Here is a 60,004-nt window from a genome sequence, read left to right on the forward strand (position 1 = left end):
TTCACCTCGGGGAGACATTGCTGGGAGGTGGAGGTGGGGGATGGGCAATACTGGGCTGTGGGGGTGGCCAGAGAGAGTCTGTGAGGAGGAAGGTGTGGATCAGACTTAGCCCTGAGGAGGGGATCTGGGCTGTGGAGCAGTGGGGGGATCAGTTCTGGGCTCTCACCTCCCCTCTGACCCCCCTGCCCCTGAGCCGGGTCCCCAGCAGGATCCGGGTGTGTCTGGACTGTGACCGGGGGCAGGTGACATTTTTCGATGCTGGTGACCAGGCCCCGATCTTCACTTTCCCGCCGGCCTCTGTCCCTGGGGAGAGAATCCGCCCCTGGCTCTTGGGGGGGTGGGGATCCCAGCTCAGACTATGTCCCTGACATGGAGGGGGAAATCAGCCTCTCTAGCCTCACACACCCAAGTCTCTATGACCCTGGAGGACTCCCATCTACCCAGTCCCAGGCCTTTCATCTCTATGATCCCTGGAAGCTTCCCCCCTTCCCTCCAGTACCAGGGATGGGACGGGGAGGTGGCTGAAGAACCCCTGGAGCTGCAGAGGGGCCCTGAGGGGCAGATGTGGGGCTGGGCAGGGGCAGAATTAACAGCTGGGCTGGAGACACGCAGACGTGGGGGTGGCGGGACCCAGCATTAATGAATGAGGGTTTGGGGGGTTGGGAGAAGCTGGAAGCTCCGCAGCGGTAGGGAGGGTTTGTACAATCTGTGGGGTTAGATCTCACTGGGGCTCCCAGCCAGAGCTCCTGCCGCAGGGCCACAGTCACCTTCCTCTGTCGCTGACTTTTTTGCCATTTTAGTGTCATTAAAAAAATATTCACAAAATCTGCGGGTCCCTTTTCATTGTTGTAGTTATTGAAGCTGCTTATCAGCAACTTTTCCCCATGCCGGGTATTTGTGTATTTAGGGTAAATAAAGCATCAAAGACAATTCTGGTTTGTTCTTTTTTAATGTTCCAGCTGCAATTGTTGGGAGGCAGAGCTGTGGGATTTGCTTCTCTTCTTGGTTGTGTCACCCCAACGCCAGCAGGGACTATACCGGCATGTGCCTATGATGAGAACCTGGGTTTTACTGTGATATGTTGCTATCCAGCCTGTGCTCTGGCTTTTGTGCTGTCTATAGCCATGTAAACCAGGAATTCCTCAGCTGTGCTCTGTGGAGAAGTGGCTGAATACGTGGTGCTGATTCTCCTCTTTGTTCCCAGAGTCACTGAACTTATTCAAAGGTAACTAAAGGTATATGAAATATGTTGTTCACATTTCTTCTGCCCATCAGCAATTGCCATGGGTTCCAGCGAGGAGTTCATGGGGTGGAACCAGCTCTGAGAGACAGTCTTTGGAGGTTTGTCTACACTGGGGTGCAGGTGTCTCTCTCTCTCTCTCATTGTACAATCTGTGTGTAGACAAGGCAAGTGGTGGTTTCAGCTCAGTGTTACTGGTCAAGAAAAATTCTGTGGGTTGGAGGGTGTTTGCGGGAGGTTAGGGGTCACCTCAGTTAGCTACACTGAGGTGAAAGCATCACTTGCCTCATCTCCACTAGGTGTGTACAATGAGATCACGGCCTCGTGTTTGCTGTCCCACTGAGAAAAACACCCTTGCTAAGTGGTGTTTCTAAATGAAATCTAAATGGTGAGTGTGACCCTTCCGTGCCTAGGGCAGCCACCTGAAAATGCCAAGGTCAGGGCAGGCTGCAAAAGGAGAGCAGATTCTCCCAACATTGGTGGGTGACACTGAAGTCAGACTTCCCAACCAGCCACAAACTGTGCTTCTGATTCCCCACACTGCTTATCAAGAAGCCAGTACACAAATACACACAGCCCCCTTTACTGCATTTCAGTCTCTGACTCCCAGTCAGCCACTAGGTCCAGTAAAGAGACCAGTTACTTAAACTCTATGCTCTTTACCAAAAAGGTTCCTCCTGACCCCAAAGGTTCAGCCACAGTACCAGATCAACATAAGTTCGGATCTTACCCAAAACACCACGTTGCCAGCCAATCCTTTAGTAACTAAAACTAAAGGGTTATTATAAAACGAAAGAAACAAACCATAAGAGTAATGTTAAAGGATTAAAGCAATCAGATACATACAAATGATTTGAAAGTCCATGTACATCAGTTTTCTACAAGAATTGTGGAGTTTGCAGGCTTGTATAGTTCCTCTGGTGTACATCCAGTACCTGGATGGGTCTCAGTCCTTTGTTTCACAGCTTCAGTTGCAGATGACTGATCCAGAGGTAGGTAGGTGGCTGAAACTGAACAAGATTGATGACAAAATGGCTCCCAGGCCTCTGCCTTTCTATGTCCTCTGACTCCTGCCATGCTGCTTGTGGAATTTCACAGGAACCAAAATGGAGTCCAGAGTCACATGAGCAAGTCCTGGTGACTCATCAGGTATATCCCTGGCTTCTCCCCCTGGGCCCCTTGCACCTGTGAATGTCTTAATGAGCCATTTAGCAGGCTATTGTTCTGCAGCCATTCTGCCTGAGATGTTACCCAGACAGCACAATTTGAAATACTGATATATCAAAACATTCATTACACATATAACACATGAACATAAACATCATCATCTTACTCAGCACATTACAGCCTTTCTAACAGTACCTGACATGGTGTATCTCACATGAATTATAATGATTTTGACATACAGATGTCAAACAATATAATAAATGCCCCCCCAATCCAGTCAGCATGACAGTGAGAAAGGAGACACTCCACCCTTGGCCAGGGCTGTGACTTTGTTTTCTGGGAGCATCTAATTGAAATGACACAGGCTGGGATCCATGAAGGGACTTAAGCCTTGCAACACTGAGCGTCCCCGCAGCTAATTTTTAGGTGCCTAGAAAATCACGACAACGTCACTGTGATCCACAAATCCTGACGCAGGCACCTAGTGTCCCTGTACGATGAACAGAGACAGGCGGGTGCCCTAAAATGCAATCCACAAGAGCCAGCGTGCTAGCTGGGGACTATCCAAACTAGTCACCGAGAGGATAACAATAGGGGGTGTCCTAGACCCTGTCCCTCTTATGAAGATAAGCTCCTACCTCTGGGTTGCTGGGGGGCTACTTCTGTTTAGCAATCCACGAATGGGAACCCACCGCCGGAGATATTTCCTGTGAGAATGGGCTAGGTACCTGCTGCACTGCACACAAAACGGGGGAGGGGTCAGAGTTTTTTTGGTGCTGCTCCCCATTGTATAACTTTTAGCCCATTGGTTCTCACACTTACTTGGGATGTGGGGAACCCAGGGTCAATGTCCCCTTCTTTGCCAGTGGGGCAGAGATGATTTGAAAAGGGGTTACACATTTGAAAAGGGGTGCTCTAACCACTCAGCTGTGCTATTGTCTGTGGGGGGGATTCTTCAGTCTCTAGAGTTGCAGCTGGTCCACTGGTAAATAATGAAAGAGTGACTGGAGCTGGGGGCTGGACCCAGGGGTTTCCACCTCTCAGATGGGCTCCCTAACCGCAGGACTACAGGGTAATTTTCACTCTCTGGCCAATGACTAATTAAGTGTTAATCTGCAGTGGAACAGTCACTGGGCCAGAGAGAGAGAGAGAGAATGTCTCTGTGGTCCAGTAGTTGGGGCATGCACCTGAGAGGGGGAGACCCCTGATCCAATCAGTCTGTTCCCATAATTTTTGTTATTTATCTAAAAGCGGCGGTGGCGATGGCTATACCTTGGTACACGGATGATGCTTGACACGGGGGGGGGCTAAGGAGATGTGAACACCCTGGGCACAAGCCTACCCTGATATGAGAGATTTCTCAGCTGCTCTGTTGTGTGTAAGGAATACAGCCCTGAGAACTTTGTTCTGCCACCAGTAGCTGAAGCAAAGAAAAAATCGAAATTAAACTTATTTCAATGAGTAATAATTGGAGCGGTGACAGTGAATCCCAAGGTTAAGATGCACATAAATCTGTAATTGTTTATCACTGTAAGGGTTAATCAATAATAAAGGTAGCTTTCAGCAGTCACAGTCAGGGACAGCAAGACTGCGCTTGCAGGGAATCCCAGCCAGAGAAAACTAAACTGGTGGACTTGGCATAATTTGGTCAATAGCAAACAGGCAGGCTGAGTTGAGATAAAGGTCTCTGCAAAACCTGAAGGGAGGGATCAGTAGAACATGAGGCAGGTTCTCAACCAGGTCCAGTTTGATTGAAAGATACATTTAGTGGCTGTGATTGGTTCATAAGAACAAACCAATATGGGAAGGCTTAAAGTTGACTGGTGGAGAGGTATGCTAATGAGAAGATTGAGGGGATGACCAATCAGAGCAGCCAAAACCTGTATGTAAGGCAGAGAGCTGACAGGCATGAGTGAGGGGAGGGTCAGAAGCTGTTAAGATGACAGCAGGTGGAGAACAGATTGTAAGAAGGCAGGAAGAGACATTGAAAGCTCCAGGAAAGAGCTACATCAGTAAAAAGAAAAGAGGACTAGGCTGTTGCAGCACATCTAGCAATTACTGCAGGCAGTACTAGAGACACAGCAGTAACTGAACACTGATGGCAGCAGGACCAACTAAGAAGTTGTTGTAACAGAAAGGAAGGACTACAGAGAAATCAATACAACCATAGGATAAGAGTTAAGTAGAGTATATGAGTATCAGAGGTGTGGGGTTATGTAAAGCCAGAGGATGCTAAGTTTTCCTGGCAGCCAGGTGTTTCTCTTTCTTTCTTGCTCATGGGCCCAGCGTGGTCCAGGCACTGCTCAAGCTCTCTGATGAAGTGGTGAGGGATGCAGATGGCCCAGCCAGAAGAATTTGGGGCAGCTGGGACCACCCACCACTCGGGCCTCCTGGTGCTCCGGGGTTGGGTGGGCCAGCCAGCCTGAGGCCGGGTGGGTAGGAGATGGGGCAGATCAGCATTCCAGTGCTGGGGTGGGATGGTGCTCCAACAGGCTGGGTCATTGCTGGGGTGGGGCAGGTCAGAACTTGGGGCTGCAGTGTTGGAGTAGGCCGGCGCTTGGCACCCCACGGCTGGAGCTCCCTGGTGCTCGGACCATCCAGGGCTGGGTGGCCTGGGCCAACTGGGCCAGGGATTCTCTGATCACCATAGGGGGTTGGAGCTCTGCTGGGAAGGGGGTGGAAAGAGCAGGGCCTCAGTTGGAAGAGATGGGGCTGGAGGGGCTAGTGTCCCGAAATGGGAGGTTCAGACGCCATCCACGATGAACGTTATGCCTGAGATAATGAAGTTGGAAGTTTGTGTGTGTAGGTTTGTTTTTATTATACAGTTTTAATGTTTCAGTAAGAACTTGCTGTCAGCATCCTACATGTGACTGATCACTGCATGTGCAATGTAGAGCAGAAGGTACCAGCACATCCTAACACCAAAGAGATAACAAGGGCAACCTGACCCGCTGAAATGACACTTTGATGGATAGAAATGTCTTATACTATGACAAATAGAGATGTTTTGGCTGAAACATCCAATGTAAGGTAAGGGGGTGGCATTAGACTACATCAGTGTTTCTCACTGGTTCTGAGTGAGAACCTGTTAGGGTTCACACACATATGTTTTCCAAAACATCCTAAAAAGGGAAGATGTCCCGGATTTTTCAGCGGAGGGTATCGAGTGTAAGTGTAATTTAATTTATATTTAATAGAGAAACGCTGACTAATTGTTTGTATATAATTTGTTTATTTCGACATTTTTTTTGGCCCCATATGTAAAAATACTGTTAAGAGTTTGGGGGGGTTCTGCAATTATTTATTGAGTTCAAAAGGGTTCCGTGGCCAAATTTAATTGAGAAACACTGGACTACATCAAGAGGGTGGCAACTGCCTATGTCGAAGGGGCAGAACAAAATTGTCTGTAACAGTGTATAAAAGAGGGCGTCAGAGGGAACAGTGTCGTCCGGCCTAGACGATAATGGAAAGTCCCGCCATTAAATTGTGCCGAGTCCATTGCAATGGAGCACTCGTATTTGAAGTGTACCGGTAAGCTACAGGTCGCTTCTCATTGTGCTTTGACTGCAATAAACCTGGCCCGGGTGCCTGCGTTGCTCAGCAAACCCGTTCATTCGATCGTGAGTGCCATCTCGGTTACCTGCGCGGAGCTGTGACAGCACCTGCACGAGGGGCACACGCATGCAGCCAACATTGACAACTGAGCACTGACACCATTTGGTATTGCAGTAGCGGCTGCTCTGATGTGCATAACTGTACTGATAAGTCCTAGATCAGTCTTGTTCTGCCCTTTCGGTCTTGAGAAGTTTGGACCATGCTTCGTCTGGAACTTCACCTCAGACCTGTTCGCCAAGGGAGATGCTACCAAGAGTACAGGACTCGGGACAACATAGTTCTGAGGGTCAGTGGGACACACAAACCTTTCCACCACAACAAGGGAACAATCCAAGGAGAGGACCGAAGTGGAACACCTTGAACAGAAGATGCCGAGCAATTCCCAACATCAGCGTACCCAGAGCTCAATGCACCTTCTGAGCTCTGGGGGACACAGCTCAAATACTTTCTCCCCCTCCCCCTCTGGCAGAGAAGTGGGTTTGGACTTGGGTTCCCCACATTCCAGCTGAGTGCTTTAACCACTGGGATGGAAGTTATCAGGTGGGCACCGGCACCAGCACCACCACCTCCTCCTCTGCTGGACAGATGTTTGAATGGGACCCAGTCTGGTAGATGTGCTGGCAGGAATAGGCCCCGCTTGCAAGATGGACAGCTGAATGCTTGTCTTTCCCCACTCCATGAATCACTCTTGGGCTCAGGTGACAGACAGACACCGACAAGCCTAGAATGGGGCAGCAGTGTGCATGGCCAGAGGCAGCAACATCCCTGCGAGGGGGACTTTGACCCTGAAAACAGGCACTGAATCAGTGTAGGAGCCTACAGGGTTTGGAGGAGTTTTGTGGATCGCAGTGCAACCAAACCTGGGACTTAGATGTCTGTGTCACTTCGTGGCTGTGGGCCTAGGACACGGCCTTCAGCTGACAGGGATTATCCAGGCCTGGGGAAGCTAATTGTGCAGGAAATAGCCAGCTCCTGCTACACAGCTGGAACTGGGTGTCTAAACACAATGGGTGGAAATAGTAACATTGGGCCAGACTCGCAGCCTGTGTAAATCAGAAAAGCCTCATTGACTGCAAGGGGTCTCGGCCAAGTGACACCCGCTGAGAATCTGGCCTGCACCTGAGAAGGGATTTTAACGGGGGATTCTAACCTCTCTGACAAGTGCTCTAACCCCAAGCTACGGGACAGTCTGAGGTGGTTCTCTCTCAGTCTCTCCTGGTGAAGCCATTCCACATTAATTACATATCAGAGGGGCCTGGAAAATACACAGAGGGAAAGTCTTTGCCGTACATAGATAAATACTGTAAGAATGTGGATTTACTATAATTCCTATCAATGCTATAGACACAGAATGGGCAGACAAAAATGTATTTAAGGCAGATGATGAATGAACAGATATAGCATTTCTATGAATGAGATTGCTTTAAAAAACATGGGATTTAAAAATACTACTAATAATTAATCCTGGGTTGTTTTTTTCTGCCTTCGTGTTTCTAAGCCTTCGGGCTGCACTGGGGTCCCATTTTCAAATTTTCTCTGCAATCAACAAGGCTAGAAGCTTCTTTTCTTTAGCAAATGAAAGTCTCCCCTCACACAAGCATGAAGGGGCTGGCGCTTTAACAAACAAATCAACAACAACACAGCAACCAAACCGACAGATCAAATATTGTGAGCCTCAAGATAAAACCACAAGAGTTGGTGGCACTGCTGGTAGGAATCCCTCCTTCCACTGAGCCAGAGCAGCCAGAGTGTAAATGAGAATCAGGCTTTAGAAAAATTGATTCCACCTTAACCAAGGTTTTAGCCTGTTGTGAATTTAGCATCACTCCAAAGACACACAGCCCCTACTCCAGCAGGCTCAGCATCACCGGTGCACACTGATGTCCATGTGAAGCTCCACTGACCCTCCACACATGCAGAAGGGGCAGGACCAGGGCCTTAGTGGCACATTTTTCACAAAAGCCTCCAGTGCGGAAATTAACAATGGGCTCCGTCCCCACAGCAAACAGCGTGAGTCCGTTCCAACAAGGAAATAGGGAAACACAAAATTGTTTCAGCCGGTGGGGCATATTGTGAACTCAAGAAATTGAAACCCTCTAACACTGCCCGTCCGGGGAGCCATGGCTGCAGAGAACCCTGTGGAAATTCTCCAGGAGGAAGGTACTTGTCCCATCTGTCTGGAGTATTTCAGCGAACCTGTCACCGTGGAGTGTGGGCACAATTTCTGCCGAGCCTGCATCAGCCAGTGCTGGGAGGGATCAGACACGGGTGTCTCCTGCCCCCAGTGCAGAGAAATTATACAACAGAGAAACCTCAGGCCAAACAGGCAGCTGGTGAACATATTAGAAATAGCCAAAAGGCTGAGTTTCCAGGCAGCAAGCGGGGAGAAGATGTGTGTGGAACACCAGGAGGCTCTGACACAGTTCTGTGAAGAGAATCAAAGCCCTGTCTGTGTGGTTTGCCATCTGTCCCGGGCTCACAGACCTCACATGGCGATTCCCATAGAGGAAGCTGCCCAGGAGTACAAGGTACAGAGTTGCTGTCCAGTAATACCTTTGGATTGTAATTACAGGTGAATGTCATTACAAGTTGCCCAGCACAGGTGTAACTGTCATTCAGCTGTGTGTAGCATTCCTTGGATACAAGATGTTACACAAATTAATGATACTCCAGCCTGGCAAGAAATGCAACAGGTGAAGATTTTAAATTTGTCTGATGTGGGAATATTTTCTCTTAGAAACTGAATCCTTTTCAAACCCAGTTTCCACAATTGAAATTAAGGAACTTTCTACAGACCGGAAGCTGCTAAATTATCAGTGAGGTTTAAATCACAAGAGCTGCAGGCCAATCAACGTGAGAGTGTTGCATTCAGACTGGAGAAAGGGATGTTACAATCTGTGGTTGTTATTACTGATTGTATCACAGTGTTTATTATTATTATTTGCACCCCAGCAGCTCCTGCGCACCCCAGCTGAGATCTGACTGACAGACTCTTCTGCTGGGTTAAGTGAGATCTGACTGACAGACTCTTCTGCTGGGTTAAGTGTATAGCTGGATAGATTTACAATAATGTTGGATGAGTCAAAGGTAGCACAGTTGTGGTCCCTTGTGGCATGTAGGAGCTTAGATAGTTTAGAATCCTTTTTACTCTCTAGAGAAGCAAAGTGACTGTTGTAAATGGTCTGTCTTCTTTTTGTAAAGATCAGTCATGTGGAAGTTTGGCTTTCCACGAGATTTCCAGCATTGAGAGTTCTTTCTTGATCTTCTCCTGTTTGCTGTGCAGAATGCTGGTCAGGTGGTTCTATAGCTTTTTTGACAGTGCATGACACAATCTCTCACCATAGGCTGTATGATATGTCGATCGTAATGGATTTTTCACTTGCAGTCCATTTGGTACAATGTCCATTCGTTTGCACTTGGAGAGGAAGATGAAATGGACATTCAGGGTATGTCTGCACTGAAAAAAAAATGGCACCAAGTCTATGGGGCTAACAGTAGTAGTGTAGACACTCTTCCTTGCCTGGACTCCAGGCTCTGAAACCCAGCAAGCCGGGAGGGCCTCAGAGCCCAGCCTCCAGCCTGAGTGGGAACATCTACACTGCTGTTTTTATGTATTCATCCCCACAAGCAGTAAAAATGAGTGGCTAGTGCCTGGGGCTTTCCATATTGGAGACTTGGATTCTCTTCCCAGTTCCACCTGAAGTGACCTTGTGCAGTCTCTCAATTACCTCGTCAACTGGGGAAGAAAGCGTCTAATAATTCTCTGCTTTCTGGGGTTGGGAGGTGGGGTTTTATGAATGATAAGAATTGTGATCAGGGTATCAATGGGCAGGGCCCACAAAAGGGTTCACTTCACTGGAGGACCTGGGGCCCAGCCCAGGCTGCAACCCCCATTTCAGAATTCAAACTTTTTTCGTGGCTCATGAGATTGTAGATTTATGTGTGTGGGAGGGGAGCCATGTAACAAGTTTGATGATGCTTGGGCCCTGGGAATGGTGTGTGACTGTTACACCATTGGTCTGACCAATGTGACTGTTTCTTTAAGAGAAGATTCATCTGCCCACATCACCAGGGTTGAAATGATCCCAACTTCGCAGTTCCTCTGGGTGACGCCCCACACCAGCAAAAGGGCCCTAGTGGTACATTTTTTACAAAGCCTCCAGCCCTGCAGTGTTACCAGTGAGCTGGCTCCAGCTCAGCAAACAGTCACAGTGTGAGTCAGTTGAAAGGAAACACCCAGTTGCTGCTGTAGGCGGGGCATGTTTGTGAGTTCAGGAAAGTGAAACTAGCCCAGCTACACTGTCCAGAGTCAGCCATGGCGACGGAGAACCCCGTGGAAAGTCTCCAGGAGGAAGCTACTTGTCCCATCTGTCTGGAGTATTTCAGAGAACCTGTCATTCTGGAGTGTGGGCACAATTTCTGCCGAGCCTGCATCAGCCAGTGCTGGGAGGGATCGGACACGGGTGTCTCCTGCCCCCAGTGCAGAGAAACTGTGCAACAGAGAAACCTCAGGCCAAACAGGCAGCTGGCAAACGTGGTAGAAATAGCCAAAAGGCTGAGTTTCCAGGCAGCAAAGGGATCAGGAGGGGAGAAGGTGTGCGGGGAACACCAGGAGGCTCTGAAACTGTTCTGTGAAGATGATCAAACCCCCATCTGTGTGGTTTGCCATCTGTCCCGGGCTCACAGAACTCACACGGTGGTTCCCATCGAGGAAGCTGCCCAGGAGTATAAGGTAGGGAAGTTTAATCACTAATAACTTTGGGTTTTAATGACAAGTTAATTTGACTGCAAGGTGTAACTGCACCATTCAGCTCTGTAAAGCCTTCACTGTACGGGAGATGCTATAACAAATGATCTGGCAGACTAGCAAGACAGGCAAATAATAATAATAACAATAAAGTCTTTAAAAGTACCTGGTGTGGGAAACTTTTTCTGGAACAGAAACTGTTAAATGATCAGTGAGGCTTAAATCAAAAGAACTGCAGGCCCGTCTATGTGAGAGTGTTACCTTCAGATTGGAGAAGAGGAAGTTACAAGCTGTTGTTATTACTGATTTGTACCATACAGTGTATTATTATTATTTGCATCAGATCCTGGCACTGCACAAAACACAGTGAGGGACAATCCCTTCGCTGAGCAAGTTGCAGACTCACAAGACAGACAACGGGTGGGAGGGGAAACTGAGGCACAAGAACTTCTCCAAGGTCACACTAGAGGTCAGTAGCAGAGCTGAGGATAAAACCCAGGCATCCCAATGCCCAGACCAGTTGCTGCCACCCCTGCAGCAGCACTGAGCAGTGCTGAGGGGCAGCTATTACAATGGAAAGGCGCTTTGATAAAGGCCCCAGGCCCAGGACGGAGATGAGATTTCCCCTGGGATTTAAACAGAGATGCCGGCCAGCACTGCAGGAGGTGATTGTGCTAAACGCTGCGTGAACCCCATGCACCTTGAGTCCACACATAAAAGGGACAGCGCAGGTCCATGCCAAATACCATTGGGATTAGACTGGATTGCAAAACTAACCCCTGGGTGGTGCTGACCAGTGTCAGTCTGAACTGTTTATTGTGTGTGTGGGCAAGGACCAGCCAAAGTGGTTCCATTAGTCTCACCATGCAGGCTTTTGAAATCTCCCAGAATCCACTGCTTCTGGGATCTTTACCATGGAGTGGGATTGTAGGTACCTACCCAGAGGCATTTCTAGTGAAAGCGTTCAGGACAGCATTAGGGCAAACCCCAACCCTTCCTAACGTACCTCAGCAAATCTAATGGGGTTTTCCCTAGTGCTTAGTCCAGTTCTGTACAACCAGAGCAATCCCAGAGCTTCACGGCTGAACCTCATTTGGGAGTTGGGCTCCTTGGAGAATCCCAGCCCATATTTCCAGCCATGGGATTTGAATCACTTTCTTCCTTTAATCTTCTGAAAACCACATTAATTAATTCACCCCCATGTCACTCCAGATTTCTACCATGTGCTGCACTACTAATGAATTAATACAGACCAGTCAAGCTGGAGAAGTGAGGTCTCCCTCTAACTAATAAAAAGACTGAATCTGAATTGGAAACAAGTTGGAATATGACACACTCCCAGTCTCCATTGTTCGGTTGCATTTCCTTGGTGTTCCTGGTGTCATACGCTGGTTAGGACCAACAGTCACCTTGGGTTTGGGTGGACAAACATCCCCCTACACACCCCTCTCAGCCTTCAAAATGAAACCTCCCAAATCATCTCTGTTTCTACAGGAAAAAATTCAAGCCCATTTGAAGACTTTCAGGGAAGAGAGAGAAAAGCTCTTGGGATTTAAAGGGACTGGAGAGGAGAAAAGCCAGGAGTATCTGGTAGGTGTCTGTTGTTATAGACCTGTGGAGATTTGTGGTGAGAGGTCTGTTTGTAGGCAGATTCTTCTGTCACCTTGATCAGTGTGGATATATTTCTCCATGATCACAGATTTTCTGTGTTAGATTCATGTGCAGAATCGAAGCTTTCATTTCAGTTATGAGTTAATTTCTAGCCCTTGTGGCTGTCTTTGTGGATGCGTCATTTCTCTCACTGTTCAATTATTTGGTTCTTTTTTTCCCCTGGAACTTCGGTCCATGTAATGCTGAGTCCTGCAAATCTTAGGGTTTGCAAAGAAGTTCTCCCTCCTGCACACTCAGTACCCCATTAAAGGACCCCAGGCTGGCTCCATGTTCCCTGACCAGCCCTTTCCCTATTGCTTTACAGAAACAGATAGAAAAGGAGAGGCAGAAAATTGTGTCTGAATTTCAGCAACTGCGGCAGTTCCTGGAGGAACAAGAGCAACTCCTGCTGGCCCAGCTGGAAAAGCTGGACAAGGAGATTGTGAAGATACAGAATGAAAATATCAACAAACTCTCTGAGGAGATTTCTCATCTCAGTGAGCTGATCAGTGAGATGGAGATGAAGTGTCAGAAGCCAGCAAGTGAATTCCTGCAGGTGAGACTGACTTAGAAACACTCCAGATGCCAACACAGGGACAGGACAGCTCCTAAGACATGGATTCAGGAGTTAAGCAGTGAGAGATCTCAGCATAACTCAGTGTGTGCGTTACTGACATGTGAATGACTATTCCTCTTTGCAGAGTCATGGACACATTGATATTAGAGATGGAAAAACCCCATTAGCTAAGGGAATCCCTGGGCCTAGAGTGAGGGCAGGGCTTCTCTTCCCCAGGCTTGCAAAATCCCTTCCTTGGAATTCAAAGTGTGTGTCAGGTGGGGCTAAAATTCTCTCTCTCTCTCTCCTCTAGGATATCAGAAGCAGCTTGAGCAGGTACGTGGCTCTCTCTCACCCCCCTCACACTTCACAACGCTGAGAAAGATCTTGGAGATGATGTTAGCAACGTATGTTCCCAGGGCTCTAAAGCAAAATGTGTTGAGAAGTCACATTTTGGTTACAAATCTCTCTGATCAACTTAATACTGAGGTTCTCACCCTTTTATAGAAGACTCTGGAATTACCTACTGAATGGGAAACACTAACCACACTTATATTCTAGAGATGTCACATCCTTGGCCGGAATTCGAGGATGGAATATGGGCCTTTCCCTGCTGTGGCGCTGGTTACCATTCAGCCCAGGGCAGCAGTGATCGAGAGTCTTTCCCACCTGAGGACTGTTTAGAGGCCTGTGTGGAATGAACTGTGGAGTTGGTGCATCAGTTTTTAGTGGGCAGATTTCTACAACATTTCACATGGGAACCTGCTGTCCCTCAGAGCATGGAGCCCCAAGTAGTGAATTGGACATAGAGACTCAATTCCCATTTTATCCCCAGATCTGGTCTCTCCAGGCCAGAGGTGAAGAATATGAATGGGACCTTTGGGGGAAGGTGGCACTGCCATGGCCTGTGTTGCACCTGCTCTGAGGCTGGGAGAAGTAGAGAAATGCTAACTCCAGGCCCATTAGAGCAGCAACCCACCAGCAAGAACTTCTAATGAGTCACTAAGTGAAATATAACCACGTGAATGTTTTTCTCTCCAGGTGTGGGAAGGGGAAGCTCCAGCAGCCAGAGGAGATTTCTCCTGAACTGGAAAAGGGACTCAGTGATTTCTCCCAGAAAACTGTTGTCCTAATGGAGACTCTGAGGAAATTCAAAGGTACAGAGAAGAGATCTAGGAGGGGAAATCGGGATAAGCCTCTGACACCGTAGGAAGAGCATGGCTCTGGGCCAATCCGTTCATAATTAGATTATGCTTCTATTTAATTGTCAGGTGATAATGCCACACAGCTGGGGTCCAAGTCACTCTGGTTGATTAATTCAAACTTTTATTTGTACCAAAAGCATGCCTTGCAATTATGGTAAAGGCCGACATTCAAAATCTAGATCCTAAATTAAAGGCCACTTGTTAAAGCTGGACCCCGTCCATCACTGTGCTCTGCTCCCGTATGGCAGCTAGTCTGGGCCAAATGAGCTGTGGGGAAGGAGAAAGCCCCTCCCACAGCGTGAGGAATCCCTCCAGCACAGCAGCCTTTGATGCCTCCTCCACAACAGCTGCAGGCATCTAGATCCTAAATTAAAGGCCACTTGTTAAAGCTGGACCCCGTCCATCACTGTGCTCTGGTCCCGTGACGGCAGCTAGTCTGGGCCAAATGAGCTGTGGGGAAGGAGAAAGCCCCTCCCACAGCGTGAGGAATCCCTCCAGCACAGCAGCCTTTGAGTGTTCCTGAGAGTTCCTGAGCAGCTAGTCTGGGAATGGTGGGGGTTGGGACGGGCTGGGTGGAAGAGGGAGGGGGTGGACGAGGGATAGAGGGACGTGGGCAGTGGAAAGCTGGGCCTCTGACACTCTGCACACTGGCCAAGAAACACGGGGGCCATTGTAGAAGGGACACAACTCTGGCTGGCTTCAGAACTTCCTCAGCCTGCGCCAAGGTCTGCACCGGCCCCTGCAGCCACTGAACAGCAGAGTCACAAACTGCCTCCCTCTCTCCTTCTGCCAGTACAGGGTGAATCTGGCCCATTGAGCCAAACTTCCCCCTGCCTCTAATTCCACATGGATAAAATGATTTTATTATTATTCATATTTCTGCCTCTGGAGCACAAGGGCCCCATTGTGCTGCTCTCTGTGGAGACGCTGAGCAAAGAGCACCAAACCGTACAATTAGAGCCAGGATTTTGCAAATTCCTAACATCTCGTTAGTGTCAAAGGGACCAAAGGGGGTAAGTTACTTTTCTGCCAAAGTCTTTGCATGATCTAGTCGAGGTTACGACAAAAGGCAGTTAGTGAATGAGACAAACCAACTAGAGTCTGAAGGGCGGGAGGGGCTGATGAGGGAAAAGTAAATCTCACTTACAGATTGTCTGTCCTGGGATAGTTGGGAGGCTTCATGGCTGTTGATTCCATTGGGGAGAGATGCCTGAATGAGAGAGGAAACAGAAGGTTTCAGATTAGTTTCTATTAAATCCCTGAGTGTGTCTCTGGGCCTCTCTGTCTCTTTGTCTGTCATGATGAAAACACAGCTCTATGAGTGAAGAGGGGGAATGCTGTTATAAACATGAAAGCCTGAAATCTCCTCCCTTTTATTCTATCCCCCTCCAGACACTCTGCCGTCTGCGCTGGACACAAAAAGAGGGGAATCCCTAGCATCATTCACACAGGGTGAGTTTGCAGGTGGAGATGGTCTTTGAATTATGAGAAAATTCCAGTGAAAACATCTTCATGAGATTGTTCCTAAAGTTACCAACCAAACCAGCAGCGACCAGGACACACACAGCCACAAATATAACACAGTAACAGTGAGGAGATCCCCAGCTGACATCACACAAACAATCCCGACGTAAACCTCAGTGCTGCATTGATGCAGAACAGAAAAACAGAACAGAAAAACTCGCACTGAGCAGCCCCAGAACAGAGCTCTCTCCCCTGAGGGCTGACACATCCCTCTCCTTTACCCCGGTGCAGGGGGGTCTCCCCATCGCTCTTCTCCAAAATCCTCCCTTTCCTCTGGGCAGGGCTGGGCTCTCCCATTAGAGCTGCTCACTGCATCCTGGATTGGGGAGATGCTCCCCTCTGATGCTGGCAGCTCCTCCCTTCTCTCCAGCTGAAGGATGGGGCTACCCCACCCAATGCCACCTCCTGCTCTCTGGTCTTCAGTGGCTGCATTTCTGGGGGGAGCTTCCCTCTGGGGTTTAAAGCTGGCACCTGCCTCCTCTTCTCCCTCCTCACTAGAAGCTTCTATGCTGTGCTCGGATACTGGGAATGGAGCAGCCCCAGCAGGGGGAGCAGGGAGCTGAAGCCTCTGCAAAAAAATAAGAAGCAAAGAAAGTGGGTCCCATTACAGGAAGTTCAGTGACAGCTCTGCACAGCCGCAGGTGCCCAACACAGGGGCAACTTCCCGGGATCTAGGAGTGTCCCAGCCAGAGCAGGGCAGCTGGGGAGTGTGAGAAATGGTCCCAGCCTCCCCCAGGGCTGAGCTCTGCCCCTAACGCTCTGATTCTCTCTCCCCAGCGAATGTGACTCTGGATCCAGGCACGGCTCATCCCGAACTCGTCCTGTCTGAGGATGGGAAAAGTGTGAGATGGGCAGACACACGGCAGCGAGTGCCCAACAACCCTGAGAGATTTGACACTGAGCCCTGTGTGCTGGGCTGTGAGGGATTCACCTCGGGGAGACATTGCTGGGAGGTGGAGGTGGGGGATGGGGGATACTGGGCTGTGGGGGTGGCCAGAGAGTCTGTGAGGAGGAAGGGATGGATCAGCCCTAGCCCTGAGGAGGGGATCTGGGCTGTGCGGCAGTGGGGGATCAGTTCCGGGCTCTCACCTCCCCTGAGACCCCCCTGCCCCTGCGCCGGGTCCCCAGCAGGATCCGGGTGTGTCTGGACTGTGACCGGGGGCAGGTGACATTTTTCGATGCTGGTGACCAGGCCCCGATCTTCACTTTCCCGCCGGCCTCTGTCCCTGGCGGGAGAATCCGCCCCTGGCTCTGGGTGGGGTGGGGATCCCAGCTCAGACTGTGTCCCTGAGACACTGGGGACCCTCTCTAGCCTCACACACCCTAGTCTCTATGACCCTGGAGGACTCCCATCTACCCAGTCCCAGGCCCTTCATCTCTATGATCCCTGGAAGCTCCTTCCCCCTCCCTGCAGCACCAGGGATGGGAGGGGGAGGAGGGGTGAAGAACCCCTGGAGCTGCAGGGGGAGCAGAGGGGCCCTGAGGGGCAGATGTGGGGCTGGGCAGGGGCAGAATTAACAGCCGGGCTGGGGACAGGCAGACGTGGGGGTGGCCGGACCCAGCATTAATTAATGAGGTTTGGGGGTTGGGAGAAGCTGGAAGCTCCGCAGCGGCAGGGAGGGTTTGTACAATCTGTGGGGTTAGATCTCACTGGGGCTCCCAGCCAGAGCTCCTGCCGCAGGGCCACAGTCACCTTCCTCTGTCGCTGCAGGGCTGGCACCACAGTAATTGTCACACACACGCAGGGGATGGGCAGGGAGAGTTCAAAACTCACAGGATCAGCCAGAATACAGTCTGTGTTGTTTTGAAGCCTCATGTTTTGGGGTTCAATTTCATGACTTTTGGTTTTGATTCATGATTTTTAACTTCTGGGGTTGGCAACATGGAGAGTCACTGAGGCCAGGGTGGGTTGAACCAGAGGAAACAAGAGGAAAAGATAAAGTAAAACAAAATAACCAGAGAATCCTAGAGAAAGGGTGCAAAATAGCTATGAAATAATGAGAGGAAAACACTCTGAAGAGGGGAACCAGCCAGAGGCAGCGAGAGGAGAAGGGATAAACTCAGGGAGAGAATGGAGAACGTGAGGGGCAATGATCTGTGACAGGGACCGGAGGAGAGTGGAAGAGACACAGAGAAATTAACAGGATGGGAAATGGGGGCTAGGAAAAATGGTGAGTAAAAATGAACAGTGTGAAAGAAAAGGGAGAAGAAAAGGGACAGAGAGATTTATAAAACATCCTGAAGATGAGACTGTCACTCATAAATTGCCTTTGACTTTTTTGCCATTTTAGTGTCATTAAAAAAATGTTCCCAAAATCTGCGGGTCCCTTTTCATTGTTGTAGTTATTGAAGCTGCTTCTCAGCCTCTTTTCCCCATGCTGGGTATTTGTGTATTTAGGGTAAATAAAGCATCAAAGACAATTCTGGTTTGTTCTTTTTTAATGTTCCAGCTGCAGTTGTTGGGAGGCAGAGCTGTGGGATTTGCTTCTCTTTGGTTGTGTCACCCCAACGCCAGCAGGGACTATACCGGCATGTGCCTATGATGAGAACCTGGGTTTTACTGTGATATGTTGCTATCCAGCCTGTGCTCTGTCTCTTGTGCTGTCTATGACCATGTAAATCAGGAATTGCTCAGCTGTGCTCTGTGGAGAAGTGGCTGAATACGTGGTGCTGATTCTCCCCTTTGTTCCCAGAGTCACTGAACTTATTCAAAGGTGACTAAAGGTATATGAAATATGTTGTTCACATTTCTTCTGCCCATCAGCAATTGCCGTGGGTTCCAGGGAGGGGTTCGTGGGGTGGGACCGGCTCCGAGAGACAGTCTCTGGGGGTTTGTCTACACTAGGATGCAGATGTCTCTCTCTCATTGTACAATCTGTGTGTAGAGAAGGCAAGTAATGGTTTTACCTCAGTGTAACTGGTCAAGAAAAAGTCTGTGGCTTGAAGGGTGTTTGTGGGAGGTTATGGCTCACCTCAATTAGCTACACTGAGGTGAAAGTATCACTTGCCTCGTCTCCACTAGGTGTGTACAATGAGATCACAGCCTCGTGTTTGCTGTCCCATTGAGAAAAACACCCTTTCTAATCAGTGTTTCTAAATGAAATCTAAATGGTGAGTATGACCCTTCCGTGCCTAGGGCAGCCACCTGAAAATGCCAAGGTCAGGGCAGGCTGTAAAAGGAGAGCAGATTCTCCCAACACTGGTGGGTGACACTGAAGTCAGACTTCCCAACCAGCCACAAACTGTGCTTCTGATTCCCCACACTGGTTATCAAGAAGCCAGTACACAAATACACACAGCCCCCTTTACTGCATTTCAGTCTCTGACTCCCAATCAGTCACTAGGTCCAGTAAAGAGATCAGTTATTTAAACTCTATGCTCTTTACCAAAAAGGTTCCTCCTGACCCCAAAGGGTCAGCCACAGCACCAGATCAATATAAGTTTGGATCTTACCCAAAATACCACACTGCCAGCCAATCCTTTAGTAACTAAAACTAATGGTTTATTATAAAAAGAAATAAACAAACCATAAGAGTAATGTTAAAGGATTAAAGCAATCAGATACATACAAATGATTTGAAAGTCCATGTACATCAGTTTTCTAGAAGAATTGTGGAGTTTGCAGGCTTGTATAATTCCTCTGGTGTACATCCAGTACCTGGATGGGTCTCAGTCCCTTGTTTCACAGCTTCAGTTGCAGATGATTGATCCAGAGGTAGGTAGGTGGCTGAAACTGAACAGGATTGAAGACAAAATGGCTCCCAGGCCTCTGCCTTTCTATGTCCTCTGACTCCTGCCATGCTGCTTCTGGAATTTCACAGGAACCAAAATGGAGTCCAGAGTCACATGAGCAAGTCCTGGTGATTCATCAGGTATATCCCTGGCTTCTCCCCCTCGGCCCTTTGTACTTGTGAATGTCTCAATTCAGCAGGCTATTGTTCTGCAGCCATCCTGTCTGAAATGTTACCCAGACAACACAATTTGAAATACTGATGTAACAGTACATACAACACCAAACTTGCTCGAGCCCCCACCCTCTCACCTGGGAAATCACACATTATCCCCTGGGCGCCCCCAAAGGGCAATACTTCCCCTTTCGAAGCACAGAGTCTGAGTGTAGAAGAAACCTTTTAATAGCAAAAGAGAGGTAACACAGCACTGGTTTGGGAAAACAGTGCAAACAGCATTCATGAACGTAATGAGCCAAACCCATCCCAGAGTATGGGGCGTGTCCTTCTCCCCTCCCTTTCTTCTTTACCCCTGTACTGACCGTCATAGTTGCAATGTCCACCTCTCTGTTATAAAGCCAAGTTAGCAGGAGTGAGGCTGTGAACTTACGACCTCACAGAAACCGGCACGAAGAAGAATTGATACTGCACACACATATTTTTCCAAAACATCACTAATATCAAAACATTACTAAAAATGTAGAGCAGATGCAGAAGGTACCAGCACATCCTAACACCAAAGAGATAACAAGGGCAACCTGACCCGCTGAAATGACACTTTGATGGATAGAAATGTCTTATACTATGACAAATAGAGATGTTTTGGCTGAAACATCCAATGTAAGGTAAGGGGGTGGCATTAGACTACATCAAGAGGGTGGCAACTGCCTATGTCGAAGGGGCAGAACAAAATTGTCTGTAACAGTGTATAAAAGCGGGTGTCAGAGGGAACAGTGTCGTCCGGCCTAGACGATAATGGAATGTCCCGCCATTAAATTGTGCCGAGTCCATTGCAATGGAGCACTCGTATTTGAAGTGTACCGGTAAGCTACAAGTCGCTTCTCATTGTGCTTTGACTGCAATAAACCTGGCCCGGGTGCCTGCGTTGCTCAGCAAACCCGTTCATTCGATCGTGAGTGCCATCTCGGTTACCTGCGCGGAGCTGTGACAGCACCTACACGAGGGGCACACGCATGCAGCCAACATTGACAACTGAGCACTGACACCATTTGGTATTGCAGTAGCGGCTACTCTGATGTGTATAACTGTACTGATAAGTCCTAGATCATTCTTGTTCTGCCCTTTCGGTCTTGAGAAGTTTGGACCACGCTTCGTCTGGAACCTCACCTCAGACCTGTTCGCCAAGAGAGACTCTACCAGGAGTACAGGACTCAGGACAACATAGTTCTGAGGGTCAGTGGGACACACAAACCTTTCCACCACAACAAGGGAACAGTCCAAGGAGAGAACCGAAGTGGAACACCTTGAACAGAAGATGCCGAGCAATTCCCAAAATCAGCGTACCCAGAGCTCAGTGGTTAATGCACCTTCTGAGCTCTGGGGGACACAGCTCAAATACTTTCTCCCCCTCCCCCTCCGGCAGAGAGGTGGGTTTGAACTTGGGTTCCCCACATTCCAGCTGAGTGCTTTAACCACTGGGATGGAAGTTATCAGGTGGGCACCGGCACCAGCACCACCACCTCCTCCTCTGCTGGACAGATGTTTGAATGGGACCCAATCCGGTAGATGTGCTGGCAGGATCAGGCCTCGCTTGCAAGATGGACAGCTGAATGCCTGTCTTTCCCCACTCCATGAATCACTCTTGGGCTCAGGTGACAGACAGACACCGAAATGCCTAGAATGGGGCAGCAGTGCGCATGGCCAGAGGCAGCAACATCCCTGCGAGGGGGACTTTGACCCTGAAAACAGGCACTGAATCAGTGTAGGAGACTCCAGGGTTTGGAGTAGTTTTGTGGATTGCAGTGGAACCAAACCTGGGACTTAGATGTCTCTGTCACTTCGTGGCTGTGGGCCTAAGACACGGCCTTCAGCTGCCGGGGATTATCCAGGGCTGGAAGCTAATTGTGGAGGAAATAGCCAGCTCCTCCTACACAGCTGGAACTGGGCGTCTAAACACAATGGGTGGAAATAGTAACATTGGGCCAGACTCGCAGCCTGTGTAAATCAGAAAAGCCTCATTGACTGCAAGGGGTCTCGGCCAAGTGACACCCGCTGAGAATCTGGCCTGCACCTGAGAAGGGATTTTAACAGGGGATTCTAACCTCTCAGACAAGTGCTCTAACCCCAAGCTACGGGACAGTCTGAGGTGGTTCTCTCTCAGTCTCACCTGGTGAAGCCATTCCACATTAATTACAAATTAGAGGGGCCAGCGAACACGTGAGAATCACTGTTCAGTTCCGAATCCAGAGGTTGGGGTGTTTTAAAGATAGGGAAACTGAGACCATTTGTACACGATCGGTGCTACACTGGCACCGCAGCCTTGTTACCACAATGTAGACACTTCCTCTGGTGACAGAAGATGCCTTCACTGTAGGTTATCCACTTCTCTGCATGGCAGTAGCTGGGCTGACAGACGCCGTCTTCTATTGACCGAGCTGCATGTACACCACAGGTTAGATTAGCATAGCTGCAACAGCAGCAGAGTCAGGAATCAAACCCCGGCACTCCCGCTTCACATACACGGCGCTATCTGCTAGACTATGTCAGCCTCAGTGCACGCTGGCACCTCTGAGAAGATTTATAGACAGGGTCACATTTGCTCCCATTTACAGTGGTGTAAATGTGGAGCAAATCCACTGCAGTTAGTCTCCTTGTTCCAGATTTGAACTGGTGTAGCCCAGAGCACAGTCTGCCCTGGAAAATACACAAAGGGAAAGTATTTGCTGTACATAGATAAATACTGTAAGAATGTGGATTTACTATAACTCCTACCAATGCTACAGACACAGAATGGGCAGACAAAAACGTATTTAAGGCAGATGATGGATGAACAGATATAGCATTTCTATGAATGAGATTGCTTTCAAAAAAATGGGATTTAAAAATACTACTAATAATTCATTCTGGGTTCTTTTTTTCTGCCTTCTGGTTTCTAAGCCTTCGGGCTGCACTGGGGTCCCATTTTCAAATTTTCTCTGCAATCAACAAGGCTAGAAGCTTCTTTTCTTTAGCAAATGAAAGTCTCCCCTCACACAAGCATGAAGGGGCTGGCGCTTTAACAAACAAATCAACAACAGCAACCAAACCGACAGATCAAATATTGTGAGCCTCAAGATAAAACCACAAGAGTTGGTGGCACTGCTGGTAGGAATCCCTCCTTCCACTGAGCCAGAGCAGCCAGAGTGTAAATGAGAATCAGGATTTAGAAACATTGATTCCACCTTAACCAAGGTTTTAGCCTGTTGTGAATTTAGCATCACTCCAAAGACACAGAGACCCTACTCCAGCAGGCTCAGCATCACCGGTGCACACTGATGTCCCTGTGAAGCTCCAGTGACCCTCCACACAAACAGAGGGGGCAGGACCAGGGCCTTAGTGGCACGTTTTTCACAAAAGCCTCCAGAATGGAAATTAACAATGGGCTCCTTCCTCACAGCAAACAGTGTGAGTCCGTTCCAACAAGGAAATAGGGAAACACAAAATTGTTTCAGCCGGTGGTGTCTCCTGCCCTCAGTGCAAAGAAATTATACAACAGAGAAACCTCAGGCCAAACAGGCAGCTGGCGAACATGGTAGAAATAGCCAAAAGCTGAGTTTCCAGGCAGCAAGCGGGGAGAAGAACACATGGAGGCTCTGATACAGTTTTATGAAGAGGATCAAAGCCCTGTCTGTGTGGTTTGCCATCTGTCCTGGGCTCACAGAACTCACACGGTGGTTCCCATCTAGGAAGGTGCCCAGGGGTACAAGGTATAGAGTTGCTGTCCAGTAATACCTTTGGATTTTAATTACAGGTTAATGTCATTACAAGTTGCCCAACACAGGTATAACTGTCATTCAGCTGTGTATAGCCTTCCTTGGATACAAGATGTTACACAAATTTATGATACTCCAGCCTGCAAAGAAATGCAACAGGTGAAGATTTTAGATTTGTCTGATATGGGAATATTTTCTCTTAGAAACTGAATCCTTTTCAAACCCAGTTTCCAGAACTGAAATTAAGGAACTTTCTACAGACCGGAAGCTGCTAAATTATTAGTGAGTGTAGCCGGGAGGGATGGTTCCCCTCTGAGAGAGACTCAAAGGGAGAACCAAACGAACCCTGGCTGCTAGAGCTCAAAAGAAGATCACCTGACTGGAAGCAGGGAGGCGGGGCCAGGCCTTTAAAACCCCCGGCCTGCGAGCTCAGTCAGGTGGGGATGGCTGAGGGAGAAGGATGCCTCTCCCTCTCCCTGGAGGCTCCATGTTAGAGCCAGGCCTGAAGCCCACGCTGAAGGGGAAAGGCTGGTCTCAAACCCAGACTGGGGACTGATGGAGAACCTGCCTGAGTCCCCCGTTGCCTGGGAGTTGGACAGGAACCCACCTGAGTCAACTGCTGCCCGGGAGCCAGAGGAGGACCTGCCCAGGCTGCCTGCTTCCAGGGAACCCGAGGAGGATAGACCTGAGCAGTACTGAGCCTGGGACCTGGAGACCCTACCGACCCTACTGGCGGCCTGGGGGCTGCAGGACCTGGAGGAACTCCCATCCGAGGAGGAGCCCATGGAGTTGCCGGAGCTCCCACCGGTGGATGTGGAGGGCCTGATGGGACTACCACATCCCGGCGACCTGGAGGAATCAGGTACCTGTGGGTACGGGGAGGAAGAAGCCCAGGGACAGCCCTAAACGGAGGCTGAGTATGGGGCAACCCGGTTGGCATGTTGCAGCCGGAGCACCGCCAACGCAGTGACAGGTACCCCTGCCACTGCTAGGGCCCTGGGCTGGGACGCAGTGGAGATGGGTGGGCCTGTGTCCCCCTCACCCCTTCCTGAGCCACCCCAGGAGAACCTTACCCTCCCTACCATCCTGGACTGTTTGTTGCTTGGCCAGCCCTGCCTACGGGCCGGGCGCTAGACTGCTTGTTTACCAGCCCTGCCTAGGGGCCGGGGCGAAGGACTATTGGCTCGCCTGCCCTGCCTAGGGGCCGGGGCGAAGGACTATTGGCTCGCCCCACAGGGGAGAGTCAGGAGGAACGGTCCCCCTCTAGAAAGGACTCAGAGGGGAAACCCCAACGCTGCCCCCAGAAGGGCAGGTTTACAGTGAGGTTTAAATCACAAGAGCTGCAGGCCAATCAACATGAGAGTGTTGCATCCAGACCGGAAAAAGGGGTGTTACAATCTGTGGTTGTTATTACTGATTGTATCACAGTATTAATTATTGTTGTTTGCACCCCAGCAGCCCCTACACACCCCAGCTGAGATCTGACTGACAGACTCTTCTGCTGGGTTAAGTGTATAGCTGGATAGATTTACAATAATGTTGGATGAGTCAAAGGTAGCACAGTTGTGGTCCCTTGTGGCATGTAGGAGCTTAGATAGTTTAGAATCCTTTTTCCTTTGTAGAGAAGCAAAGTGAGTGTTGTAAATGGCCTGTCTTCTTTTTGTAAAGATCAGTCATGTGGAAGTTTGGCTTTCCATGAGATTTCCAGCATTGAGAGTTCTTTCTTGATCTTCTCCTGTTTGCTGAGCAGAATGCTGATCAGGTGGTTCCATAGCTTTTTTGTCAGTGTGTGACACAATCTCTTACCATAGGCTGTATGATATGTCGATTGTAATGGATTTTTCACTTGCAGTCCATTTGGTATGAGGTCCATTCGTTTGCACTTGGAGAGGAAGATGAAATGGACATTCAGGGTATGTCTACACTGAAAAAAAAAAAATGGCACCAAGTCTATGGGGCTAACAGTAGTAGTGTAGACACTCTTCCTTGCCTGGACTCCAGGCTCTGAAACCCAGCAAGCTGGGAGGGTCTCCGAACCCAGCCTCCAGCCTGAGTGGGAACATCTACACTGCTGTTTTTATGTATTCATCCCCACAAGCAGTAAAAATGAGTGGCTAGTGCCTGGGGCTTTCCATATTGGAGACTTGGATTTTCTTCCCAGTTCCACCTGAAGTGACCTTGTGCAGTCTCTCAATTACCTCGTCAACTGGGGAAGAAAGCGTCTAATCATTCTCTGCTTTCTGGAGTTGGGAGGTGGGGTTTTATTAATGATAAGAATTGTGATCAGGGTATCAATGGGCAGGGCCCACAAAAGGATTCACTTCACTGGAGGACCTGGAGCCCGGCCCAGGCTGCAACCCCCATTTCAGAATTCAAACTTTTTTCGTGGCTCATGAGATTGTATGTATGGGATGAGGGATTGCGCTATGTGTGTGGGAGGCGGCCCGTGTTACAAGTTTGTATGGGCCTGAAAAAATTATGCTTGGGCCCTGTCAATGGCTATGAGCCATGACAGGCAGGGATTGCTGCTTACCAGAAGCTGGGACTGGGTAAGAGGCGATGGATCACATGACGATTGCCTGTTCTGTTCATTCCCTCTGAAGCACCTGGCATTGGCCACTGTCGGAAGACAGTATACTGGGCTAATGGACCATTGCTCTGACCAAGTATGGCCGTTCTTGGGAATATTTTCATCTGCTGGCACTGACACTTCTATTTTAGCTGGAATGTGATTGTTTCTTTAAGAGAAGATTCATCTGCCCACATCACCAGGGTTGAAATGATCCCAACTTCGCAGTTCCTCTGGGTGATGCCCCACACCAGCAAAAGGGCCCTAGTGGTACATTTTTTACAAAGCCTCCAGCCCTGCAATGTTACCAGTGAGCTGGCTCCAGCTCAGCAAACAGTCACAGTGTGAGTCAGTTGAGAGGAAACACCCAGTTGCTGCTGTAGGTGGGGCATGTTTGTGAGTTCAGGAAAGTGAAACTAGCCCAGCTACACTGTCCAGAGTCAGCCATGGCGACGGAGAACCCCGTGGAAAGTCTCCAGGAGGAAGCTACTTGTCCCATCTGTCTGGAGTATTTCAGAGAACCTGTCATTCTGGAGTGTGGGCACAATTTCTGCCGAGCCTGCATCAGCCAGTGCTGGGAGGGATCAGACACGGGTGTCTCCTGCCCCCAGTGCAGAGAAACTGTGCAACAGAGAAACCTCAGGCCAAACAGGCAGCTGGCGAACATGGTAGAAATAGCCAAAAGGCTGAGTTTCCAGGCAGCAAAGGGATCAGGAGGGGAGAAGGTGTGCGGGGAACACCAGGAGGCTCTGAAACTGTTCTGTGAAGAAGATCAAACCACAATCTGTGTGGTTTGCGACAGATCCCGGGCTCACAGAACTCACACGGTGGTTCCCATCGCGGAGGCTGCCCAGGAGTATAAGGTAGGGAAGTTTAATCACTAATAACTTTGGGTTTTAATGACAAGTTAATTTGACTGCAAGGTGTAACTGCACCATTCAGCTCTGTAAAGCCTTCACTGTACGGGAGATGCTATCACAAAACAAATGATCTGGCAGACTAGCAAGACAGGCAAATAATAATAATAACAATAAAGTCTTTAAAAGTACCTGGTGTGGGAAACTTTTTCGGGAACACTAACCGTTAAATGATCAGTGAGGCTTAAATCAAAAGAACTGCAGGCCCGTCTATGTGAGAGTGTTACCTTCAGATTGGAGAAGAGGAAGTTACAAGCTGTTGTTATTACTGATTTGTACCATACAGTGTATTATTATTATTTGCATCAGATGTGGGCACTGCACAAAACACAGTGAGGGACAATCCCTTCGCTGAGCAAGTTGCAGACTCACAAGACAGACAACGGGTGGGAGGGGAAACTGAGGCACAGGAACTTCTCCAAGCTCACCCAGGAGGTCAGTAGCAGAGCTGAGGATAAAACCCAGGCATCCCAATGCCCAGACCAGTTGCTGCCACCCCTGCAGCAGCACTGAGCAGTGCTGAGGGGCAGCTATTACAATGGAAAGGCGCTTTGATAAAGGCCCCAGGCCCAGGACGGAGATGAGATTTCCCCTGGGATTTAAACAGAGATGCCGGCCAGCACTACAGGAGGTGATTGTGCTAAACGCTGCGTGAACCCCATGCACCTTGAGTCCACACATAAAAGGGACAGCGCAGGTCCATGCCAAATACCATTGGGATTAGACCGGATTGCAGCAAAACTAACCCCTGGGTGGTGCTGACCGGTGTCAGTCTGAACTGTTTATTGTGTCTGTGGGCAAGGACCAGCCAAAGTGGTTCCATTAGTCTCACCATGCAGGCTTTTGAAATCTCCCAGAATCCACTGCTTCTGGGATCTTTACCATGGAGTGGGATTGTAGGTACCTACCCAGAGGCATTTCTAGTGAAAGCGTTCAGGACAGCATTAGGGCAAACCCCAACCCTTCCTAACGTACCTCAGCAAATCTAATGGGGTTTTCCCTAGTGCTTAGTCCAGTTCTGTACAACCAGAGCAATCCCAGAGCTTCACGGCTGAACCTCATTTGGGAGTTGGGCTCCTTGGAGAATCCCAGCCCATATTTCCAGCCATGGGATTTGAATCACTTTCTTCCTTTAATCTTCTGAAAACCACATTAATTAATTCACCCCCATGTCACTCCAGATTTCTACTATGTGCTGCACTACTAATGAATTAATACAGACCAGTCAAGCTTGGAGAAGTGAGGTCTCCCTCTAATTAATAAAAAGACTGAATCTGAATTGGAAACAAGTTGGAATATGACACACTCCCAGTCTCCATTGTTCGGTTGCATTTCCTTGGTGTTCCTGGTGTCATACGCTGGTTAGGACCAACAGTCACCTTGGGTTTGGGTGGACAAACATCCCCCTACACACCCCTCTCAGCCTTCAAAATGAAACCTCCCAAATCATCTCTGTTTCTACAGGAAAAAATTCAAGCCCATTTGAAGACTTTCAGGGAAGAGAGAGAAAAGCTCTTGGGATTTAAAGGGACTGGAGAGGAGAAAAGCCAGGAGTATCTGGTAGGTGTCTGTTGTTATAGACCTGTGGAGATTTGTGGTGAGAGGTCTGTTTGTAGGCAGATTCTTCTGTCACCTTGATCAGTGTGGATATATTTCTCCATGATCACAGATTTTCTGTGTTAGATTCATGTGCAGAATCGAAGCTTTCATTTCAGTTATGAGTTAATTTCTAGCCCTTGTGGCTGTCTTTGTGGATGCGTCATTTCTCTCACTGTTCAATTATTTGATTCTTTTTTTCCCCTGGAACTTCGGTCCATGTAATGCTGAGTCCTGCAAATCTTAGGGTTTGCAAAGAAGTTCTCCCTCCTGCACACTCAGTACCCCATTAAAGGACCCCAGGCTGGCTCCATGTTCCCTGACCAGCCCTTTCCCTATTGCTTTACAGAAACAGATAGAAAAGGAGAGGCAGAAAATTGTGTCTGAATTTCAGCAACTGCGGCAGTTCCTGGAGGAACAAGAGCAACTCCTGCTGGCCCAGCTGGAAAAGCTGGACAAGGAGATTGTGAAGATACAGAATGAAAATATCAACAAACTCTCTGAGGAGATTTCTCATCTCAGTGAGCTGATCAGTGAGATGGAGATGAAGTGTCAGAAGCCAGCAAGTGAATTCCTGCAGGTGAGACTGACTTAGAAACACTCCAGATGCCAACACAGGGACAGGACAGCTCCTAAGACATGGATTCAGGAGTTAAGCAGTGAGAGATCTCAGCATAACTCAGTGTGTGCGTTCCTGACATGTGAATGACTATTCTTCTTTGCAGAGTCACGGACACATTGATATTAGAGATGGAAAAACCCCATTAGCTAAGGGAATCCCTGGGCCTAGAGTGAGGGCAGGGCTTCTCTTCCCCAGGCTTGCAAAATCCCTTCCTTGGAATTCAAAGTGTGTGTCAGGTGGGGCTAAAGTTCTCTCTCTCTCTCTCTCTCTCCTCTAGGATATCACAAGCAGCTTGAGCAGGTACGTGGCTCTCTCTCACCCCCCCACACTTCACAAAGCTGGGAAAGATCTTGGAGATGATGTTAGCAACGTATGTTCCCAGGGCTCTAAAGCAAAATGTGTTGAGAAGTCACATTTTGGTTACAAATCTCTCTGATCAACTTAATACTGAGGTTCTCACCCTTTTATAGAAGACTCTGGAATTACCTACTGAATGGGAAACACTAACCACACTTATATTCTAGAGATGTCACATCCCTGGCCGGAATTCGAGGATGGAATATGGGCCTCGAGAGTCTTTCCCACCTGAGGACTGTTTAGAGGCCTGTGTGGAATGAACTGTGGAGTTGGTGCATCAGTTTTTAGTGGGCAGATTTCTACAACATTTCACATGGGAACCTGCTGTCCCTCAGAGCATGGAGCCCCAAGTAGTGAATTGGACATAGAGACTCAATTCCCATTTTATCCCCAGATCTGGTCTCTCCAGGCCAGAGTTGAAGAATATGAATGGGACCTTTGGGGGAAGGTGGCACTGCCATGGCCTGTGTTGCACCTGCTCTGAGGCTGGGAGAAGTAGAGAAATGCTAACTCCAGGCCCATTAGAGCAGCAACCCACCAGCAAGAACTTCTAATGAGTCACTAAGTGAAATATAACCACGTGAATGTTTTTCTCTCCAGGTGTGGGAAGGGGAAGCTCCAGCAGCCAGAGGAGATTTCTCCTGAACTGGAAAAGGGACTCAGTGATTTCTCCCAGAAAACTGTTGTCCTAATGGAGACTCTGAGGAAATTCAAAGGTACAGAGAAGAGATCTAGGAGGAATCGGGATAGGCCTCTGACACCGTAGGAAGAGCATGGCTCTGGGCCAATCCGTTCATAATTAGATTATGCTTCTATTTAATTGTCAGGTGATAATGCCACACAGCTGGGGTCCAAGTCACTCTGGTTGATTAATTCAAACTTTTATTTGTACCAAAAGCATGCCTTGCAATTACACCTACTGTTCAAGTAAGAAATGACAGACACACAGACAGAAGTACTAGTCAGTTGCCTTGTCCTGGGCCATAGGTGGGTCACGGTGGATTTCTCCTATGAAGCTCTGACTCCCCCTTACAATGTCTGACATACTATACGTATCCAAGTGATATATTTATTAGTTCTTTTCCAATCTCTTCTGAGTGTTATGAATATTAAGTACCAGATATAACTCATACACTGCACATGCAGGAACTTTTCAATTCGCAGGGCTTTTGCTGTACAAACTACTTTCATATTATTATTCTCTTTTCCCATTGGTCTATTACCACTGATTCTGCATAGGTCACTTTGACCCTTGTCTCCGTAGAGGGGTTTTTGAACTTTTCTAACTCACCTAGGCAGTACATTTTGGGTGTCTGTGTCTTTAAGCACATTGTGTGATCAAAACGTCTCTTTGTCCCACATACAGACTTATGAACATGTCACTTAATAACAAGGTCACTTAAGGCAACATTTCCCTTACATCAAGGAAACTGCTAACCAGGCCGAAGCCGAATCAGTCAGTATAAACGCACAATCTTGTTCTGTCCAAACATATGCATAAGAAATGACCATTGACCCCTTCTTCCAATTCTCAGTACTGAACATAATAACTAGCAGAAAGCAGACAAATGGAGCAGACGTAGCAGGGGCCCAGGCGTCAGGATATCTCACGTTAATTCAGGACTTACCAACACTACCAACATTCAGGCCCAAATGCAGCAAAACGGCCTCATTTTGGCCACCTGAGCTGAGTTTCTCTCTCCCCACTAGAGACGGTCCCAGAGCTGTGCAGCATCCACAGCTGCAGGTGGAGTCAGTGCGAGCTGCAGGTGCCCAACCCCCTGAGAACCAGGCCCCGGGGGGTAAAGGCCGACATTCAAAATCTAGATCCTAAATTAAAGGCCACTTGTTAAAGCTGGACCCCGTCCATCACTGTGCTCTGGTCCCGTACGGCAGCTAGTCTGGGCCAAATGAGCTGTGGGGAAGGAGAAAGCCCCTCCCACAGCGTGAGGAATCCCTCCAGCACAGCAGCCTTTGATGCCTCCTCCACAACAGCTGCAGGCAGAAGGAGTGTTCCTGAGAGGTCTGGGAATGGAGGGGGTTGGGAAGGGCAGGGTGGAAGAGGGAGGGGGTGGACGAGGGATAGAGGGACGTGGGCAGTGTAAAGCTGGGCCTCTGACACTCTGCACACTGGCCAAGAAACACGGGGGCCATTGTAGAAGGGACACAACTCTGGCTGGCTTCAGAACTTCCTCAGCCTGTGCCAAGGTCTGCACCGGCCCCTGCAGCCACTGAACAGCAGAGCAGACACAAACTGCCTCCCTCTCTCCTTCTGCCAGTACAGGGTGAATCTGGCCCATTGAGCCAAACTTCCCCCTGCCTCTAATTCCACATGGATAAAATGATTTTATTATTATTCATATTTCTGCCTCTGGAGCACAAGGGCCCCATTGTGCTGCTCTCTGTGGAGACGCTGAGCAAAGAGCACCAAACCGTACAATTAGAGCCAGGATTTTGCAAATTCCTAACATCTTGTTAGTGTCAAAGGGACCAAAGGGGGTAAAGTTACTTTTGTGCCAAAGTCTTTGCATGATCTAGTCGAGGTTACGACAAAAGGCAGTTAGTGAATGAGACAAACCAACTAGAGTCTGAAGGGCGGGAGGGGCTGATGAGGGAAAAGTAAATCTCACTTACAGATTGTCTGTCCTGGGATGGTTGGGAGGCTTCATGGCTGTTGATTCCATTGGGGAGAGATGCCTGAATGAGAGAGGAAACAGAAGGTTTCAGATTAGTTTCTATTAATCCCTGAGTGTGTCTCTGGGCCTCTCTGTCTCTTTCTCTGTCATGATGAAAACACAGCTCTATGAGTGAAGAGGGGGAATGCTGTTATAAACATGAAAGCCTGAAATCTCCTCCCTTTTATTCTATCCCCCTCCAGACACTCTGCCGTCTGCGCTGGACACAAAAAAGAGGGAATCCCTAGCATCATTCACACAGGGTGAGTTTGCAGGTGGAGATGGTCTTTGAATTATGAGAAAATTCCAGTGAAAACATCTTCATGAGATTGTTCCTAAAGTTACCAACCAAACCAGCAGCGACCAGGACACACACAGCCACAAATATAACACAGTAACAGTGAGGAGATCCCCAGCTGACATCGCACAAACAATCCCGTGCTGCGTTCATGCCCAAGCTGATGAACAGAAAAACTCACACTGAGCAGCCCCTGAACAGAGCTCTCTCCCCTGAGGGCTGACACATCCCTCTCCTTTACCCCGGTGCAGCATTGTCTCCCCATCGCTCTTCTCCAAAATCCTCCCTTTCCTCTGGGCAGGGCTGGGCTCTCCCATTAGAGCTGCTCACTGCATCCTGGATTGGGGAGATGCTCCCCTGTGATGCTGGCAGCTCCTCCCTTCTCTCGAGCTGAAGGATGGGGCTACCCCACCCAATGCCACCTCCTGCTCTCTGGTCTTCAGTGGCTGCATTTCTGGGGGGGAGCTTCCCTCTGGGGTTTAAAGCTGGCACCTGCCTCCTCTTCTCCCTCCTCACTAGAAGCTTCTATGCTGTGCTCGGATACTGGGAATGGAGCAGCCCCAGCAGGGGGAGCAGGGAGCTGAAGCCTCTGCAAAAAAATAAGAAGCAAAGAAAGTGGGTCCCATTACAGGAAGTTCAGTGACAGCTCTGCACAGCCGCAGGTGCCCAACACAGGGGCAACTTCCCGGGATCTAGGAGTGTCCCAGCCAGAGCAGGGCAGCTGGGGAGTGTGAGAAATGGTCCCAGCCTCCCCCGGCTGAGCTCTGCCCCTAACGCTCTGATTCTCTCTCCCCAGCGAATGTGACTCTGGATCCAGACACGGCTCATCCCGAACTCGTCCTGTCTGCGGATGGGAAAAGTGTGAGATGGGCAGACACACGGCAGCGAGTGCCCAACAACCCTGAGAGATTTGACACTCTGCCCTGTGTGCTGGGCTGTGAGGGATTCACCTCGGGGAGACATTGCTGGGAGGTGGAGGTGGGGGATGGGCAATGCTGGGCTGTGGGGGTGGCCAGAGAGTCTGTGAGGAGGAAGGGAGGGATCAGCCCTAGCCCTGAGGAGGGGATCTGGGCTGTGCAGCGGTGGGGGGATCAGTTCCGGGCTCTCACCTCCCCTGAGACCCCCCTGCCCCTGCGCCGGGTCCCCAGCAGGATCCGGGTGTGTCTGGACTGTGACCGGGGGCAGGTGACATTTTTCGATGCTGGTGACCAGGCCCCGATCTTCACTTTCCCGCCGGCCTCTGTCCCTGGCGGGAGAATCCGCCCCTGGCTCTGGATGGGGCCAGGATCCCGGCTCAGCCTGTGTCCCTGACATTGGGACCCTCTCTAGCCTCACACACCCTAGTCTCTATGACCCTGGAGGACTCCCATCTACCCAGTCCCAGGCCCTTCATCTCTATGATCCCTGGAAGCTCCTTCCCCCTCCCTGCAGCACCAGGGATGGGAGGGGGAGGAGGGTGAAGAACCCCTGGAGCTGCAGGGGGAGCAGAGGGGCCCTGAGGGGCAGATGTGGGGCTGGGCAGGGGCAGAATTAACAGCCGGGCTGGGGACAGGCAGACGTGGGGGTGGCCGGACCCAGCATTAATTAATGAGGTTTGGGGGTTGGGAGAAGCTGGAAGCTCCGCAGCGGCAGGGAGGGTTTGTACAATCTGTGGGGTTAGATCTCACTGGGGCTCCCAGCCAGAGCTCCTGCCGCAGGGCCACAGTCACCTTCCTCTGTCGCTGCAGGGCTGGCACCACAGTAATTGTCACACACACGCAGGGGATGGGCAGGGAGAGTTCAAAACTCACAGGATCACCCAGAATACAGTCTGTGTTGTTTTGAAACCTCATGTTTTGCAGGTTCAATTTCACGACTTTTGGTTTTGATTCATGATTTTTAACTTCTGGGGTTGGCAACATGGAGAGTCACTGAGGCCAGGGTGGGTTGAACCAGAGGAAACAAGAGGAAAAGATAAAGTAAAACAAAATAACCAGAGAATCCTGGAGATTTAAATTGACATTAGACCAGGGGAGTCCAGGGCTTGAGGAGGCGGCACCAGCCCAGGCGTGGGGATCGGCTCCTCTCGTGGGGACATGGACCTTGGGGCTGGATCTGTCCCTGGCTCCAGAGCTGGGGGCCCCAAGGGCTGGTCTGGATTGAAGTGCCAGGAGATCCGGGTCCTGGCTGGGGATGGGATTCTCCTTCCTCTGAGACGTTCAGGGCGTGTTGGACACTTGGCGGCGCCGTGGGGCCGCACGGATCGGGCACTGGCCTGTGCCATTCAACAAACCCTTCAGGGAGGGGCTGCCCAGCATGAGCTGCAGGAGCCAGGGCCTGGGTGCAGGCTTCAGGCCCAGCTACATACAAAGGGGGAAGGGGCAGGTGCGGGTCATGGGAACCAGGAGGGGGTCCTGGCAGGGGCTTTCAGGCTGAGCTGGGGTGCACGGGAAGCAAGCGGATTGGCTGAGGGACATGGGCCCAGCTACCTCCCGGGAGCCCTGCCCACACTACGGCCTGTGGGACGTTGGGGAGGCTGCTCCGACTCGCTGGCTGTGCTAGGCTGCGAGCGCCTGGGGCAGGGCCCATCTGCAGAGCTGGGTGTGAGGGACCCTGGGCTCCGGAGGTAGATTCTGTCTTTTTGTTCTGTGTCTGTGCAGCACCTGGCACCAGGGGTCTTGGGCACAAATGGGGCTGCTCGACCCTGCGGTAATAGAGCAATAATTATATTCCTGGCTGTGAAGGGGAAGTGGGCTGGAGCAAGGGGATGAGGACTGAGTGTGGATTCTGGTGTGCTATCCCAAGCTCTGGGAGGAGAGCAGGGTCTAGTGGATTAGTGTCGGGGGAGGGCTGGGAGCCAGGACTCTTGGGTTCTCTCCCTACATCTGGAAGGAGAATGGAGATGCTGAAATAAAACCTGCTCAATGAATGTAAACGAGTGTTAATTATTTATTGCCATCTGCATGGCACTGCTGGACCCTCCCCCTGGGTTCTGTTGCAGCTTCCCACAGTCACTGCTTTGAGTCAAATCAGCCTGTGGGAGGATCCCAGAGCCAGAGAGAGACGCCTTCTTCTTTTCACTTGGGATCACAGGCTCCTGGAGGATCTTCTATGGGCAGCTCTGTCAGCGAAAGGGAATGGGGGGGCTGGGCTGGGGCAGGAGCAGGAAAGGGTTAATACAGGTCACCCCAGGAGACCTGCTGGGACTGAAGGATAGGGACGGTTCCCCAGGCAGGGGCAGCACAGGCTGGAGCTGGGCAGGAAGCAGTCAGGGATGGAAAGGGACCTGCCCCAGGTTCTGCAGTCATGCTCCGCCAGAGATCACTGCTCCCAGGGGGGCATGGGTGGAAAATAGGCTGGGGACGCTAGCTCCAGTGGACTCTCGCTGAGGGGGCAGTGGAGCAGGAAGTGCAGACCAGCAGCCTTGGGGATGGGGACACCCCAGACACAGGCCCTAGTTAGCAGCAGGTTTGGAGGAGCTGTGCTGGGGGGGCTGAGTTGAGGAAGGAGCCACTTCTCAGCTCCAGATTAGGACCTCCTGAGTTTTAGCTCATCCCATCCCCCTGGCTCCATCCCATCAGCTTCTCTCTGTGTTCCAGGAAAATTTACCTAATTGATACAAATGATTCCAGAACATAGTCAAGGAACGTTGGAGGCTAACCACAGCGATCATCGGCATTGACTCAACCAAACCCCACATCAATCACCTGGAAAAGGAAAACATATAATCTAATTGAAGTTAAACAAATCACCAGCTGGCTTTGGTTTATTAACAAGTATGCAAGTTTAGACTTACATCTATTGACCCAAAATGAAAGGTGATCCCCAGAGTCTTGAGATCCTGTGGTGAGTTTGTGTGATCTAACATGCTGCCGGTTTTCATCTGTCTAGACATGAGTCCATCAGGCTGGTACAAAACTGGTGAAGAACCTTCTAGCAGTCCCAATGTACAGTGAGTGATTTTCATGCTTAAGTAGATGGGGTCCCTCAAGACTTAGTCAGAGCCCAGGATCTTAATTAGCCTGAGGTGTACGACTGAGATGCACATTACTTAGCACAGCTCTTAGTGATAAACAGCTCACAATTGGTACATCAGGGACAACATCACCAAGGATACTTCTGGCCTCACTTTGTTCTCAGTGGCCCACCTGGTCCCCACTGCTCCAAGTGCTAGGTGCAGATGGGTGATTTCAGAAGCACAGAGCACTTACTGATTCAGCCTGAGGCATCAGTTCTTTTAACAGCACCATGATAGTTGCTTGGTCATTCAACATAAAATATTGCTGTTCCACCTCAAGTATCATCTTCAAACGCCCACTCCACCACATTGTCACAAAATGGCCATTTCACAATGCATTCTTCTCTGTTGATCAACCAAACTATCACCACAGAAGGAAACCTCAACTTATATTACCCCCAGGAGGACCTGGATGGGAACTGATTGTTCAGTTAGGTAGGGAAACTCCATTGTTCCTGATTGGTTAGAATTCCCAATTTTGATTGGCTCATTAGTCCGATTTTTCCACCAATCCAGGACTTCCTTTTTTGATCTTGGGCTCCTGCTCTAACAACTGAGCAAGTCTGGCTCCCTCTCTAGCTGGGGATTGACTGGGAGGGGCTGGTCGTGAAAGTCACTGGCAACATCAACCCCCCCTTTCTGAGACCCCTGTGGAATAAAACAGTCCAGACAGATTCCTGCCGAGAGTCACATTTTCATTTTGTGTAAGCTGGGTCTGAATGAGAATGAGCTCCCCCCTCACATCTAGTGATGAGCTGGGGGCAACAGATTTCAGGATCAGACTATATTTGCATAAACACAACTACTCTGCTTGCCTATTCAGCAGACTGAGCTGCCTTGCCAAAGTGATCAATTCAGACATCTCAGCACCGATGTGAAAAGCGCTATGTTTATGGGAGAGCTTCTCCTGCTGACATACTTAGCAGCTCACCAAGGCAGGAGTTATTAAGCCAAAGGGAGAACTCTCTCCCATCAGCTTAAAGTATCTCCCCAAGAAAAGCTACTGAGGCGCAGCTGTATTTCTGCTGCTCTAAGTGATGTAGTGTAGACATAGCCTGATAATCCTATAAACCATTTCACCCTCCTGCTCTCTATTATTTAAAGACAGAGCTGATTAGACTCAGTTGAGAATCTTTTGTTTTGTTTAATGATCACTAGAGCTGAAATTGCTGATAATCAGACCTAAGTGCTCAGCCCTAGACCTGCTGTGAGATGGTGTTTCAGTGAAAGGACTGCTCAGCCTGTAATAGAAGTGAGGTTTCCCTGCTAAGTGCTGACTCACTGAGAGCTGGGTGAAGCGGTGGGACCTCAAGATGTGGCATCGCAGAGGTTGCAGTAGAGGGGCAGGTGACAACAGAGAAAGCGATGGTGAAGCGGCCAACAGTGGTGGAGCAAACAACAGCGCAGCGGTGGCAGTGGGCAGAGACAAGGAGAATCAGCGGTGGCTACGGTGGCCAGTTGCGGTGGCCGTGGCAGCAACAGCGGAGGTCTCACTCGATGCCCTTTCTGCTACCCCCCCACCGGGGTGGGAGGTGAAGTCACGTAAATGCACCGCCAAACTCTGGGTCTTTGCTGGCCAAGGACTGCAACTGTGAGTGGGGTACAGCGGAGGCAGGGGGTGTTAAAGGAACATTTGTTTGTCAGACTTTCCCAGCACAAGGTGAGAAACTGAGGCAAAGGACACAGCCCAATGTACTCTGGGGTGGGCGTTTTGTACAGGGCCGTATGCTTATGAATCGTGGTTGTGGCATTTTACCAGATGCATTCCGGGTTCTTTTCCCCTCTTTATTAAAAGTTTTCTTTGCTCTACACAGCTCAGTGTCTGCGAGAGGGGAAGCATTGCCTCTTAGAGGTGCCCGGGGCTGGTGGTTAATTTTCCCAGATTACTGGGTGGGGGCTCAAGCCAGTTCAGTGCTGTATTGTTAAGAGGAGCCCCTGAATATTTAACCTGGCCCTTGCTGCTGCTGACTCCACCTGGCAGAAAGGTTCCATTTGTACAGCAAGGGCATGCAGTGAAAGGCCGTCAGAGCCTCCACCGCAGGGCCTGGCTGGGATAATCTTGCAGTTACGAAGCCAGACTGGAGTCAGGGCACCTGGGTTCTTTTTCCAGCCCTGCTGCGGTTGTACTGCGTGACCTCGGGCAGGTCACATCACTTCCCCTTTCCTTCTCTCTGCAACACGGGTTAATGGTAGTTGCTTGCTTGGCTGGCGTGGTAGCTGTCAGTGCAAACCTAAAACCATGTATGGAAATGGTGAGAAACCACAGTCTGCACAGCCCCAGTGCTAACAAGTGACCTTGTGGAAGTAAAGCAGCACGTTTAGTCTTATTGTCTTACTCTTAATTAAGTGTCAGCTCATGAGAGCTCTTGGAGTTTCTACTTCATTGTTCTTTGAAGCTCAGTTAAGCAGCTGCTTACTTTATTTACAGTTGATCTCTGGCGTCTGTCAAAAGAAGAGAATTATTCCCTTCCTTTCACTTTGGGAAGACCTCAATGTTTTAATCTAGGAAACAGTCTGTAAATATTTTGCCTAGATTAGGAACAGTTTACAAGAACAGAAGAGGAGCAAAGTTGTGGCACTTTGAGTCAAATTCCTAGAGTTTAAGGGCAGAAGGAACCCCCAGATCATCCGAGCTGACTACACTTCCCAGGCCAGGCCACTATCCCCCACCCAGGTACTGCTGCAAAGAGTGCAATCATCTGGAGACTAAACTCTTGTCTGCCACAGGCCACGAATCGGAAGGATTGAGGTGCACCAATGCCCGAGGCCTAGCAATGGCAAATGGCAGGGAATTGAGTTGGTGAGCTCTCTACACCCAGATGATTCCAGCAAGCGACCCACACCCCATGCTGATTGCATATATCGGCTGGCTCTGCCAGAGCTGAAGCACACAGGGACTGCGGCAGAGCACCGGGACACAGTTTCCTGAGCTGTGTCGCTGTAAGAGTTAAGGGTGAAGATGACGTACATGGACATGGGCGGGTATATGCACATTAGGAGCATCTGGTGGCAGCTGCAGGGAAACCAGCGAGAGGAACCAGACTAAGGAGGCTGACAGAATTCTCTGTCTTTGAGCTGAACTCGGTGTGAAGAGTTCTTGCTTTCAGTGAGTGCAGGGGAGTCACTTGGGGGCAGCAATTGCCACTGAGTTACGTCACTGTCAAAGTCTTGTTCACGGTGTCCGGTGCCGGTCTGCCAGCTCTTCATTGTGATGTAGAAAACAATGGAAGCAGGAGGGCTGCATAGTTCTGCCACTTAAAAGTATCGCTTCTCGGCCTTCAGTGGCTAAGATCAAGCGTAGTATCTGTTCTTATCAGTGTAAATATCTGATATGTTCTCTATTTGAGAACTCTTTATTAAATGGATTTTTGGAACAGGGAGATAGAATAGGAGTTTGCTCTGTCCACTCCATGCATCAACCTGGTATTGCAGTTTTTCTAGGAAGGGTGCACCTTCCCTTGGGAACAATTTTCTGGTTTAATAAAAGAGATGAACTTGGTTGTTGTGTTCAGAAAAAGGTAGTGTTTCTGAATACTTGGTAAGGCTTCAGTGGAGTGTTTACATTTTAGTCTTCTTTAAATGCTAAGAGAGCTTTTAGGGTTTCTACTTTACTGTTCTTTGAAGCTTAGTTAAGCAGCTGCATTTACTTTGTTTGCTGTTGGTCTCTGGTGATGTTTCACAACAGAAGAGAATTGTTCCCTGCCTTTCATCTTGAGAAAACCTCACTGACACTGTTATAGTTTAGGACACAGTCTCTTTAACAGTTTTGCCCAGATTAGGAATAGTTTATAGGAGCAGTTTTTACCCCATCTTTTATACTGGCTGGCTCTCATGTAAGTCTATGGGCCTTGCTGTGTCATGCAGCCTCCTCTACGTCCAGTGTGGTTGTTAATCACCAGCTAATTGCAAGCATGACTATTCTCTAATTTCTGTACTTTGTGTGTTCCCAGGGTGGTTCCTTCTGTACTTTAGGGTCATTTTTTTTGCACTTTAGGGTCTTCGATGTGCATTCTTCATCCTTTCAGGTCAGGATGGCAGTCTGCATCTTTACTCCCCTTTTTGTTGTTTGAGCAGTTTAGGTTGGTCTTTTTATGCCCTGCACATACATTCCTCACACACACACACATACAAAGAGAACATATCAAGATATGGTTAGGTTCAATAGTACAAGCTCCAGGAGAGTGCTTACTTCAAGAAACTAAAAAGATGGAGTCCACTTATTCCACACTAAACAGTACTATACCATTATCCGAACGGTAAAGGAGAAAGTATAACGGTACATCCCCACAGGCTCCACCCGCCCCCTCTGCTGCCCTGCTCCCCAGTCCCACTGCCTGGATCCAGCCCTGTCCTGCTCAGGACATGTAGGAAAAGACCGCAGAGACCAGGAGGGACATGCACCTACCCCACGGGATCAGCAGGCTCTGGCCCCCCAGGCTGCTGTGATCCACCCACCAGGCGTAGCTGTGCCCGTCGTCCGGCTCCACGGCCAGGGAGCTGCGCAGCTGATAAGTCAGGTCAGCACTGAGCAGGATCTTGGTGGAGTTCAGCCGCCAGCCTGGCGCCACCTCCTCCCCGTCCTGCAGCCAGGCCACATGGACGGGCCGGAGGTAGAAACCGGTGACCCGACAAACCAACCGTAACAGCGCGGGGGTCCCAGCTGGGGGAGGCTCTCGGGCAAACACCACGGCAATGAAATGCTCTGAGACAAAAGAGGGAGAGAAACAGGGCAGGGGAGAGGGGACAATTCAGTCTGAGCCTCAGGGATTCACTAGCCAAGCACAGCTCCATTTCATGGGGTTAGGTGTTGGCCCAGCTATGTTGGACAGGTCTCAGTTCTGCCCCCTGAAGTGACTAGTGTGTGATAGGATCCCCCTTCACTTCCTGTCCTAAACTGCCATGCAGTGCGGCTATGAAATAGCTACTGCGCTCCACCCCAGATACAGCTGCATTTGTACATAAGGCAAGGGGTCTGTATATCAACATCCTAGAGGTGGCTGCAAATGAGTGAGTGAGGAGTGGTGTCCACGTTCACCTTGCCTCTGCAGAGACTCTTTCCCATGCTGGAAAAAGCTCTTGATCTCATTGACACAAGCTGTTTTCAGGAGCAACTGAAGCATGATGGTCATGCCTCTGTCCCGGGTGGGAAGGTCCTGCACGTAGAGCAACACCTTGCGCTGCAGCCGAGGGACCCGGATGCCTGCATCCATGTTGAAACTCCACATGTGGTAGCCATTCACTGCGTCATCACAGATTCCCCTCGAGGTGCCGTTGGTGTGGAGCTGGCAGCCAATGGAGGCCTGGATAACAAAGGGGTCTGGAACAGGAAGAACAGGTGGGATCAGGATGAGTCGTGCGGAGGTCACCAGGGGTGAGGGGTGGAGGGCAGAACTAGAGAGATGGGGTGGGGAATAAATACATGAGAGATGCAGTGACAATGATTGGCCACAAGATGGCGGCAGGCTTGTGGGGTGGCCCTGACTGAAGTTAAGGATACATTGCGATGTCTGTTGAAAGCTGATTTTTCAAAGTACTCTAGCTCTGAGGTCCACATGCGCAGTCAGATTGGCTCAGCAATCACTGTGCTACTTGGGGGCCTGAGGCAGAGTTTGTGGTGCAAATTTGGGGTCAGTTGGTCATAGGGATCATGAGACACAGACAGTTCACAGCTTTGTGCGTGATCCTTTCCTCAGCGTCTCGTCAGGGTGTGACACACTGAGTCCCACACTCACTTAGCAGAAGACTCTGTAACCTCTGAACCCCAGGTTCAGCTACAGAGTATCAGACGTAAAAAATGGTAACATCCATAGACCAGTCGGAGAGCTCTTCAATCTCCCAGGACACTCTGTAGCTGACTTGAAAGTTGCCAAACTTCTGCAAAAAAACTTCAAAAACAAACTTCAGCGAGAAACTGCAGAGCTGGAACTGATCTGCAAACTTGACACAATCAAACTGGGTGTGAACAGGGACTTGGCATGGGTATATCACATTATAAGTAATTGACACTGTTCATACATTCTCACCTTCTAATCAATGGTTGTGAATAGGCCTCATCTACTCTAACTGAATGGACTTTGCTAACACCTACCCTCCCCACTGTTGTTCCTTACCCTGGGATGTATATATATACCTCCTATCTGATTTCTATTTCTTACATCTGACAAAGTGGGTTGCAGCCCACGAAAGCTTATGCCTGCAGAAATTAAATGTGTTAGTCTTTAAAGCCAGATACCCAAGAAAGAATTCTCTGTAATAACTCAGAACCCGCCCCATGAAACGTCCCCTCACAGGCCATTGGCATATCTACCACCAGTAGCCAAAAATCAGTTCATTGCCCAACTAGGCTGTACTATCGTACCATTCCCTCCATTCATTTATCAAGCTCACTTTTGAAGCCACCTTAGTGTTTTGCCCCCACTGCTCCCCTAGGAAGGCTGTTCTAGAACTTCACTCCTCTGATAGTTTGAAACCTGAGTCTAATTTCAAGTCTAAACTTTCTGATGGTCAGTTTATAGCCATTAGTTACCCTAGGCCCTTAGTGATTCATAAGCTCTTTCTGCTGCACACTGGCACTTAGTGATTCATCAGTTCTTTCCAGGGTGTGCTAGGCGCTTGGTTTTGTCAGCTCTTTCGGCTGCCTGCTAGCGCTGATTCGTCAACTCTTCAGCAGTGTGTTTGCTATTAGTGATTCGTCAGTTCTTTCAGCAGCATGCTTGCGCTTAGTGATTTGTCAACTCTTTTAGTGGCATGCGATGCACTGAATAATTCGGCCTCATGCATCAGCTGTTCCAGCAAGTGTACTAATTGAGCAGATATTTCAGTGCAGCACCAGATGCTTTCTAATTCATCAGCTGATGTAGCCTCAAACATCAGATATTCAACAGCAGATTAGACACACCAACTTATCTTCAAATATCAGCTCTTCTATCAGCATTATTCTAGGTGCTGAGTTATTCGGCCTAAAACCTCACCTTTCAGCCTCAGGAATCAGCTTCCCACTTCTACCCACATCATATTTCAGAAGACTAGTCTTCTCAAAATCTTTTCCTCTTTGTATTGATCAGCCAAACTATCGTCTACAAAGGAAACCTCCTCTTATAGTGCCCCTTCGATGACCTGGTTGGGAACTGATTGTTCAGTTAGGCAATTCCTGTGCTCCTGATTGGTCAGAATTCCCCGTTTTGATTGGCTCTAAGCAAACCTTGCTCATTGGTCCGCTTTTTCCACCAATCCAGGACTTCCCTTTTCGATCTTCGGCTCCTGCTCTAACAACTGAGCAAGTCTCCCTCCCTCTCTAACAGGGGATTGACTGGGAGGGGCTGGTCATGAAAGTCACTGGCAACAACAACCCCCCCTTTCTGAGACCCCTGTGGAATAAAACAGTCCAGACAGAGTCCACTGGAGCTAGCGTCCCCAGCCTTTTTTCCACTTGTTCCCCCCTGGCAGCAGTGATCTCTGGTGGAGCATGACCACAGAACCTGGGGCAGGTCCCTTTCCATCACCGGCTGCTCCCTGCTTTCTGCCCGGCTCCAGCCTGTGCTGCCCCTGCGTTCGCGCTCTCCCCTGACTTTTTTGTGTTAAGAACAGTCTGTGAATTCCCCGACTGTTGTAATTCGCCGCTGCTTCTCTTTTTTTGGAGTGGGTCCCTAGAGCCGCTTTGCAGGGACGTGGTGTCTCTGTGGTTCTGCTACACAGCGCACCGCTTCCAGCCGGCCGTCAGCTCAGAACCGGGCGGGGCTCATGGAGCGCTTCCGTTGAGCAGCGCGGTCAGTGGCCGATGCCCGCTGGGGTGCGAGTTCGAGCCGGATCTGCGAGTTCAGAAAGGGGCAGCGGGGCCGCCGCGGGGGTGACCACATCTCCTGACTGGACAGGGACAGTGCCCGTGCTCCGCGCTCCGTTTTACAGAAGCGCCCGTCACCCGCAGCCAGCCCCGCCCCGCCCCGATCGTTCACGCTCGCCGTCTGGCCGCCCTGGCTGCGGCACGGCGCCGGCATTTCCCCGGCCCGGCGTCCGGGGAGAGTAAACGGATTGCGCTCTGCCGGAGGGCGGGATTACGCAGATTAGGAGCGTCTGGCGGCAGGCAGGGACGGGAGCCCAGCGAGATGGACCGAACTCCCCAGGCCGAAAGAACCCTCTGTGTTTGGGCCGAGCTTCGCGTCGGTCTCGCACTGCCAGTGCTCGCAGCGGAGCCGATTCGGGGCAGCGATCGGCCCCTGAGGAGCGTCGTTCTGAATATCCTGCGAGCGGCGTGTGGCGCCGGGCTGCTGGTGGTTCCCTGTGATATGGAAAGTGGTGGGAGCAGGGGGGATGCAGAGCGTTCGGGCGTCTCTGGTATTGTTTCCCGGTCTTATAGCTAAGTTCATGTATATCTTTTTTTTTTCTGTGTTTAGTTGTATTTATCTGGAGTTTTGTGTTGGGGACGGTGAGTTTTCTGATTTTATCAGACTAATTAGTTTTTGGAATGTTGTGATTGATGTATGGAATAGAATCTCCTTTACACATCGACTTGATATCATAGTGATTTCGAGAACGGTGCCCTTCCTTTCTGGTGAGAACGGTCTAGTAAAAAACAGAAAAAAGTAGTAGTTTGAATCGTGTGTACGGTCTTTTGTTGGTTATTCAGACTGTCAGATTATTGCTTCTCCGTTTGCGGTTCTGCAGTTCATTTTTCATTTATGTTTTTTTTTTTTTTACTATTTAACTCTGTCTTTGTGGCTAGTTTTTGTCTTACATCTAGACGACCAGACACTCTTTTACATAAACTCTTGCTCTGTTAGTTATTTAAACATTATCCTTAATAAAGCATCTTAAGTCTGCTTTCTTATCAGTTTGACATCTGACACGTTAACTGTCAAAGGGATTACTCTCCATCTGGGACACCACAGGTTATGCTTTCCTTGGCGGCTCCAACTCCCCACCCAACACTGTACCTGCGGATAATATGTACATTATGCTCGGATGCCGAGAAACTTGCTTAAGCTCAGGTGCCTGATCATTTCTAAAAAAAAATAACGTTTTGAACTCTGTTCCATCAGTTTTTTACTAGCTGGTGTGTTCTCTAGCCGAGAACTCTGTATTACATGGAGTTTTTGGAACAGGGGCTTGCTCCGTCCACTCCACGCATCACCCTGGTATTGCAGTACTTCTGGGGATGGTGCCCCTCCCCCTGGGGAGAACAAGCTGGTGAAAAACAAGAGAAAAATAGTCCCAGTGCACAATATGCGTGTCTGTGTGTTAATTATACGCTGATTTTATTGGCCTTTAATCCTTCAGTGGGGCTTTTAGTGTCTGGTGTCTCAACGTGAGAACGTTGCTGTTCCCTGCCTTTCCCCGCATCTGGGTTTAATTTCGGGAACAGTCTCTGCAGATGTGTTACCCAGACTAGGCGGAGTGCCTAGGGAAGAAGAGAAGCAAGGGTGCGTCAGACTCCTAGAGTTTAAAGCCAGATGGGCGAGGTGCGCTGTGTGGGGGTTTCACAGAGGGTAGATTTCTGAGGGGGTGGCACGGCTCAGTCCAAAGACTGGAGTAGCAGGGACATTAGAGGTAAAACACCCTGACGAATGGAGGAGGAGTGGAATTGGATGATGTGACTGCCCACCCGGGGGAGACACCTGGGCTGGAGCCAGCCTCTGCCCAGTGCAGGGGCTGAGGTGGGCTAGCCAGAAAATAGGTGCCCCAACTCCTCTCCATGGCCCTGCCTTCTGCTGCTCCTTCTCTGGGAAGTGCCATTCCTCAGTAGCTCCACTTCCTCCTCCCACAAGTGCCCCCGCTTACGTGGCACCCTGGCCAGATTAGAAGGGGCAGCAGGACAGTGCAGCTCGGCTCCCGTTCTGGCTGGTGCCATGGTGCGGGCGGCTGCGGCCCTCCCACTCTCCTCCAGCTGCGGCTGGTGTCCTGGAGCTCGGGACCTGTTGCCCCTGTCACTCTCTGAGCGGGGCTGCAAGAAGTGAGTGAATCCAGGCCGCTCTGGACAGCGCCCACAAATCCAGGCTTGCAGTGCAGAGAAAACGCAGCGACCCCCCCCCCACACACACACACACACCACCACCAACCGCCATACGCTGCATGAACAGAATGCCATGGGACCGGATGCAATGCACCCGAGGGTGCTCTGGGAGTTGGCTGATGTGATTTCAGAGCCATTGGTTATTATCTTTGAAAGCTCGTGGCAGCAGGGGGAGGTCCCTGATGACTGGAAAAAGCAAATATAGTGCCCATCTTCAAGAAAGGGCGGAAAGGGGATCCAGGGAACTACAGACCAGTTAGCCTTATCTCAATCCCTGGAAAAATCATGGAGCAGGGCCTTAAGGAATCTGTTTTAAGGCACTTGGAAGCAAGGAAGGTGATCAGGAACGGTCAACATGGATTCACGAAGGGCAAGTCATGCCTGACCAACCTGATTGCTTTCTATGAAGAGGTGACTGGCCCTGTGGATGTGGGGAAAGCGGTGGACGTGATATACCTTGACTTTAGCAAAGCTTTTGATATGGTCACTCACAGTATTCTTATCAGCAAGTTAAAGATGTATGGGTTGGATGAATGGACTATAAAATGGACAGAGAACTGGCTAGAGCCTAGGGCTCAATGAGTAGTGATCAACGACTCCATGTCTAGCTGGCAGCCGGTCACATGAGGAGTGCCCCAGGGGTCAGTCCTGGGGCCAGTTTTGTTCAACATCTTCATTAATGGTCTGGAGGATGTGGTAGATTGCACCCTTAGCAAGTTCGCAGATGACACTAAGATGGGAGGAGGGGAGGGAGTGGTAGATACCCTGGAAGGTAGGAATAGGACACAGAAGGACCTAAACAGTCTGTGAGTTACAACCTCCCATGAATTGGAGCCCTAAGTACCTGCCTATGGGTAATCTGGACCTGAGTGGGGGACGCTCTCCATTGTCAGTCAGGGTTGGCCCCTTTGCCCCAGGGCAGTACTAGGAGACCTGTGGTAGAGTGAGCGGGATGGGGCTCAGGAGGGGTGGCTGTGCCTGGGCAGCCAGGGCTGGCCCCGATGCCCTCATGTGGCGCTGGGGGGCTGTGCTGGGGGCAGCGATACCCCAGGCTGGAGGAGGTGGAGGGGGGCGTCTCACACACACTGAGCCTGGGACAGGGCCTGGTTCTGATCATGCTGCTGGGGATCCCCCGCCCACGCTGGCTCCGCTCCCTGACTCACTCTGCCCTCATTGGCTCAGCGCTGGCAGCTGCGGGCACAGAGCTGGGCGGAGACAAAGAGAGAAGTTGGAGGAGGGACGTGAGCCCTGGAAAGGAACTGAGAGCACATGGGTGACCCCAAACCCCTCGTCCCGCTGCCCTGACGCCTGCCAGAGCCCGGATCCCCCTTCTCCCGCCAGGATGCAGGTCCTTCTGCTGCTCCTCCCCTGGGCATGGGGGGCCCTGGCTGGTAAGTGGGGACCCCCCCCTTCCCTTTTTGCTCCCCACAGCCTCCCCTGCTCTGCCCCCAGGATCTCTCACACTCCGGTTGCTTAAAACCACTGTCTTCCACAATGCCACTTCTATGGAGACAGAGGGAATGGTCCTGCTGGGTGACCTAGAGACCCACTCTATGGACCGTAACACCTGCAGGATCCACTTCCTCCCTCCCTGGGCCTGGGCCTGACCCCGAAGGAGTGGCAAATCCTGGAGACGGTGATCTGTCGCCACCTGTCCAGCTTCATCCGTCTGGTGCACAGAGTGGTTAAGGATGCAGGAGAGCGCTGTGAGTATGGGGCGGGCTGAGGGGACCCTTCCATCACCCAGCAGGACGCTGACACACTCACAGAAGCAACTCAGTGTGTCCTGACAGCCAGTCCTTGGCCCTTAGGCTGAATGGGGCTGGTGCCCCGTAGAGGGAAAAGGCCCCGTTTCCTCTTCTCCACCCCACTGAGCCAGTCCCCCAGCTCTGGGACCTGATTTAAGCCTGTGCCCTCTAGAAGGGAAAGGCCCCGTGTCCCGTTCCCTGACCATAGGCTCCTGATCTTTAGAACCATGGGCCCTACCAAAGGCCTTTGTTGAAGGAGGGGGAAGGGTGCTCACGGTGCCACCTGCTCTGCCTGGAAGTTGAAAACTGACCCTTCTGGGGAGCATGAAACCCCCAGCACAAGAAGTGAAAGCAGGAAATGCAGAGCTAAGATAATGCCTCCCCCACCCTCACAGCCAGCTCTGCCCCAGGGGATGGGACAGACCCCAGCACTCCTCTTCCCAGCTCCTCAGCCCAGTGTCTGCGCTGGGGGTCTGATGCTGGAGTACCTAAAAGGAGATCCTTGGGGGAGACTTTCTCTCAGGAACCCCTTAACCAACTGTCCCCACATATTCTTCCCTGCACCTTGCCATGCCATAGCTAGTCTCAGGGCAATCTGCCTGTGCGTGTGCGTTTCACAACAGAGGGAACGCCGGCCCTGTGATCACAGCTCGCAGCCCAGGAACCTCTCGGCGACAGGGCTTGGATGAAGGAACCTGGGGCTCAGAGGTTGCTGCCTCTCCTGCTGGGAGTGTTTGTGACTCGGTGTTCCACGCCCCGAGGAGCCGCTGGGGAAGCGCTCACAGAAGTGTGAACTGTCAGTGGGTACAGGGGCATGCCACACCCCAGCGTGCTGCTCCACTGACAGACCCAAGGCCCAGTGCCTTGGGTAACGTTGGGAAGCGAAACTTCTTCTTCCTACCGTTGCGGAGCTGAGCTCAGGATAGAAGATTACTGAGGGTCAGGGACATGGTTTTCTCTAGAGCAGTGGTTCCCAACCTGTGGCCCGCAGGACTTTTATGGCCCACAGGGTCTTTTGAAGTGGTCCGCGGCTCCCTTCCCCCTGGATACTGAAGGGAGCCACTGCGTAAGGACCCAGGGGCAGCACATTTCCATGGGGTTAAAACACTGGGGCAGGCTCCTTGCTGAAGCCAAGGAGGTGAAAGATTAGCACTGCCCTCCCCCGGCTGTAGTAGGATGCGTGGCAGAGTGGTCTGCCTTAGTCCATAGGCCCTGGGGTCCCTGCTGGAGCCAGAGGGATGGGAGCATTGATCTCCCATCCCCCTGGCTGCAGAAGGGAGCCACTGCCTAGGGACCCAGGTGGAGCGCACGGGGCCACAGGATGCGTGTGGTTTCCCTGCTGCAGCCAGGGGGACGGGAGATCAGGAAGGAGGCAGCCTCCTCTCTGAACTCCTTCCGTCTGGCTGCAGTAGTGTGGGGGGCTACTGGCGGAGACCGGGGGCCATTCAGGGTTGTAAAAATAATATCTGTGGCCCTCGAGCCAAACTTGTTGGGAACAACTGCTCTAGAGCATCACGAATAATCTATAAAGAATTACACATTTCAAAAGTGGGTTATATGAGTCGGGGGGGGTCGGTATCTCAAGAACCCCACGACCAAGTACCCCAAATTTGCACCACAAAACCTCTGCCCCAGGCCCGGATGGAGCTCAGTGATTGTCAAGCTAGTCTGACTTTGTAGGTGGACCTTAGAAAAAGCAACTTTAAGCAGAAACAGCAGCGAACCCTTAACTCCAGCCAGGGCTGCTCACAATCCCGTCGCCCTCTCGTGACCCGATGTCCTGATCCCCCCTATCATTATGTCTTTATTCCATCTCCCCCCTCTGTTACCTAGCAGCTCTGTGTTCTTGGGGAACCACAAAACAATTGCTCTGAACACACCCCCCCACCACCTGGCAGCTGCTTGAACCAGAAATCAAAGACATTCTCAATATGAAAAGGCAGGAGACAACTCCCCATGCCTCATAAGCATCTCAGTTAGCACATGAATGGAGAACAGAAGCTTCATCTTGATCAAGAATTCTGGGAGTCTGACTCTGGGATTGCTGAAGCAGGGAAGCACTGGTTGGGAAATCCCTGCTCTTGATGTAAATGAACGAACACCTGTACACATCCAGCTCCGCAGTTATCAGACCATTCTAGTTATTGGTATGCAAAACACAGAAACCTGGTTGCATTGTGAGCCCTCTCTCAAGAAAAGACGCCCTTCCAGGAATGATCAGCTCCTTTTGTCCAGACATTGTTTATCCATAAACAAACCTGGCATCTACAAATCCTATCAAAGCTCAAACCTCTGTTCTGATGCTTGGATCCAAACTCTGCATCAGTTCCACTGTAACCTGTCTTCTATTCCTGACTGATCGTGTTGGGGGCTCTGCCCTCAAAGCACTCCAGACCCTGAACTGACAAGCCTGTTCCTGGGAACCTCTGAACTGCATGGAGTGGTGAGATCAACCCCCTCCTCCTTTCCCCAACACAACTGATCTCTCTCTCTCTCTCTCTCTCTTAGTCCAGGTATAACCTTCTACTTTTGTAATCAAACCTGGGATAGCTTTCTCCAATATCCCAATTGTAATTGTGTAGTACTGTAAGTGTTTGATTGTTTTTCTCTCCTGGTATGGAATTACTATTAGTATCATAAGTTTTATATATCTAGCAATAAAATAACTGTTATAATCAAGCTGGTTGCCACTTTCTCTCTCTCTCTCTCTAAACTTTATGTTTTTCCTTTGTGTCCTTGGTCCCTCTCTTGCTCTGTAGCAACGCTTCTCTTACCTAAGCCAAAGATCCCTGGAGTGCCCAAAAATCCTATGGGGTTTGCTCATCAAGGGGGTTATTGCTAGAACAATTGTGGTGTAAAGGGGCATATGAAGGGGACAGCCAGGAAGTGCTCTGCCTAGCCTATGGGGTCCAGGGGCAAATGAGGGTGCAGCCCAAGTGCTGTTTGACCCAGCCTGATTGATTCCAAGGGGCAATTAAGGGGAGTAGCCAGCCTGCTCTATTCTGGTGTGTTGCACAGGGGCATATAAGGGTAGCCACTGAGAGTGTGGTGTCACCCAGCCTGCTGAGTTCAGGGACATATAAGGGGTCAGCTGAGAGTGCTGATAGCCCGGTCTGCTCAGACGCATTAAGTTGAGCTGAACTGTGTGTGTGTGTGTGTGCGTATCTGTGGGGGGTTGTGCTGGAGGAACCCAGCCCTGAAAACCTTAGGTCCTGCAGGATACCTCCATTGGGAGGGGGCTTGTAGCCCTATGAACACACAAGTAACACAAGCAGTACATTAGTAGAATCACACCCCTAGAATCACACCCCCCTTCCAGGAGAGGTAACCCGAATAAATGAGCATACCCCAAGGTGAAGGGCAAATCTGGTAACACCTCCCTTCTGTCTCTCTTTATTTCTTTCTCCCGGTGAGCTCTGGAGGCCCATCCTCATCCCCCTGCCCTTCCTGTTCCAGACCCCTTTGTTACCCAGGCCTCCTTCGGCTGTGAACTCCACCCCAACGGCACTTCGAGGTCATTCTGTGATGCCGCAGTGAACAGCGAGGTCTTCATCAGCTTCGATCCGAACACGGGCACCTGGGTCTCTCAGCTGGGGGACAAACTGGGGATCTATGTCCTGGGTTTTCTGAGCCAGGATAAGGACACATCCACCCTGCTGTAGGCCATGGAATTTCAGCTAAGATGGGCCTCCTTATAAAATTAAACTACCAAATTAATAAGATGCATATTGCAGAATATGTGAAATGGTGGCTGGAGTCCCTTTTGAAAAGAGGTGATTGTTTCTCATTGCAACACACCCATGCTGTCTTTCTATTCTCTAAGTATGTCTGGTATTTCATTAAGATAACTGTTTATTAATTGCCTCTCTGTCTGGACCATTTTCCCTAATGAATTTATCCTCTGGGAGTAACTCATCTATGCAATAAACAGAAATGTGTAAAATGCAGGGCGTGCTAGACCTCCAGGGCTCCAGACCTCTCAAAATACCTTAGGATCAAAGCTAACGGCTGGATGCCACCCCAGGTATTGCTCAATTTAATCACAGCCACCCCAATACCCCTTTGTTTGAAGGGTGGAACACTGAAACTAAACAACAAATCTAGGTGGCTAGCACCTTTTCACTAATTAAAGCACATGGGTCTCTCCCTCTTGTATTGTTTTCTGGAATTCCTGTGGTTACTCATGTAAATTACCAAAATGCTTTGAAAAACATTGGATTTAAGAATATAAAAGAGAAGCAATGGAAATAAGCAAGCAGGCAAGCTTGAAGAGAAGAAGAATCACTCGACAAGAAACTGAGAAGAATTACCATCTTGCCCAGCTGCCTTCTGAGACCACGGATCCAGGCTCTCGGGGGAAGCTGCTAAGAAACCATCACTGCCTCTTGCCTGCACTGGTGAGGATAACGGCTTTTGCAGCTAAAATATACTGGACTTGTGGTTTGGGGGCTCATTTGATATGTTTATAAGTATAGTAATTAAAGCCTTTCTGTCATTATCGAACGAGAGTCGTGTCAATTCCTGAGCATACTAATAGCAGATCCCAGTCTGTGAGTTAACAGGGACCCCATGTGGGGGGTGGCTGCTCTGGGGGTGGGGGGACCTCACTGTGCAGGGGGAGCCCCCTGCTTCGTTTCCCTCACTTGGCCCTGGAGAAGACGCTGCTTTTCCAGAGAGAATCTCTCCCAAATTCATCCTGGACAGGCGGCCTCTTCTCTAAACCCCATTGCCAGGATCAGGGCAGATCTGGGGGTTGAGCCCTGCCCCCCACAGGGTCCCCTATCCCTTCCAGCCCAGAGCGATTGCTGCCCAAGGCAGAGGGCGCAGTCCTATAGGGTGACCCCCCGTCAAGTCACCCCCACTGTGCCGGGTGATAGCGGGAAGGGGCCGGGATAGTCACAGCCACAGACAGACCCCATATGTCCTGCTGGAGGATGCCACACGCCATCGCAGTATCTCCATCCTGGAGCAGGCACAGCCGGTCCCTGCATAGTGAGACAGCAGGAGACGGAGGGGAGCAGCCGCCCAGCCCCCGAGAGCGCAGCGAGGTGAGTGTCTTGGATTTCACACCGTTTTACCAGTGGTTGTTACAGTGCTGGTGCTGGGGTTTGTCTGCTTCTGCAGCACAGGGGGCTGTGTTGTTCTGAGCTCTGAGGCAGCACACAAATGACCCTCCTGTCACAGCCCAGCATGTTCGGTTCCTGGGCGATTAGGAGTGACAATAAGACTAAACGTGCTGCTTTACTCCCACAAGCTCCAGTCTGAACTTTAGTCTAAACGCACACTCGCAAACCAGTAAAAGACTGCTTAATGATTACAATGGGTCTTAAAAGCGTCAGAAGGAAAGGAATGTTTGTGGACCATTTTGTTTCGTGGCGGTTTCAGATGTTAGTTTTTAAATCAGTCAATTTTGTAATGGAAACAACGTGACCAAAACCCTGTCACAAAATTTGAGACTGTCGAAACAAAGCTTAATGCTAAAAAAAAAACCCCGTACGGAGTTCCACCAAGTGTGAATCGCGTCTGTTTGCAGCACGGTCCAGTCTGAAGTTCTGGCCGCTTTCTCCCTCTCCTTGCCCCTCATCCAAGCATTCCAAATCCATTTCTTCTTTGGGAAGTAAAAAAGTGGAAACTGCCACGGGGCTCCTTTTCATCAGTGCAAACGGAGCTCAGGGCCCTAACGTAAGGAGTCGGAGGCGTCTAAAGAGCTACTGTCCAAAACATCACCATCGCAGCCATCGTGGGTGAATAAAAAGGTTCTTCCGATTTACAGATTAAAACCCGTCCTTCTGCGCTGCAGGCACTGCTGGACACGATGGGGGAGGTTTCCCAGAGTGGTGGGGGGGAAATTCCTTCTGCAGAGCCTGTTTTCCTTCCTAAGTGCTGATTAACGGCGTCCAGGGTACGCCTTGAACCAGGACGCCACAGAGTCCGCAGCAGAAAAGCTCGTCCCCGGATCAGCCCGGCAACAGCACCGCCCGGCCGTGGGCTGAGAGCTGGCGGGGCTGGCGGGGCGGGGCGGGGCTTGCGGTCGCGTATGCAGATCTCGGAGCGAGCGGAGCGTTGTGGGAACGGAAAAAGGCGGCGGATCCCGGCCCATTGGGCCCCAGCCAGGGGTCGGTGGCGAGAAGGAATCGGGCCGGAACCGTGGCGGGCCGGGTAGCTGCGGTCGGTGGTGGCGGTCGGGGATAGCGGGAGGGTCGCGTCGGTCCCCACCGTGTGTTGAGAGTATGATGCGAGCGAGGGCAGGCGACGTCGGGGGCGTAATTGTTTATATTTATCTGGAGGGGAAATACTATAATCACGACGGTGGATTTCATAGGGGGAGGCTTATTTATTGCACTAGGGGTGTGCTGAACCCTGCGATTTCCCCAAATGCGGGGCTGACTGCATAATTTGTGGTAGTGGGGGACTGCGTTCGCGCTACCCACGGGTTTTTTTTGTACAAAAACGTTGGGCGACTTCTTAACTCTTTACTGCTACTCCAGTTTTTGGGGTTGGTAGCGTTGGGGACTCCAGAGCTCCTTTTCAGGAACCCCGTGTGCCTGTGATTCCGGTACAGCGCGCACTGCTTCCAGCTGGGGGTCAGGTCAGAGCCGGGCGGGCGGGGCTCATGGAGCGCTTCCGTTGTGCAGCGCGGTCAGTGGCCGATGCCCGCCGGGGTGCGAGTTCGAGCCAGCTCTGCGAGTTCAGAAAGCGGGGCCCGCGCTGGGGTGACCACATCTCCTGACTGGACAGGGACAGTGCCCGTGCTCCGGGCTCCGTTTTACGGAGGCGCCCGTCACCCGCAGCCAGCCCCGCCCCGTTCGTTCACGCTCGCCGTCTGGCCGCCCTGACTGCGGCACGGCGCCGGCATTTCCCCGGCCCGGCGTCCGGGGAGAGTAAACGGATTGCGCGCCTGCCGGAGGGCGGGATTACGCAGATTAGGAGCGTCTGGCGGCAGGCAGGGACGGGAGCCCAGCGAGATGGACCGAACTCCCCAGGCCGAAATAACCCTCTGTGTTTGGGCCGAGCTTCGCGTCGGTCTCGCACTGCCAGTGCTCGCAGCGGAGCCGATTCGGGGCAGCGATCGGCCACTGAGGAGCGTCGTTCTGAATGTCCTGCGAGCGGCGTGTGCCGCCGGGCTGCCGGTGGTTCCCTGTGATATTGAAAGTGGTGGGAGCAGGGGGGATGCGGAGCGTTCAAGGATTTTTTTTGGTATTGCTTTCTAGGTTTATGACTGAGATCATCTATGTATCTGTTTGATGTTTAGATGTATTTATGTGGCTTTTGTGTTGGGGGTGATGAATATTCTGATTTTATCAGATCAATGAATTTTTGGAGCGGGAAGATGTATGGAATAGAATCAACTCATTACGTGAACCTCGTATCGCAGTACTCACGGGAATGGTCCCCTTTCCTTTTGGAGAGAACAATACCGAAAAAAAACCCCAGAAAAAATAGTGGTTTTAATCGTGTGTACAGTTTTCTGTTTGTTATTCAGACTGTCCAATTATTTTTTCTCCGTTTGCGATTCTGCAGTTCATTTTTCTTTCGTGTTTTTCTGTTTCCCATTTAACTCCATCTTTGTAGCTAGCTCTTGCCTTACATCTAGACGAGCAGACACTCTTTTCCTTAAGCTCTCGCTCTGTTAGTTTTTTAAACATTATCTTTAATAAAGCATCTTAAATCTGCTCTTATCAGTTTGACATCTGACACGTTAACTGTCAAAGCGTTTACCCTCCGTCTGGGATACCACAGTTTATGCTTGCCTTGGCCGCTCCAACTCCCCACGCAACACTGTACACGCTGATAATATGTACATTTTGCTCCGATGCCAAGAAACTTGCTTAAGCTCCGTGCCCGATCATTTCTAAAAAAACATAAACGTTTTGAGCTCTGTTCCATCAGTTTTTTACTAGCTGGTGTGTTCTCTAGCTGAGAACTCTGTATTACATGGAGTTTTTGGAACCGGGCCTTGCTCCGTCCACTCCACGCATCACCCTGGTATTGCAGTACTTCCGGGAATGGTGCCCCTCCCCCTGGGGAGAACAAGCTGGTGAAAAACAGGAGAAAAATAATCCCAGTGCACAATGTGCGTGTGTATTTTAAGGTACTGTGTGTGTTAATTATACACTGATTTTATTGGCCTTTAATCCTTCAGTGGGGCTTTTAGTGTCTTGTGTCGCAACATGAGAAAGTTGCTGTTCCCTGCCTTTCCCTACATCTGGGTTTAATTTAGGGAACAGTCTCTGCAGATGTGTTACCCAGACTAGGCGGAGTGGCTAGGGGAGAAGAAAAGCAAGGGTGCGTCAGACTCCTAGAGTTTAAAGCCAGATGGGCGAGGTGCGCTGTGTGGGGGTTTCACAGAGAGTAGATTTCTGAGGGGGTGGCACGGCTCAGTCCAAAGACTGGAGTAGCAGGGACATTAGAGGTAAAACACCCTGACGAATGGAGGAGGAGTGGGATTGGATGATGTGACTGCCCACCCGGGGGAGACACCTGGGCTGGAGCCAGCCTCTTCCCAGTGCAGGGGCTGAGGTGGGCTAGCCAAAAAATAGGTGCCCCAACTCCTCTCCATGGCCCTGCCTTCTGCTGCTCCTTCTCTGGGAAGTGCCATTCCTCAGTAGCTCCACTTCCTCCTGCCACAAGTGCCCCCGCTTACGCGGCACCCTGGCCAGATTAGAAGCAGCAGCAGGACAGTGCAGCTCGGCTCCCGTTCTGGCTGGTGCCATGGTGCGGGCGGCTGCGGCCCTCCCACTCTCCTCCAGCTGCGGCTGGTGTCCTGGAGCTCGGGACCTGTTGCTCCTGTCGCTCTCTGAGCGGGGCTGCAAGGAGTGGGTGAATCCAGGCCACTCTGGACAGTGCCCACAAATCCAGGCTTGCAGTGCAGAGAAAACGCAGCGGACCGCCCCCTCCCCCCCACACACACCACCACCACCACCACCACCAACCACCATATGCTGCATGAACAGAATGCCATTGGGCCGGATGCAATGCACCCGAGGGTGCTGAGGGAGTTGGCTCATGTGATTTCAGAGCCATTGGTTATTATCTTTAAAGCTCGTGGCAACAGGGGAGGTCCCTGATGACTGGAAAAAAGCAAATATAGTGCCCATCTTCAAAAAAGGGAGGAAAGAGGATCCAGGGAACTACAGACCAGTCAGCCTCACTTTAATCCCTGGAAAAATCATGGAGCAGGTCCTTAAGAAATCCATTTTAAGGCATCTGGAAGGTAGGGATAGGATACAGAAGGACCTAAACAAACTGGAGGATTGGGCCAAAAGAAATCTAATGAGGTTCAACAAAGAAAAGTGCAGAGTCCTCCACTTAGGAAGGAAGAATCCCATGCACAGCTATAGACTGGGGACCGATGAGCTAGGCAGCAGTTCTGCAGAAAAGGACCTGGGGGTAACAGTGGATAAAAAGCTGGATATGAGTCAGCAGTGTGCCCTGGTTGTCAAGAAGGCTAATAGCATATTGGGCTGCACTAGGAGGGTCATTGCCAGCAGGACGCGGGAAGTGATTATTTCCCTCTATTTGGCATTGGTGAGGCCGCATTTAGAGTATTGTGTCCAGTTTTGGGCCCCCCCACTATAAAAAGGATGTAGACAAGTTGGAGAGAGTACAGCGGAGGGCAACAAAAATGATTAGGGGGATGGAGCACCGGACTTATGAGAGGCTAAGGAAACTGGGCTTGTTTACTCTGCAAAAGAGAAGAGTGAGGGGGGATTTGATAGCAGCCTTTAACTACCTGAAAGGGGGTTTGAGGGATGATGGGGCTAGGCTGTTCTCGGTGATGGCAGATGACAGAACAAGGAGCAACGGTCTCAAGTTGCAGTTGGGGAGGTCTAGGTTGGACATTAGGAAAAAGTTTTTCCCTAGGCGGGTGGTGAAGCACTGGAATGGGTTACCTAAGAAGGTCGTGGAATCTCCACCTTTAGAGGTTTTTAAGCTAAGGCTTGACAAAGCCCTGGCTGGGATGATATAGCTGAGGTTAGTCCTGCTTTGAGCAGGGGTTGGACTAGATGACCTCCTGAGGTCCTTTCCAATATTCTATGATTCTATGATTCTATCATATACTTTTAGTCACCTTTGACTAAGTTCAGTGACTCTGGGAACAAAGAGGAGAATCAGCACCATGTATTCAGCCACTTCTCCACAGAGCACAGCTGAGCAATTCCTGATTTACATGGCTATAGACAGCACAAGAGACATAGCACAGGCTGGATAGCAACATATCACAGTAAAACCCGAGCTCTCATCATAGGCACATGCCGGTATAGTCCCTGCTGGCGTTGGGGTGACACAACCAAGAAGAGAAGCAAATCCCACAGTTCTGCCTCCCAACAATTGCAGCTGGAAAATTAAAAAAGAACAAACCAGAATTGTCTTTGATGCTTTATTTACCCTAAACACACAAATACCCAGCATGGGGAAAAGTTGCTGAGAAGCAGAGTCAATAACTACAACAATGAAAAGAGACCCGCAGATTTTGTTAATATTTTTTAATGACACTAAAATGGCAAAAAAGTCAAAGGCAATTTCTGAGTGACAGTCTCATCTACAGGATGTTTTATAAATCTCTCTGTCCCTTTTCTTCTCCCTTTTCTTTCACACTGTTCATTTTTACTCACCATTTTTCCTAGCCCCATTTCCCATCCTGTTAATTTCTCTGTGTCTCTTCCACTCTCCTCCGGTCCCTGTCACAGATCATTGCCCCTCACATTCTCCATTCTCTCCCTGAATTTATCCCTTCTCCTCTCGCTGCCTCTGGCTGGTTCCCCTCTTCAGAGTGTTTTCCTCTCATTATTTTCATAGCTATTTTGCACCATTTCTCTAGGATTCTCTGGTAATTTTGTTTTACTTTATTTTTCCTCATTTCCTCTGTTAAATCTGGTTCAACCCCTCCCTGCCCTCAGTGACTCTCCATGTTGCCAACCCCAGAAGTTAAAAATCATGAATCAAAACCAAAAGTAATGAAATTGAAACCCTAAAACATGAGATTTCAAAACAACACAGACTGTATTCTGGGTGATCCTGTGAGTTTTGAACTCTCCCTGCCCATCCCCTGCGTGTGTGTGACAATTACTGTGGTGCCAGCCCTGCAGCGACAGAGGAAGGTGACTGTGGCCCTGCGGCAGGAGCTCTGGCTGGGAGCCCCAGTGAGATCTAACCCCACAGATTGTACAAAACCCTCCCTGCCGCTGCGGAGCTTCCAGCTTCTCCCAACCCCCCAAACCCTCATTCATTAATGCTGGGTCCCGGCCACCCCCACGTCTGCCTGTCCCCAGCCCGGCTGTTAATTCTGCCCCTGCCCAGCCCCACATCTGCCCCTCAGGGCTCCTCTGCTTCCCCTGCAGCTCCAGGGGTTCTTCACCCTCCATCCCCTCCCAGCCCTGGTGCTGGAGGGAAGGGGGGAAGCTTCCAGGGATCATAGAGATGAAGGGCCTGGGACTGGGTAGACAGGAGTCCTCCAGGGACATAGAGACTAGGGTGTGTGAGGCTAGAGAGGCTGATTTCCCCCCTCCATGTCAGGGACACAGGCTGAGCTGGGATCCCCACCCCACCCAGAACCAGGGGCGGATTCTCTCCCCAGGGACAGAGGCCGGCGGGAAAGTGAAGATCGGGGCCTGGTCACCAGCATCCAAAAATGTCACCTGGCCCCGGTCACAGTCCAGACACACCCGGATCCTGCTGGGGACCCAGCGCAGGGGCAGGGGGGTCAGAGGGGAGGTGAGAGCCCAGAACTGATCCCCCCATTGCTCCACACCCCAGATCCCCTCCTCAGGGCTAAGACTGACCCCTCCCTTCCTACTCACAGACTCTCTGGCCACCCCCACAGCCCAGTATTGCCCATCCCCCACCTCCACCTC

At 50.4% G+C, this 60,004-nt stretch overlaps 3 protein-coding genes, 2 non-coding genes and 2 pseudogenes across 5 annotated transcripts; 6 read left to right on the plus strand and 1 right to left on the minus strand.

The window, feature by feature from the left end:
- Positions 1-10,324: 10,324 nt before the first annotated feature.
- Positions 10,325-24,270, plus strand: LOC137167288 (zinc finger protein RFP-like). Its single transcript, XM_067569374.1, has 8 exons — positions 10,325-10,754; positions 12,264-12,359; positions 12,745-12,975; positions 13,289-13,311; positions 14,017-14,132; positions 15,573-15,632; positions 16,482-16,759; positions 24,115-24,270. Exons 1-8 carry the CDS (start codon positions 10,338-10,340, stop codon positions 24,268-24,270), a joined length of 1,377 nt encoding a protein of 458 aa, XP_067425475.1. The 5' UTR covers positions 10,325-10,337.
- Positions 24,271-26,273: 2,003 nt separating this feature from the next.
- LOC137167287 (zinc finger protein RFP-like) lies at positions 26,274-31,022 on the plus strand. Its single transcript, XM_067569373.1, has 5 exons — positions 26,274-26,796; positions 28,315-28,410; positions 28,796-29,026; positions 29,346-29,368; positions 30,026-31,022. The coding sequence occupies exons 1-5, from the start codon at positions 26,380-26,382 to the stop codon at positions 30,189-30,191; spliced, it is 933 nt and encodes a 310-aa protein (XP_067425474.1). The 5' UTR covers positions 26,274-26,379; the 3' UTR covers positions 30,192-31,022.
- Positions 31,023-38,303: 7,281 nt separating this feature from the next.
- LOC137167285 (T-cell surface glycoprotein CD1b-3-like) lies at positions 38,304-46,239 on the minus strand. The gene is made up of 6 exons (XM_067569372.1): positions 46,170-46,239; positions 44,527-44,670; positions 44,314-44,430; positions 41,431-41,712; positions 40,795-41,097; positions 38,304-38,443 (listed from the first exon to the last, which is right to left on the minus strand). Exons 1-6 carry the CDS (start codon positions 46,237-46,239, stop codon positions 38,304-38,306), a joined length of 1,056 nt encoding a protein of 351 aa, XP_067425473.1.
- On the plus strand, positions 39,659-39,852 carry LOC137167291 (U2 spliceosomal RNA). The gene has a single exon (XR_010924085.1). It is a non-coding gene; the product is annotated as a U2 spliceosomal RNA (small nuclear RNA).
- Positions 45,387-45,560, plus strand: LOC137167292 (U2 spliceosomal RNA; annotated as a pseudogene).
- Positions 46,240-47,743: 1,504 nt separating the features above from the next.
- LOC137167289 (antigen-presenting glycoprotein CD1d-like) lies at positions 47,744-51,811 on the plus strand (annotated as a pseudogene).
- A 2,611-nt stretch (positions 51,812-54,422) lies between these two features.
- On the plus strand, positions 54,423-54,581 carry LOC137167290 (U1 spliceosomal RNA). Its single transcript, XR_010924084.1, has one exon. It is a non-coding gene; the product is annotated as a U1 spliceosomal RNA (small nuclear RNA).
- Positions 54,582-60,004: the final 5,423 nt, after the last annotated feature.

This window comes from Emydura macquarii, unplaced genomic scaffold (genome assembly GCF_026122565.2).
Source record: "Emydura macquarii macquarii isolate MOO-44397 ecotype Brisbane River unplaced genomic scaffold, CSIRO-AGI_Emac_v2 contig_2921, whole genome shotgun sequence".
Taxonomy (NCBI): Eukaryota; Metazoa; Chordata; order Testudines; family Chelidae; genus Emydura; species Emydura macquarii.

Bases quoted from the DNA above. Each gene is read 5' to 3' on its own strand.
- LOC137167288 (XM_067569374.1), top strand. From the start codon at position 10,338: ATGGCGACGGAGAACCCCGTGGAAAGTCTCCAGGAGGAAGCTACTTGT. The intron at 10,755-12,263 runs GTAGGGAAGTTT...CTGTTTCTACAG, and splicing joins AAGCTGCCCAGGAGTATAAG to GAAAAAATTCAAGCCCATTT. The intron at 14,133-15,572 runs GTACAGAGAAGA...ATCCCCCTCCAG, and splicing joins GACTCTGAGGAAATTCAAAG to ACACTCTGCCGTCTGCGCTG.
- LOC137167287 (XM_067569373.1), top strand. From the start codon at position 26,380: ATGGCGACGGAGAACCCCGTGGAAAGTCTCCAGGAGGAAGCTACTTGT. The intron at 26,797-28,314 runs GTAGGGAAGTTT...CTGTTTCTACAG, and splicing joins AGGCTGCCCAGGAGTATAAG to GAAAAAATTCAAGCCCATTT. The intron at 29,369-30,025 runs GTACGTGGCTCT...TTTTCTCTCCAG, and splicing joins ATCACAAGCAGCTTGAGCAG to GTGTGGGAAGGGGAAGCTCC.
- LOC137167285 (XM_067569372.1), bottom strand. From the start codon at position 46,239: ATGGCACCAGCCAGAACGGGAGCCGAGCTGCACTGTCCTGCTGCCCCT. The intron at 44,431-44,526 runs GTTCTTTCGGCC...GCCCTCCGGCAG, and splicing joins GCTCGGCCCAAACACAGAGG to AGCGCAATCCGTTTACTCTC. The intron at 38,444-40,794 runs GCATGTCCCTCC...AGATTATCCCAG, and splicing joins GCTGATCCCGTGGGGTAGGT to CCAGGCCCTGCGGTGGAGGC.